The following is a 72,089-nucleotide window of genomic DNA, read 5'->3' on the forward strand; positions in this document are numbered from 1 at the left end:
CTTCCTTGGACCACTTTTGGTAGGTACTAACCACTGCACACAGGGAACACCCCACAAGACCTGCCGGCTAGCCCATTTTTCCTGCTTCCAACACATCAACTTCAAGAACTGACTGTTCACTTGCTGCCTAATATATCCTAATACACCCCTTGACAGGTGCCATTGGAATGAGATGATCAATGTTAGTGTGTGTGTGTGTGTGTGTGTGTGTGTGTGTCCTTGAATTTAAATTCCCTCCTGTTATATTATGCTGTACATTTTTTTTATTTTTTACAGTTTTCTATCTCTGTTCATCATATTAGATTTCATATTAATGTTCGATTGGACAAACATACAGATACAGTGCATACACAGATGGACAAACAAGCATGTGACAAATGGATCCCTGAATCCCTATTAAAGACTCATACTTCCATACGTCCATGCAAAAGATTTCTGAATATTTTTTTATTTCTATGTATTCTCCAGGCCCACACCCATGTACCCTCCGTCGTATATGGAGCCTGGAATGGGGTGAGTGTCTCTGAACTGTGGTGGAGCTTTGTGCCTCTTAAATACAGTTTTCATGCTATTTATTCACACGTGCCTCCCCTTGGGCATGAAGGCGCGGCAATAAATTAGACTGTAAATTCACTACAGTCAGAAGTCTTTTGCGTTGTGGGTGGACTGTCGGGTGTTGGTTGAATTCCCCCTCGTTGTGTTCTAGGAGACACACGCCATACGGGAACCAGACAGACTACCGGATATTTGAGCTGAACAAGAGGCTACAGAACTGGACGGAGGTGAGGCAGCGACGGCTTTTCACTGAGACTCATTTTAAGGAGGAAGAAATTTTAAGTGAGATGGATTATTATTATTATTATTATTATTATTATTATTTTAGTATTATACACAAGATTAGAAAGGGCAATTCACAATAAATAATTCTGTGACAACTACTCAAGAGACAGGAAATACACTAGGGGGATCCACCTGTCATTAAAAGTATTGAATATATTCTGTATATGTCTTAAATTGTCTCTTATTCCATTTTAATGGTGTTACATTTATTGCTTCTTAAGAAAAAACCTGTTACATATATTAACCCAGAAATGGACGTTGAGAATAAAAAGTTAGCCAATTATTCAATGATACTTGGAGAAACCCCGTAAAATGCTTTGTATGTTTAACATACATCTAATCATCAACATTACTGTCAAAACAATATTAATGGAATTGGTCTTTTATTCAGGCATTTTAGTTTTTGTTTCACTGCATGTTTTGTGCTGATTGACTGGAGAGAATATATTGGTAGCTTCGGGATAGGCCCGTCCAACTATTCATGGGTTATGTTTATGAAGTTGTTATCGAGAAAATGATCACTGATAGTCTGATTTAGAAATAATAAATATAGTTCATATTTGAAAGAAAAAATATCACTTTTTCCATTGGCATGTACTTTTTTAAGCAGAATCTTATTTTCCCAGATGGAAGCAAAAAGCATTTTTAAGTGACGTGCTTCATGACAAATGTTCTTGTTAGGATCGAAATCTGAATCTTCTTCTTTTTCTTTTTCAGGACTGTGACAATCTATGGTGGGACGCCTTCACCACAGAGTTCTTCGAGGACGACGCCATGCTCACCATCACTTTCTGTCTGGAGGACGGCCCCAAACGATACAGTAAGATGAAAATAAAACGTTGATTTTTAATTGTATGTTCATAATGAGGGGGAGCCTACTTTACTTCAGAATTGTTCAATCATTGTCTGAAACATTTCTGTCTGCAGCGATTGGCAGGACGTTGATCCCAAGGTACTTCCGGAGTATCTTCGAGGGTGGCGCCACTGAGCTCTTCTACGTGTTGAAGCATCCGAAGGAGTCGTTCCACAGCAACTTTGTGTCCCTGGACTGTGACCAGTGCACCATGGTGACGCAGAACGGAAAACCCATGTTCACACAGGTATGGAGGCATTACCACAGAATAACCTCTTGTGCTTCAAACTTTAGCTCCAAACTCTGCGTTGATGGATGGCTACTTTAGTCATTCCTGCAGAGGGAAATTGCCACGTTAACGACAACTCATATAAAAACTCAATAATAATTATGAAGTAATAAGAATAAAAATTGCAAAAAGGAGATGGCAATTGTGCAGTAAAGTGAAGAAAATGCTGAAAAATTGGCAATTTACAATAAACCTCAAAATTTGACTAGAAGATGGAGAAATGTGAAAATAGCCTAAAAAGTAACAATAAATAAACCTAATATGAAACAATGAACTATTAAAATTTGGTAATACATATAAATGTAAAACATAATTTAAATGATGAAATACACTTGAAAAAAAACAGACAATAATACAACCTAAAAATGATCTTTAAAATAGAGAAAATTGGCAACAATATAATAAACTTAAGTTATCTCAGAAATGAGCAATAATCTAAACCTAAACATTGACAACTGTAGCAGCTCTAGGAGCTCAAACCCGAAGCACAGGGACAACTAGCGCGCTGGATTGAGACGCTCTGCTTTCGACCAAACACATTCTTTACTGTTTACCCCGCCGCCAATGGACTGATCTCGCTTTCCTACTCTGGTCCAGGTCTGCGTGGAGGGCCGTCTGTACCTGGAGTTCATGTTTGACGACATGATGAGGATCAAGACGTGGCATTTTAGCATCAGGCAACACAGAGAGGTCCTTCCCAGGAGCATCTTGGCCATGCATGTGAGCGCGTACACACACACACACACACACACACACACACACAAATGGCATAGAACGCACGCATGCACGCACGCACGCACACACATCAGCAGAGTAGGATCTTGGTGTTGTTTCATGGTTTTTATTTATCATTGATCTGGTTTTTATGATCATATTCAGGATCCCCAGATGCTGGACCAGCTGGCAAAAAACATCACAAGATGCGGCCTGTCCAACTCCACGCTGAACTACCTCCGTGTAAGCATGCATTTTTATGTTGATGCTTTCAAATCGATTAAACTTTTTTTTTTTTTTTTTTTTTTTTTTTTAAGTTGTTTTAACAAGTTGCCAATGCCTCTTTTACCTGTGGATGCAGCTATGTGTGATCCTGGAGCCCATGCAGGAGCTGATGTCCAGGCATAAGACCTACAGCCTCAGTCCCAGGGACTGTCTCAAGACCTGCCTCTTCCAGAAGTGGCAGAGGATGGTGGCACCACCAGGTAACAATGACCGTACACACAGTATTTATATCCTTTAGTCCTTTATCAGCTAAAAGCCCCACACATTGAAAGTTATGCACATGGCTTTAACATAAATGTTCATCGTTTGGCCCAAAGAATCCCATAGAAATCCTCCTCCTATAAGATAAAATAAAGACACTTTATTAATCCCCGGGGGGAAAGAGCCGTGTTGAGATTCGCAGCTGAGGTGAATTACTTTTGTCTTGCATTTGACCCAAACACCAAATTCAATCACTCCTGACAACTTGATTTTCTCTCTCTCTCTCTCTCTCTCTCTCTCTCTCTCTCTCTCTCTCATATATTCTCATATGAACTAGCAATAATGTTCAATTATTGCTAGTATTATTACTACATCAGTAGTAGTGAGAGTATTATTACTACATCAGTAGTAATAATACTATAGTATAATAATTGGGATACAATATAAGGTATAGAAATACAGAATATAATTGGAAATATCAAAATTCAAATAGTGTATATAGGAACAGTGTGGTAGCAGTATAGGAGTGAAAAAGAATGGCATGATACGAATATTAACGGCAATCCTAATAACACAATCCTAATAATAACAACAATACGCCATGTTGACTGTATGTGTACATACTGTATGTGTCATTTCTTATCTTGTTTTAATGTCTTTCTTGATTGCACCGTTTTTCACTGCTGTAACACCTGAATTTCCCCCTGGAAACCCATCCTGAAATGAGACATGGTGGAGGACGGAGACGCTGAATGACCTTGTCGATGAAGACGCGTTTGAGTAATCCACGTGTCTGGTTCTCTGTGGTTTCTCCCCCACAGCCGAGCCGGCCCGACAGGCACCCAACAAGCGCCGGAAACGGAAGGTGTCGGGCGGCAGCACCATGAGCTCCGGCGGCGGTGGCGGAAACAACAACAACAACAGCAACAGCAAGAAGAAGAGTCCCGCCAACACCTTCGCTCTCTCCAGCCAGGTACCTGTAAGCACACCTTCTCTGTGAGCTCTTAGCAGGTCCAGGGCCAGTGTAGCGCAGGGCACAGGCAGAGGGGGCAAAAAGCTACTTCCAAGACTATAGGAAGCTGTTTTTATTTTTTATTTTTTATTTTTTTTAAGTATGGTAGGGGGTTGCCAGTGGTTTTGGGTGTTTGTCCTAGTGCAGGAGGAGGTCCGTCCAGTATTAGGCCTTAGAGGACAAACTATGTTGACGTGGGTTGTTGAGGCAGGATTTGCAGTTTAGCGGCTGGGGGGGGAGTGGGGGTGGGTGGGTGGGTGTTATCTCAGTAATTCCATAGAGGAGGAGGAGGAGATTTATTTATCATTTGCAAGCCTCCAAAGGCCCCCTGATGTGAGCCGGCGATGGGCAGCCCCTGGTCCTCTGGGGCCACAGGCTCATGGGATTTTTTTCTTATCTTTTTTTCCTGCGCAAGGGGAAAGGAACCTCTGCATGACAGACACGGATGCTGGCTTGTCCTCGTGGAGTTTGCGGGGCTGGGGGTTTAGAAACTCGTTCTCTGATTCATGGTCAGGGACACTTTGCTCTGATGTTCCGTTTGGCAGCGCAGGGTTTCCTATTTTTCCTTTTTTTTTTCTTCTGTATATCTGCTTGATTTCTACCGTTCAGAATCAGAGCACACCAGTCACAAATCTCTTGCGTTGCTTGATTGCGAGAATGAGACCCGAGGTGGAATGAAAACCCTGTGATGAGGCACTCGAGGACCAGGGATGTCCACCGCTGGCCAGGAGGGAGGCCCCCGAGGCTCAGTTCCCGGTGCGGGGGGCAGGGCGGGGAGGCGTCATGGCCGTATGAAGTATCTTGGTCGAGGTTGAGGACCTGTTTGAGGCCAGAAGAACAACAGAACACATCTGGCTGCGATGGGGTTCAGCAGCAGTTTACTGATTTTAACTCAAAATTGGATTTCACTTTGATTTGTCATGTCAGCTGTTGATTACACCAGGTCCTTAAAGGGGCAAAATAAAGATATGAGACGAATGGGGGACAGTTTGAGAGTAGAATCTGCTAATTCTCTTAATAATCAGAATTGAACCTAGTCAGGACACAGTCATTTTTTTAATTTAAATTATAATTTTTTTTTTTTTCCTCAATCAACAATTTTCAATTCCATCCGTGCAGTCAGTAATTCCGCGCACCCCCCCTGTAATACAGGGATAATGTGTACCGGCCCTTGCTGTCCCCTTTAGGACGTGATGATGGTGGGGGAGCCCACTCTGATGGGAGGGGAGTTTGGTGACGAGGATGAGCGTCTGATCACGCGGCTGGAGAACTCGCAGTTCGATGGGGCGAATGGCCTGGAGGATGAGGACAGTTTCCACAGCTCCCCTGCGCTGGGGGCGCACTCGCCCTGGAACAACAAGGCGCCCTCCAGCCAGGAGAGCAAGAATGACAACTCCCAGTCCTCCCAGTAGAGCGCTCGGCCCCCAACCCCCCAACCCCCTGTCCCAACTTGTGAATCTACTGGAATTTGGCTGAGCCGAGTGACTTTGAGGGGCAGTGTAGAGCACTTGGACGCTCACTTTGGACGCTTTGATTGTGTTTCTATCTTTTTATTTTTGGGTTTTTAAACTGGAGGGTTGATAAATAGCTCTGTGCCACCGGGTTGATAACAAGACGGAGGGTTTTGAACTTGCTCTCGCCCCCCGAGTCACGGAATCCACCCCACTCCCTTCCTCTCTCTGTCGCTCCCTCACATTCTCGCACGTGCTCAGTGGCGCTTGGTCTTGGTGTCCTCAGCTCCGGGTGGCGGGACCGGACCACGGTGGCTTGCGTGTCCGCCTGCCTGTGTTTTCGTGTGTGCGTGCGAGCGTGTTCTCCGTCATTTGAGCTGGGTCCCGAGTGCTCGCCATGGCGACCCTGTCAGCGGGTTCTTGTTCCAACCTCGGGTCTCTCCTACGTGCGTTTCCATGACGACGCACCCCTTGTTTCTGTTGTGCTCTTGTCACGGGGTAAAATGCTCAGCTTTTATTTCATCTTTTCTCCAGGCTGTAGAGACTGTGTGCACTTATTAGTGTTTAAATTCAATTCAATTCAACGCTTCATTTTTTTATTTTTTAAAACTCCCAATTATTTGTTTTTGTAGGACCTGGTTGGAACAAAAACCTGTACTGTGCCGGAGCTTGAGGACCGGAGTTGAGAACCACTACGCTAAATCTTAACACACACACACACACACACACACACACACACACACACACACACACACACACACACACACACACACACACACACACACACACACACACATTCACACACACAATCACCCACAATCACAACAAAACACACACACAATGACTCACATTCACAACAACACACACAATCACACGCACACATTGTCCCACACATACACTCAGAGGTACTGGAGGGAGTCAGTGCGCACCGTGTCTGGACCAGAGCATCAGATGCTGCAGGAGTGTGTGTTTTTTGTTATTGTTTATTTTTATGTTCTATGTTTTCAATTTTGTTTTTAAGTTTTTTATTTTTGTAAACAATTTCTTAAAAAAAAATAAAGACAAGAAAAGCAAGCAAAAAAAAAAAAACACCCCAGAATATTCTTTGCACTGTTTTCCACAGTAACACCGATCTATTTTTCTTAATATGAATTGATGTGGTGTTTTTTTTTTTTTTTTTTTTTTTCTTTTCTATAATTTGTAATGTATGTAATAACGGTAAACCATCTTGGAAAAAAAGATCTGTTGGAGAAACAATCTGCGATACATAAATGTTATGCTGTATTACTGTTGGATCATTGTTATTGTAATGGTTATAAACTTCCACCCAAGTCTATGCTAAATATGTCATGAATCCATGTCAAAAATCACAGCAACACACTTTCAGGAAGACCAGTGGCTTGTGTTGTACGAACGGATTTCTCCATAAAGACAATTTGGGTGCGGGTCTAAAACGCAGAAAGCAGTATTGCAGAGACGTGAACTACTTTCAAAGGCGATCTGTGGGAAATTTCCTATCTCTCTATTTCATCGTGTCAAGAGGCGGCCATGCATTGGGACATTCACGTTAAATATGTAATGAAATGGCCTTCAAATTGACTTGGAACCAAAATGTCTAAATGCTGAATCACAACTACACTGTCCACATGCGGTTTAAGCCCCATGTGTGTGCATCCTCGGTTGTTTGCATAGTAGGAAAGCCATCAGTAGAGGGGGATATTTTGTGATTCTTTAATGCTGCACCACACATGGTCTCGGTACAAAACACTGGACACCGTTTCCCTGCGCTGCCTACACTCTGAAACCCGGTTCGTAGTCTGTTCCGATCCATCGTCTTGTCATTGCGCAGATACTTGCTTAGTCTTTCAACGTTTATCTGGGGAGTCTTCTCTTTTAGGACAACACGTAAAGATCAATTTGCTACTTTAACATTTTCAAAAGACAATTTTGACAGGATTGTAAAATAAGAAGAAAAGAAAAAAATACTTTTTGTATTAAGTTTCCCAGGAATGTTTTTAATCATAATTGAGAAAGCTGTAAACCAAGGAGCTATGTATAAGATTGTTAAGATAATTATAATGCTATGCTGTTTGTTTATAAAAACATTTTTTTTTTCTCCTCCCATTTTCCTCATGTTCACATGTCCGTGCTTGTATAGTTTAGCGAGTAGTTTTTGTAAGTTATTCTATGTATCCTCTCAGAATCTTGAGTCAGTTTTATGTAAAGGTTTTTTTTTTCTTTCTTTTTTTAAGACAGATTTCAAAGGGAGTAATCATGGATGAGATGAATTTGGCCTCATTTTAGCAGACTTATTTATTTTTCTACATATTGTGATTCTGTTTTGGGCCCAACTCAAATGTACAATCCCCATTGCCATGCTTGAAGGAGGCAGACAGAAAAAAATATATACAGTTTTTAGTTAATTCTCCATCCACCAGCTTTATTCACCGAGGTTATTACTTAAAGGACTCTATCTTTTAACACAGCGGCCAGATTTATTGCCAGTTTCTGCCGGTTTATCGCTGTTGTAGGCTTTCACTATATCTAACACATTTAAATTAGACTAATTACCACATATAGACTATCATGCTGAACAGTGGATGGTGATCCTCAGATTGTATTAAAGCCTCTGTATTACCTATAGAAAAGTGGTATGAGTTGCTTTATCAGATTAAGAGGAAGTCCTTAACTGATAAACATAAAAATGGTTTACAAATTTGTTAATAATAAAAAAAGACTTAGTAAAAACAAAAGACTTTTCACTTTTAAAGACCCATTAAATGACATGTGTTTTGGGGTGAGGCCGGGGTTTACCTAATACACACCAGCATAATGATCATTATCCTCAGTTTTGTCTTTCCCGGACAGTCACCAGGGGCCTCCTATAGCACTGACAAAAGGCCAAACAGGTGCCCCAGACATTCTGGCAACCCTTCCCATGCAGAGATGCTGTAAAATTCATATTTGGGGTGTGAGGGTGTTGTCTGAAAACTTTTTACCTTCACGTTAAGAACTCAAATGACTCCTCTGTCCCAAATCTAGAGCAAAATTCTTAGTAATAGGCCCCAGTTCCCTGAGCATACTATTTAGGGAATGTAGTTTATCAGTTGAGACAGAAATGAAACCGCGAAGCGCCCATAGCTGGTTCCTGTAGCGCCGCGTCACAGGGCGATTCTATATATCTATATATTTTGCCTAGTTTCTGTCATTGATAATTCATGTATGGTATCAATAAAAAACATAATTTTCACTGAAGAGTCTCATATCCTTTAATGAATGCATGTGATGAGTGTTTTTCTTTGTTTTTTTTTCTACAGTGAAAGCCTAAAAATGTCTGCCAGAAATATTTACTTGGTGAAAGCAGCCGAAAGTAAAGAAGAAACTAATGTTAGGCTTGAACATTATGGCCACAGTCAGAATAGAATTCAATGCATCACAATGGAAACTTTTCACTGGAATTGAGGATATATTTTTTGGCACTTACAGCCGTTTCAACTGAGGCCTATGCAAAATGTTATTTTTTGTAATCAGATACAAATTACATTGGCAAGGGAGAGTTTCACATTACATTCAAGAGCCTGTTCTACTGACACCCTGTCATACCCATTGACCTAATGGCTTTTACACCAAATTAGGTATTAGAGAAGTTCTTTCCAACCAATTTTCTTATTCGACTTAAAATAAATAATGGAATTGATCTCTTGTGTTGTAAAATCAATATTGCAAGGCTGCACTAATTAATGGAATTGATCAGCTCCAGCAGAACAGCAGCTCTGTGTCCATCCCAGCAAGATAAAGTTTCACACTGAAAGTGGAAACCATTAGTAAGTGGTGATAAAAGGTTTGAACATGTAGGTAGGAAGGGGAAAGAAAGGAAAGGGTTTTTGTTTTTTTAGATTTGGTTCTTGACGAGTCACTAAGTAAAAAAAAAAAGTAGTTCAGTTGTTCAGTTTTTTCTGAATCTTTTTTCATTTGATTCAGTCGGTGAATTCCAGCATGGTTGAGCGTGGGAATGACCTGAACGATGAACCAGGGTAGGAAGAGTCAGTTTGGCTCTGTGTTGCGAATGGAAGGTATTCATTTTGATAGAATGCAAACTGTGGGTAGACAGATACTTAGATAGATAGATCTTAGATATATATATATATATATAGAGAGAGTGAGAGATAGATCATAGATATGTACAAAGAAGTACTGTAGTTACAGTATCTCATCCTCCTTACTTTCCACCTCTGGGTGATTGTGGGATGGTGTGGTTTCAGCCACACCTGACCTGGATCTAGGTGATTGGGATCAGAGTGGCTGCATACCTGTTGCTTGTTGGTTGGTCTAACAAGCAGCAGGTAAAACCCCCATCCCCACACTCACTCAGGATAGGATCCCGTGTCATGACATGTGCTGTCTGCGCCTGGGCTAATTCCACCTAGCCCTCTCTTTACAATAAACTGGTGTCTACAACCCTGTCTTGTGTGTCTCTGTGCTGGAGGTCCCTGAAGACGCCACTTGGATTGGGCGTGGTAGGAGAAACTGCCACTGTGATTATTAATCCTTTTATCACACACAAATACACACACATAAGGATGTCAGTTATGTTGAGATCATTGCAGGCTTGCATGGAGAACACAATTTGTTTGTCTTTTCCCTGCCAAGGAAAGTGAGTCAGTGTCACCGCAGATTAAAAGCTCAGACTGTAATTGGTGAAATTGGGTTGTCGAGGTGAGCTGCAGATGAGGGGAGAATGGATATAGTCAGATAGTTGGGCACCTGCACCAAGGAGCAGCCAGAGGTGAGGGGAGGCAGACGGAGAATCCACAACTTTTATCCACACTGGTAAGCTTAATCATACTTGATTTTATTGACAGTTTGGGGTGGGAAATTGGAGGTTTGAGTATTTGCATGTTGTTTCCCCTCCTGCCATGCAAATGTTTAAGAGAGCAGATGTTTTCTAAAGATATATACAGCAGGTATATACTGCATGTTGTGTGTCAAATTATAAGAAAATGTAAATATCAGAAGATCCACATTGTATAATGTACATAGGATAGAATAGGTCCTCTCCATAACATCAGATGGTATCCATGTTGTTCAAATACAACTTACGGCTTACTTTCCTCAGCGCTTTGTCGAATAAGTTTGTCATGTTCCTGTTTTGTTACAGGGCTGAGGCATATAGAGGTTCCAGAATGAAATTCAGTAGTTCGGTATCTATCTTGTTGTTAAAGCCGCACTACACTACTTTTACTTCCTCATTTACACAGGGGCTCAGGGGCGGTTCTAAGCATGGGCATGGGGCCACAATGCCTCACCAAATGCTCCGACTGCCCCCAACCAAACCGACCATGCTTTATCCTAAAATTCAAAAGTAACTGAAAACTATTTTATTTTGTCCTTGTCGATTTGGCCAATAATAAACATGCCACTTGGAAATAATCAAAGTTTACTTATATCCAGTGCTCGAAGTGAGCTGGTACTCACCCATACTGGGCACCTCTACGTTTTACTCTTTGACGTACCCAGACTTTTTCTTGCGTACCCGCACTTCTCACAAGCTGCCGGTCTCTGTTCTGTTGCGTTGTGGACAAAACAAGTACACATATTGTAAAATATATCAGATTTTATTGAGTTGGAGCACACTTTTTATTTTGAAATTATTCGTCATGGCAACCCCAAGGCAGAGTTCAGGTTTGCCATTGACCATATGGACATTTGTGTTTGCGCTTTATATTTCACACCTTTTTGGTCAAAACAGCTGGTCTCACAGTTCTGGTGCCATTGTTGGTAACGGCTGCTGCTCGCTCTCTCAAGTTCAGGTGGATTAGAAGTGCTCCAGGTTTGTGTCGCGTCGAGCGACAGCAGGAAGTGATGCTGCAATCCATGAAAACTGGAATTTGTGTCAGTGGTCCACATGTTAACATAAGAGTAGTTCAAAACCACGTTATACGTGTTAAAAATTAATAATAATCTGTACAAAGGGAATGTTGTTCACTGTTCACGGTGCACGCCACCATGTTGCCGCAACGTCAGGTCTGTTATCTTGGTAAGCTCGGGCGCGAGCGGTCGTTCATTTGGTTCACTACTCAGGATTTCACTTGCCTTTATTGCAATGATGGTTTCCCACATATTTGGGTTTTGCCATTACTTGTTTGAACGCATTCCCACTCCTTATGCTAGAACATGCTTCCATGTAGTAGGGCTGGCCACTTCCTTCTTCAACAGGGGAATAGTTGCACTCTATAACTGCAATTTGCATGTTGAATAATGACAGCATTTTAGATAAACACACACACACACACACACGCACTCTCTCTCTCTTACATCTACACACACTTTGAGTGCATGTGTAATTGTTTGCTTTGTTCCTGCCCTCCCACTCATTCCCACGTCACCCGCTCCTTCCCTCTCCCTCTGTTCTAGTCTCAGGACCCTCCCTTTCTCCCTCCTCCTACTGCTCTCACGCCCTCCCTCTATTTTTAGTCTTCGTATTTCTCCAGCAGCAGTGGCAGCCTTCAGCTCCCCAGCTTCACAGAGGTGGAAGAACCCTCTTGGCGTGCCGCAAGTCGGTCCCACACACACACACACACACACACACACACACACACACACACACACACACACACACACACACACACACACACCTGTGTGAAACCAGCCTAAACGCTGCAGACCTGAAGAGAGGAACCACCGCAGATGTCCTTCACTTTCCAGCCTTCCAAACTTGAGTTGTTACTGAACTACTGGAGGGAAACAGACAGGTAACGTGTAGCTACACTCCTCCACAACTTTTTCACGGCTTGCTGACTCTTTCGGCTTTTAAAAAAAATTCTCGGTGTTATTCCGCTTGTTTGATTTCTTTCCTCATTGACTTGAATTTGGCGGGGATTGGATACACCAGAGGTCTTTACAAAGATTTTCAAAATACTTTCACAAGGCTTTTTTTTTTCCATCCCGGTAGCACACACACTATAGGATTTAGCAGGAGAATGATCACAGGGGATCACATGTCTTGGAACACTGTAGGAGCCAAGACTTCGGTTAATATCAAGCCAACCTGATCATCATCACAGGACTACGCAGGCTAGTTCTGGGGCTGATCATGGATCTGAACAGTTTCAGACCATCTCAGCTAAAATGTCTGCCTTCTGATTTCCTTATGACTCTCTTAAGATCTCTGAAAAATTTGTCTGGAACTCAAAAATCCAAGGTACCAGAAAAGTCCTCAGGTGTGTTTACCAGGCATTAGTCTTGCGTCGCCCTGTCCTCTGCTGCTGTCCTTCCCACACCCGTATGCAGATAAGAGGAAAAGTCACAGAGCCGAGTCAAAGCTGCTTCCCAGAAAGTAAACTGGAGTCAACTTAAAAGTAAATACTCTGGGGCCCTTTCAAGTTAATGGAAGGTTCCGACACTGCCTGTTTCCTCAGGGAACAGTCTCTAGTCTCTAGTGGGAAAGAGAGCAGGTTTTTTTTTTTCTCCGCTTTCAACCTGGCAGCGGAGGAACTACTGTAGTAGAGCGCATCATCCACCACTTCGATGAATGCGTTGTTTACAGCATCTACAGCTTGACATGTTCACAGATGTACAAGCTGTTAAATGGATTCTACCCGCCATTGTGTCAGGTTTTCTCGCTGCTGGGGCCTTTCTTTCTCCTCTGTCTGCCAGTGTTCATGGTCACTGGTGTCTCATTTCACTGTCTGGCTAAACGGCGGGTGTGCAGGTGTATCGACACCGAACACTGAATTCTCTGTGCCCGGCTCCCAAATCAAATCTGGAATGATGACGAGAGAAAGAGAGAAAATGTCATTATATATGATTTCCTGTCCAGTGAGTTTGCAGGTTGCTAAGATGTCTCAGGCCTGTGTTTGCTGATGTCATTGGAAGTGCTGTCAATATTTCTGTATAAACATAGGCGATAGATTATCACAGCTTTTAATATTTACAGTTTCCACTTCATAATATGGGATTTGGTTTGTCCTCTCATTATTCTGTTCAGAGACTGTTCTGTGTTAATTTCGTTTCTGTTTCTCCTTTTTCAATTCTGGTTTCCTACCTGGAAAGTGTGTCAATCGGCCATTGTGTTAAATCAATTTGCTTCTCCTTTTTGTTTCACAGACCCGTCAGCACAGAGATGGTGCCATGACACCATTGCCTGATAGATGACCTTCTGCCTCCTTCCAAGTCATTCCTACCCACAATTGATCTGTAGTCATGAGGCTTTGTGAGAACGCGAGGCCCTGGAAGTGGCAGGGCGGGGCGGGAGCATTCAGGACCATGGTGGTAGTTCTACTGCTGAGGTTCAGCCTGGCCAAGGACTCCTGCCTGACTGGATCAGCGCCCCAGAGCATCGCTCAGCCCGTGTACCAGGACGGCACTGGGCTCGATGCAGGAGTAAGTTTCATGGCAGACCTGGTCCAGTCCTTCCTCAACACGGTCCAGCCAAACACCTTCCCTAAAGGTCAGTGTCCCAGAGCTCTGTGCGTTTGATTACGATCCAATGTCTAACGTCCACTGGCATCCACAGCCTCTGCAGGTTTATTTCTACAAGAAAGAGATGAAATATGATTGTAAGTCCAAGAACATGGACAAATGGCTCCGTCCCTGACATTAACATCACTGTGTTTCCTCGAGAAATTCTTTGTTTGCTTTTACATAGAGTAACTGGAAAGTTTCCTTTAAATAAGTTATGGGGAGACGTTAGTCTTTACCAGCATTAGAGTACATAGTTAATCAGTCAAACAAGTCAAACAGGGACCCTTGCTCGCTGTTGACTGGCAGATGACCAGTCTTTCAAGCACAATGACTCAGAGCATATTCTATAATATTAAAGTTTAATCTCAATATCATATCAAGCCCTATTTTTGTCCTCCTGTTCCTTTTATTGTGGTGTAATTGCACTTTGTACCTTTGCCCGTAAATATTTTTTTTAATGACTGTGTGGGCCAAAACCATTCTTTATTTGGCCAGCAGCTTCCTTCTTGTCACTGGTTTCAGTAGGTAAACAATGAGGGAAGATCAGACGTGCACAGGCGCACGCACGCACGCACGCCAAACACACACACACACACACACACACACACACACACACACACACACACACACACACACACACACACACACACACACACACACACACACACACACACACACACACACACACTACACACAATATCTGGGGATGGTAGCTCAGGCTCTAGAGCTGGTGGTCTAGTGATCTAAAGGTTGCTGGTTGGATCCCAGGCTCCTCCTGCTAGCATGCTGTAGTGTCCTTGAGCAAGACAATTAACCCCTAATTGCTCCTGATGGCTGCGTCCGTCGGTGTTTGAACAATTGTCGCTTTGGATAAAAGCGTCTGCTAAATGTAATTTGTTCTGGAGGAACCTTTTGCATGGTCATAATCTTTTGTCGGCTAGTCAATTAGATGATAGCAATTGTGAGCTTATATTTCAGCAACCAGCTGTTATACCAATGGATTATTAATAAGCAGACTGATAACACAGCTTTACAACTTCCCCATCAACGCATTAAGGATGAGGTCATTGTTCACTGTCAGTCACCAAGTGTTTATTTTCTGTTTGACTTCTTCTTTTTAATTTTCTCTGCCACTTCCTTTCACTTTAAAGCATCCTCCACAGAAGCTTGCTGTTTACTGTACAAGCCCCTTTTCAATCTTTTTCAGGGTGTTTCTTTTTTCCATTAGACAGACCACAGACAGACTACAGATAATTTGATAACTGATTGTAAGGGTGAAGATTAGATATGATTAAACAAAAGACATCTGTATGGCTGTACAAACAAAATATTTTTCTTCAATTTCAACTCTATACCAAATTAACCTCTTAAATCAGCCGACGTTTCCCCATCTGCCAATTGCTCACAGTGGATTCTAATTTATTATGGTTGGACTATCATGCAATTCTGATTACTTTTTATTAGAACATATTGATTGACATATAATTATTTTTATTTCATTTCGAGAAATCTTCAATATGCTTCTGTGTGTAAAAATCATTACTTTTGGTGTCAGAGCTTTGCCTTATTTAGCCTTGTATCACATACTTAAAATTTATTCACACCCTAAACCTTACACACATACGTCTAAGTCTATTTGATGAGATAAAAATACAATAGAATACAAAAATAAACAAAACCGTCAGTTAAATTATTTTAATAATTATTTGGGGGGAAAAAAAGTTTTTAATTATTTCCTTTGCCGACAGCTGATAAAATAAATTAAAAATAAATGTATTTTAATAGCTCGGGTCGTCAAGTGATCGGAAGTTGCCAGTTGGCTCCCCGGCTGGTAACGTGCTGATAGCACTGCTTCTAGATACGTCAGATACTGGGATGGCTGAATGCAGAGATCTTTTTTTTCCCAGAGGTATTATTGAAGCATACAAAGAAAAAATATATATATTGTAAGCAAAGGACTGCATTATTTGCTTTTGATTTCAGTTAAAATGTAGACCTGTCAAACATATCCCATTCCTAACTTTTGTAACCTTTAGAGCTCCATATTTAGTACTGCCTCTCAGTTTGTGCTCCACAATCTGCTGCTGTTGTGTGAACAATAAACACAACAGGGTTTAGAAAAGCAAAGAATCTAATCCCACGGAAAGCTTTCACGGTTGCCTGGTTACCGCGAGGTGGAGGTGTAAGGTTTCCTCTTCAGTGTTCAGGGTTCAAAAAATGTTTGGACAGAGGCGAGCTGTACCTGCCGAGGCTTGAAATCTGACAGTGGAAAAGCAGGAAGCAGGAAGTTATAGTCAGATTTATCTCTATGTATTTTGTTTTTTATATTTGAACATTCAATATTGTCACATGTTATTTAAAACTGTCTTTGGCAATTGCAGTACAACCAGAGTGTAACACTTTCTTCAGCAGGTTTCCAGTAGGAAGCAACTCAACCTCCTGTTTCTCGTCTCAAAAGGGCTGATTTGCGGAAATGCACATTAACTAATAAAAGGCTGAAAAACCTGATAAAAGCACCTGGTTTTTGACTGTTTATTTTTGGTATATCATATGAACAACGTATTGGATGTATTGACAATATTGAGAGTTTCCCGTTTTCAAAAAGGAAGGCGTAAACGTTTGCGTTCGGCCGATTAGACTGGATGTAAGCATAGTAAAAAGCTGCAGCAGAGTGGTAAGTTTCTCAATAGTAAAGCGTTGAAAAGTGAGGTTGTCTTATGAATGAAGCTAAGTTATTATTAAGGCCTGGGTTGAAAAACGCCAACCTATCCTTTAAATACAGTGGGAGATGGAGGGGAAAAAATGGGTCGGGAGAAACTTCTGTATAGTTAATATGATACTGATCCCACTATACTACTCCCTTTTTTTAACAGATCTGATCCTGGATTTGGTGAAGAATTTGGATGTTGTACAGTCAGATCCAGACACCACCAAAGCAGTAAGAGACTTCAAATAATGGTTGCTGTAATGAAATGTTGTTTGATCTGATGTTCCGATTATGAAATTTTGTCAATAGATCATTTTTTATCATATAAGAAGGAACTTTTTAAACTAACTTGTTTGTTGTTGTTGTGTGCGTGAATCCAGATCTTGTCGTACCAGGTTGGCTTCTTGGTGTGCGCTGCCATCGGGATCCTGTACATCGTGCTGATGGTCCTGGTCGGCTTCTTCTTAGCCTGCTGCCGCTGCTGTGGCAACTGTGGAGGCAGGATGTACCAGAAGCAGACGTCCAGCGTTCACTGCCGCAGGAGGACGCTGTACTGGAGCGCCACCTGCACCACCATTATTATACTGTAAGATCTATCTGTCTGTCTGTCCTGACTGAAACTGTTTAGGATGATGTGTGATTATACAGAATCACAGTCACAAGTGTGCGTGTGCGTGCGCGTGTGTGTGTGTCTGTATACACACACATATGTGTGTATGTGTGTGTGTATATACACTACTCACAAAAAGTTAGGGATATTTGGCTTTCGGGTGAAATTTATGGAAAATGGAAAAAGTTCACGCTACAGTGATATTATATCATGAAAGTAGGGCATTTAAGTAGAAGCATGCAATGGTGATTTCCTCATCTCAAACAATTTATTGAAACAAAAGCCAACAAAAGTGGTGGGTTTACCACAACAAAAAATGTCAATGTCTCAATAACTTGTCATGTGCCCTTGAGCATCAATTACAGCTTGACAACGACGTGTCTTCTTGAAGGGCTTGAAATGACCCTCAGGTCATTGAGGTTCTGGGGTACAGAGTGAAGAGCCTCTACACGGCAACTCAGCTGATCCCATAGGTTTACTTTGGGATTCAGGTCTGGAGAAAGTGCAGGTCACTCCATTTGAGGTACCCCAGTCTCCAGCAGCCGTTCCCTAATGATGCGACCTCGATGAGCTGGAGCATTGTCGTCCATGAAGTTGAAATGAGGCCTGTGTTGTTCATGCAGGGGCACAATGACTGGATTAATGATGTTATTCAGGTAGTATGGGCTTGTCACTGTACCATTCACAAAGTGTAGGTCAGTTCTGTATTGACTAGACACACCTGCCCACACTGTAACACCACCACCATCAAAGGCTCATCTGGTGACAACAGTGGCTGATGCATAGCGCTCTCCTTGGCGTCTCCAACATCGTTGGCGGCCATCATTTCTGCTCAACGTGAATCGACTTTCGTCAGAGAACAGCACTGAGGCCCATTGGTCCCTCGTCCAGCGTCAATGCTCCCTGCAAGACTATGATGGCTGTGCCTGGTGGTGTGGTCAGGTACCTTTACAGGTCGTCTAGCACGCAGACCACGCTGATGGAAACGGTTTTGAATGGTCTGACGTGACACTTGGGTGCCTCTCACCTCCCTTGAATGTGCCTGGAGTTGAGTGGCATTCATCATCCGGTTCCGCAGGGCACTGTTCACAATGAAGCGCTCATCAGTGTGGGATGTGGCCAAAGGACGTCCACTTCTATGCCTTTCTGTGACTCTTCCAGTCTCTCTGTATCTCTGTTGCAACCTGCTGATGACACTCTGTGACACTCTAAGCTCAGTGGCCACTTCCTTTGAGAACATCCTGTTTGAAGCCTCGCAATGGCGAGGTACTGTTGATCACTTGTTAGGTGTTGTCTTGGTCTCATGATGTCAAAATGTGAACAACATGATGAAGAGGACTGTTTAAATACCAATTCTAATTGAACCAGGAAATGTATTGGTCGCTTCATGGATCAAACACCTGTTTGATCCATGATCCATGATCCATGATCCATGATCCATGACCTGAATTTTGCCGTTCAGCTCCTTGTTAGAGAACAGCAAGTTGTGCAAAAAGTGCTGAAACATTGAACAGTTGGTCATGTGCATTCAAAAGTTTAGAGAAGGTCAAATTAAGTTCACCTGTAAAGGTTATAGTGCATTTTAGGTTCATCCTGAAATTTCACCCGAAAGCCGAATATCCCTAACTTTTTGTGTGTGTGTTTTAACAGCGCGGGGAACATCTGCATGTTCAGAAGTAATGAGACCCTGAAAGACATTGTGGACCACAGCGCCGTGGAGCTGGAGCAAACTCTGGACAACCTCCACGTCTACCTCACCGCTGTGCCTCAGGTAGAGAGAGAGAGAGCGAGAGAGAGAGAGAGAGAGAGAGAGAGAGAGAGAGAATCAAGTTGTCAGGAGTGATTGAATTTGGTGTTTGGGTCAAATGCAAGAAAAAAAAAAGTAATGCATAGCATATTTTAAGAAGCAAGAATTTGCGATAAAAAAATTATAATTAAAGTTGAGTTAAATAAAGGTAATGGGTGATTAAAAAAGTGTGTTTCTCCTGTATGTCTCCAGCAAATTGAACACGTGGTGAAGGAGAGCTTCAAAACTGTTTATGAGGTTACTGAAAACCTAAATGGTGAGGATCTGGATATTGTGTTTTGTTTTTTACAATCTTAAGATTGATCATATATGTTGCAGTCCGCCCATCACTGCGTGTGTGTGTGTGTGTCAGATATTGGCCCCCAGCTGGGTACAGATATTCAGCGGGGCTTCAGAGGGGCCCTGGATCCGGCCGTGGACTTGATCAGAGCTCTGGACCAAGGTATAAAGCCCTGCACCATTATTTATTAAACAGATAAATGTAAAAAAGTCGAGGAAATGTTGAATTGCGCCAAACAAATCGTATCATATTTTGTTATCAAATATTGACAAAAATCGTGTGTTTTTTTACCTCGTCCTTCCATTCTTCAGGAACCGCAGATATCGCCTCCAATTGGAATCTGTGTGCCCAAATGATCAATTTGTCATTTGTGTTTTTTTTTTCTTTTCTGTTTGTGTTCATGATATACCCTATATATTTATGGGCTATTTATGTTCTGTATATTTGGCTTTATTTTATTTGATCTGACTTTTAATTTTATTATACATTTTTACTTTTAAGTTTTTTTTTAATACCAATTGTTTGTTCAGCGATCCACTTATCTTTACTACAACAAATTCCTTTCATATGAAAATGTACTTGCCGAAATAAACACTGATTCTGACTCATAATCATTTTCTGATTGTGATGAACAGATGCCGTCCAGGCCAACGCTCTCTTGAACGAGGCAAACAGAACTTTGGCCCGGCTCCAGTCCGGCTCCAGCTCTATCCAGGCCAACATCAGCGCTGTTAAAGACCGGATCAACCAGACCATCTCCAAGAAGGAGTGCCAGGGCTGTGTGGCCCTGAAGCCAGAACTCCAAAAAGTAACTGTGGACACTTCCATCGTGGTGAGCCTAAATTCTCTATGTACTCTTAATTAACTTTGTTGTTACCAATTAGTCCCGTGGGTCATAAAACTATAATCTTCTTCTTTCTTCTTTGTATTTTGGTTGCTCCCGTTAGGGGTCGCCACAGCAGATCATCTGCCTCCAATACCTTCTGTTCTGCGCATCTTCCCCCCTTACACCAACTGCCTGCATGTCCTCCCTCACCACATCCATAAACCTTCTCTTTGACCTTCCTCTTTTCATAATCGAATAATGCTAAATATACAACAGTTGAATATTTGTTAATATATATGTCCATTACTGTAATACTGTTGATATAAATAAACAGGAAGTTAGAGTTTTCCAAGATTTTAGAAAATGAATTCAATATTGTGTTCTCCCTATTACTTTAGCATGTGGGTTATACAAATGACCCAAAGGGTGTATTTGTGGGTTTCAGGAAACAGAATTACTATTAGGCAACAGGAAACATCAATGAAGCAATTTGGTTTCCTTATGGGCTGTAGGCTTTAAAACATGTGGAAATAGCCGTTACCTAACCTTTTTTTTGTTTATTTTCACATCTTCTGTCTTTTTAACCCCTACTGCTCTCTTCTGCCCTGTGCATTGCCTTTTTCACCAATTCACCACACTTTTGGATGCAATTTCATTACATTTTTAATATTTTCTATATAATTTCAACAATTTCAACAAACTCAACAGCCATCACCGGTTGTGAATTTAAGTAAATTCAAGTCGATGTAAATGTTTCTATGCTCTCTGCTGACCCCTGCTGGTACTATATGGCATTATAGCTGTTCACTGTAAAGTGTGCGTGTGCGTGTGCGTGTGCGTGTGCGTAGATTCCACAACTCAGTGAGCTCCAGCCGGCGGTAGATGAAGTCATCAAGGCTGATTTGCAGTCTGTGGTGAAGGAGGTCAGTAACTTTCCTCCTGCATACCTTAGACTGCTCCGGTTCCATTTTTCCATCCACACAAAGCCTCCACTGTTCGCAGAGCAGGTCAAGTGGATTGATAATGGAGGGGGAAAGCATGTGAACGATTTATTTGCAACCGAAGGTAATACAATATGCTCTGACCGTTTGTCTGCAGTCTTGATCTGTACCTGCTCCTTTGAGCTTTAGCCTTGAGGTGAATCCACACACAGTGTACACAAAGAGGATTTATTTGGTTAAATTCACCACGGTTGCTATTTGACAGGCTTGAGAAGGAGAGGGGAAAACAAGATGCAGTTACCACAAGGGCACATGGATATTGCCATATCCAATTTGAATGTATTTAAGTGTATATAGATAGATAGCTGTTTTTATTTTACTTTAAATACTTTCCTCTAAATCCATTTTTGTTTTTGTGTTATTGTTGTGTTATTGTAGGCAGAGGACTATTTCAACAGTATTCCTCAGAAGGTGTCTAATGACACAAAGGACGTGGTTCAGAGTGAGTTCGAAAATATTGAAGCCCAATGATGCTTAATAAATACACACACGTGTGTGTGTGTGTGTGTGTGTGTGTGTGTGTGTGTGTGTGTGTGTGTGTGTGTGTCCTTGTATTTAAATTCCCTCCTGTTTTATTATGCTGTACATTTTTATTTATTTTACAGTTTTCTATCTCTGTTCATCATATTAGATTTCATATTAATGTTCGATTGTGTGTGTATCAGGCACCAAGGAGCAGTTGAAGGACATTGAGAAGCAGATCTCGCAGGTGGCCCAGGACTTTCCAATCTCTGCTCTGAACAACGTGTCAGATTCCCTTAAACAACTGCGGACGGAAATCAACAAGGTCACCCCCGAGCTTGAGAGAGCTAATGAAATCAGGTAATTTTTCGACACAATACTTCGGCAAATACATAAAACACTCTACGTAAGCCGATCGGACGGAAATACAGTGTAGGAGCCATATCCTGAAGCCTTCATCCTCATGTGTCTACTCCTTACCAGCTGGCCGGTGGGCGTGGCCATCTGTTGTGTGGTTCTCCTGGTGGTGATGTGCAACGTTCTGGGTCTGGTCCTGGGGCCGCTGGGTCTGAGGCCCAAGGCCGACCCCACCAGGCGCTCCTGCACCGCAAACTGCGGAGGCATCTTCCTAATGATGTGAGTCCTAGAAGTCAGGATACAATAAATGTTTGGCTCAGACCTTGTTGCCTATAACATATGGTGCACACCAAACCGAGTTATCAGTAAAAAGTGAGATTTTCATCTAAAACAAACATACTAAAAGAGTCTAGATAGGTCAGGAGGCCAGTGGAATCCAGCGCTTCCCCCTTACCAAAACAGAGAAACGAACTAAACCAACAAATAAAGCCATGAAAACTGGACCACCCGGCCTCCATCCTCAAAAAGAAACAAAATGCACAAAGCCAAAACAAAGGGCGCTGCTTCTCGTAAGCATCAGAAAAGTTCTGCTTCCATGAAGTTCCTTTTAAAGGAGCACGGCAATCAAGATCCAATTTTCTAGATACATAGGAGAGGGCAAAGAAGGGGGGAGCGTGTCACACTCGGGACCTCGCACTCTTACCAAGGAACTGTAGTTTCTTGATGAATTTGATGTGTTGATGAAGAAGGAGTGACCGAGTGGGTGAGTGAAGGAAGTGAGGTGAAGTGAGTGAAGGAGTGATTCCAAGACAACTCATATTTCCCCCCTTCAAGACTACACAAAGTCTCGACAGAGAGAAGAGTAACTGAACTTATGACCTTAATTGGCTTAATAGAAATCACATACTAACAAACAAAATGATTATAATATACCCTTCTGAACATGCTTAGTCATAGCAATACAATACATTTGTATTGCTATGACTGTATTTGTGTGAGAGCGAAAAACCCATCTGGCAGCTTCCTTTCTTAGTTCTTTCATTAAACAATCAAGACAGGAAAATTCTCTCACGGTTCCTCTGCCCCAGGCAACCACCTATTCCACTCCAAATCAATTACCACACTTAAGTGGCATGGTGGCGCAGTGCATTATCCTCACAGAAGGTCCTGGGTTTGATTCCCGCCTGGGGCGCTGTTGGCAGCGTGCTCCGGCGGGTTATCTCCCAAATAGTTTGCATGTTCTCCCCGTGCTCACATGGGGTTTCCTTCACCTCACGTCAGTAAGGACCCCCCTCAAAAACATGCACACATCATCGTCTGACCAGCGATGGACACTTATCACCTGGTCCCCGGGCGCGTCCACGTATGCTGCCCACTGCTCCTGGCTGTGGCCCCGGAGGAAGGACAAGCCAGGATGGGTTAAATGCAGAGGAACCATTTCACCGGCCACCATCCAAAGCATGTTTGTGTGCAAGCATGTGTTGTTGTGTGACAAATAAAAATTGTTTCTTCTTCTTTCTAACCGGTTTAGAAAACTATACAGGATCTTACATATAAATGCATACATTTATAACCTCAGCAATAAATCAAAAATTTTGTCCAAAGTCAGGCTGGTTGACCAATCGGACCTTCCAGTGAACCTTTCCCTGCCTATCACCAATGCCCCTCAAAATCCGCAGATTTTCACTTTGGCCAGACTTTTAAATTTTCACTTTGGCCAAACTTTTAACAAATTATCTTTTTAATCAGATTCTTTTAGCATGCATGTTCAATGTGCACTCATTCTCCTAGGTTGGTTCAGCCCTGCTTTTCCCCATTTTTTCTCAAACTTTATTTTTTTATCTTTCAAGCCTTTAACTTGTAACTCTTTTTACTTCACTTTTCATATTTTTCATCTTACTTTAGGCTCTTAACTTTTATCCCTTTTTCACTTTTCATCTTTTTCATCTTCATTCATATCATTTTATATTTAGCCAATTCCCCTGGCCAGGGTTATTTCCTCTTTGTTTTTCCTACACAGATTTGACTATATTATATTTTCATACGGCCAGCTTTCACACAGCATTTAATGTACACGTCTTACCATTTAAGGAGATACGGGCCCTGTCTTCATTAATCTTGCATGGTTATTTAAATAGCTTTTGGCTACTAGTTCTGCCATTCTACAATTACTTTTTACTTCAACTTTCTCCGCATCTGTTAAGCCTTTAACTTTTACTTTTAACTTCATCTTTTATTTACATCGTCTCTATTCTCTTTTTCAACTTAATTCTCTTTTTCTTCGTTTATTATTCTCTTATTCCCCTTATTTACGTTTTTTACAACTTAATAAACCCCAATTTAGACAGAAGCTCACTTCACACATCAACACATCATCTCCATCTCCGCACAATCTGCTCTTGTCAGTGCAGCCTATCTGCACAAAACACTACAGCTTCAAGAACCACACACAGCTCAATTTGTGAGAGCGCACTCACCCTGAGGTTTTAAAGTGGTAATTCGCTGGAGCGGGCAGCATCAGCAGGTGAGGCCCAACAGATCCTGGTTCATGACGTCAATTTGTAGTTTCTTAATGAATTTGATTTGTTGATGATGAAGAAGGAGTGACCGCTGACACTGACTTGAGTAAAATAATAGATTTATTACAAAAGAACAGCATCAGACCAGATTTGCCATGGACGTCCAGGAGAGAACCGAGCCGGATGTATTCTCTCCCGAATGAAACTCAGGCGGGTGCTTTTATGCTTGTCCAGAGACAACGTTGACCATCTGATTCCCCTACATAGGTCACCGTTCACATTTCACCTCCCTTATCACTGGGACCCCTGACAATGGGCTCTCTCTCTCTCTCTTGAGACCCCTGGCACCGTCTGTTTATAATTATCTTATACAATGGGTACTGTCTTAGGACGCCACACATTCCAAGACACCTCAGAACCTACCGGAATACTTAGACCTCTGCAAACTAAACCTGCTTTCCAGATTCATCCACTGAACAGATAAGTGTAATCGGCAATGTTGGAGGGCATGGAATTGTGTGGAAACATTTAAGTGGTAATCCATGAGATCATGATTAATCATCAAAACTTTGATTACAAATCTTACATATCCTGGCAATTTTGAATGACAGTAGATTGCGGGATTGATTTTAAATAAACACTGAATTACATATATTATCTATATGTAGCAGTTTCGCCTGCCACACACCACCCGAGTGGCATTGTCAGGGCCCTCCACCACAGAGACACAGGCAATGGAGTTGAAAACACACCAGATTATTGTAGGGTGGGGTAAGCTGGAACAAGCCCGGCGCAGATTGAATACATGTCATGACAAGGGCTCCTCTCCTGTATGTGTGTGTGTGTGTGGGGATAGGGGTTTTACCTGTTGCTTGTTGATTGGTCTAATGAGCAACGGGCGTGCAGCTACCTTGGGCCACCCAGCCATCCTGGGCCCAATTATCTAGACCCAAGTCAGGTGTGGCTGCTCAAACCACACCACCCTCACACCACACTTAAGTTTATATATTAAAAACACAAAAACGTGTTTATTTTTTGTTGTGCTATCCAGCCGATCAAAGAGATTTTCATGAGATTGGCAGTCCAAAATAAAAATTTGAACGTGGCTATTTGTTATCCGTGGGGACACACACACATACGCAATAATACGCAAGAAGTCAACATGTTTCCATGATAGAAAAAAAAAAAAAAAAAAGAAATGTGACCGAGAAGTGATTTGGAGAAGTGCATTCCGGTTTGGTGTGAATTACACGCGAAAACGTCACTTCCTGTTTCCGCTAAAGACGCTTCTTTTTCTCCCTTTTTAACACCCAGATTGCTCACTTTGTGGGCTTGGTCTGTTTTGACGTTTGTTTTGTCTTTTAGGATCTAGATCTCCTGGCCAATGTTCGCTCTGTCACGGACAACGCACAGCCACAATGACTCGGCTCTTATAAATCCAGACTTAATTTTAAATTTTTTAAATTTTATTCTAGTGCTCAGGGCAGGTCCCATCTATGTGATCATTTTTAGTTATTTATTTATTAACATCTATTGCTGTTCTTGTATTGACACAAGAGATAAATCTTTTATATGTATTTCTGTTAAATCCTGCTATTGTAAAATTTGATTTCTGCTCGCCACGTATATCTTAAGCCGATCAACCATTGTTTTACATTCTCAAACGGTGCTAACGTGCTGCAAATGAAAAAAATAAATGGATCAAAATTAAGAAAAAAGAAAAAGTTCAACTATTAATCATTTTGCTGGGGACCCACTAGCGATACCCAGACCCCACTTTAAAAAACACTTTAACTATATTCATTGATCAAGTGGACGTAGAAGATGAGAATAAACATCCAAAAATCAAAAATATATTTTTAGAAACAATGCAAAACAGTTGGCGACATCACATATATTAAAGACAAAGATCTGCTTGTCGAAATAAATAATTGAAAAGATTTTGCAAGTTGAAACTCTTAGTTAGGATATATAAAATACCCTTAAAGGGTGATATCCGTGATAACCTGAATCAATCCAATTTAATTTGGATTGTTTGTTTTTTCCTGAACAGGGGCGCAGGTTTCAGCTTCCTGTTCTCCTGGCTCTTCATGGTGTTGGTGCTGCTGCTCTTCCTGCTCGGAGGAAACCTCTTCACGCTGGTCTGCCGGCCGTGGCGCAGCGGAGAGCTACTGAAGGTAAGAAAACACACACACACACACACACACACACACACACACACACACACACACACACACACACACACACACACACACACACACACACACACACACACACACACACACAGAGTATACAACATCCACTCTTAATTTCCTTCCCCTCCTTTTTGACAGCTTATTGACACTCCAGGTCTGATTCCGGGGTTGGAGTTAGGTCCCAATTTGGGGCTGAAAATCAACCTCACATTGACCGATATATACAGGTATGTAACCTCAACAGAGCATGAAAACACCCACTGACATGAAAGAAAATAAATATTTTCTGTGATATTCCTCAATCTGTCTCTAGCAATTGTCAGGTGAACAAGCCTCTTTGGACAACGTTGCACCTCCATGAGATCATAGACCTCGAAGATTTGCTCAACGTGTCGAAAGTAAGTGTTGCCTGACAATCAAATGACTCCTCTCGCATAAGTATACAGGACTTATATTCAGTGTCTCTCCGCTAAGCACTTCCCCCCCCTCCCTCGTTGATAGTACACAGAGGAGATCCAGCAGCACTTTGAAAACACCGACATCACCCTGTCCACCATCACTCTGTTGAACCCCGAGGTTCAAAACCAGCTCAGGAACTTCTCCAAGCTGCTTAAAGATGTCAACTACACCTCAGTCAGAGAGCAGGTAGCAAGTAGTGTGTGTGTGAAGGTGTGTGTCCATGTGTGTTTGTACAGTCCTATCCTGTGCAGAATTAATCTCTCTCTCTATCTGACTGACTATCTATCTTTCTATCTATCTATCTATCTATCTATCTATATATATAAAAAAATAATATGTTTTAATCTTCTCCAGCTCAACAATATCTCCAGAGTTGATCTGAACACAACAGCAGATACACTTGACATGGTCCGTAACATTCAGGTGAGTGATTGGAAACATTGACCTCTTTTTTTAAAACCCTTTTGCTTTGCCGAGTCTCCGTGAATATCCAACCGCGTGACTCCAAAAATGTTCCAACCATGCACTGATGCCCGTACATGTTCATTTGCAGCCAAACAGCGTTATCGCAACGGAGCTGAAGAACGAAGCTAGGGACCTGAGGCAGATCCAGGCCGCCTTGGAGGCAACCATCTTCCCACAAGTTGTACGTTTGGGGGCCGCTGTCTATCTTTTAATCTGTTTATTTCGCACCTTGTTCCTGTATTTACCGTTTCAATTTTGAATACAGATCTTTTCTTCTCTGATGCCCTTTTCCCTTTAGCAACAGCTCATTTCCATCATAGACAGATTTCAAGCCACTATGGAGAAAATCAACGTGAGTGCATGAACCGGACAGCAGGAACGGGAAGATTAAAGCACACTCACTCCTCCTTTCCCCTTTTTAATAATCCCCCATTTGCCCCTTTCCATCTGTCCCCGTCCCTGTCCATTCCAGGGAACCGTAGAGAAAATGCTGCGCACAGTTGGAGCGGCCCAAGACTTTCTGAACACAAACACAACGCAGATTGTGAAAGCTGTGAGTAGAGCTGTGCAGTCACATGACTGTCGGAGACGTTCTTTTCGGTCGATTACTGCCTCTGGTGGGTCAGCCCCGCAACCGGTGGGGGTGGGGGTTGGTCAGCTCAGCCAGTATGAACTGGTATTAAACCGGTGCTTTAAATTAAGTTCTCCACGATGCAATGTTCACACGAGTTAAACGGTTTGACCAAATAGAAGCACAGCTTACATTATGTATGAAAGGATGGAAAGAAACACTATGACAACAGCAAATTCAGAGGACTTACCTGTGTGCGTGTGTGCGTGTGTGTGTGTATATATTGAACCCAGATTCCCCGTTACCATGGTAGCCACAATGGGTGCCATTTAAAGTTGAAGGGCAGTTTCTTTTTATCTTCATTGCTAATCGTCTGTAGAAATGCACCAATCCTCACCATGACAAATTCCTTTTATATGGTCTGATTCTGATCTGATGCATGGCATGGACTTCCCACTGTAAAGTAGGGGGAGGGGATTTGCTTACTCTCCCTCCCTCATCCTCTCCCAGGAAGGCAAAGAGTTCCTGGACTGCCAGATGGGATACTTTGTTGTGTACGCTGACTGGGCCAAAACCGTGGTAAAACTCACTTTCGACTATTTTACATTGACATATTGCATATTAGCCTGTTAGGACGAGCGAGTGAACTCTGTGCTGGGTGTGTGTGTGTGTGTGTGTGTGTGTGTGTTTGTGTGTGCATCAGATCACACAGCAGGTGGGCCTCTGCGGGCCGCTAGCCAGAGCTGTGGACTCGGCAGAGACCATCATCTGTTCCAACGTGATAGAGTCTCTGGTGAGATAGAAGAGTTTTTTTTTTTTAACCACACACACACACACACACACACACACACACACACACACACGCGCACACACACACACACACACACACACACACACACAGTAGTCATGTCGACCAATAAAACATACGGTCCTATACAATAACTTACGGAATAAATGGTGAAACAGAACAATGAATTTAAGATATAAATGGTGACGTACAATAAAGTTGACATTAAATCTAATAAGTCTTAAACAGTAAACAAAATGTGGCAATCCTGTAAACCAATACACTTCTGTATTAACACAAGTATTATCATTATATAGTATTACTATATATTAGTCACACGTAAACATGGTCAGCTGCACAAGTGCTGCTCCCTGTTGACTTCTGTTTATATGTACATTTATATGTATATTTCATTTATATTTCATCTCTTTTTGACTGGCACGGTTCTGTTGTTTTTTTTCTTTTTCTGCTGTTGTAACACCGGAACTTCTCCACCGGGGAACAATTAAGTCTTATCTTATCTTAACTGTTGTATCCTTGTAATTAGGGTGGATGAAATGGTGGTGTATTTATATCTCCCGCCTTCCGTCTCCTGCAGAACGCTTTCTGGTTCAGTTTGGGCTGGTGCTTGATGTTCTTCATCCCCAGCATCATCTTATCTATGAAACTGGCAAAGTATTACCGCAAAATGGACTACTCTGATGTCGACGAGTGAGACACACACACACACACACACACACACACAGGATCTATCCAACCATGCTGCCTCTTACGACAGCTTGTTATGTCTCTTTTTTCAGCAACCACATAGTGATGAACCACATCCCAAGGGCCAACCTCAAACACTACTGAGTGAAGGGAGAAGCACAATGTGCTTGGTACAACTTGCAAAGACTCTGGATATGCCAGTCCCAGCACCTAACGCTGGAAAAACACATTTCATTGCCACATGAATTCATTCTATTGTTAATAAGCCCGACGGGAGCTGCTGTGGTGGAGCCATATGTTGTCCTCCACTGAGCTACACTCTTACCTGAAGGCAAGTTAATCAACTGTTTCAGCGCATTTTAATTCCCTTAGCTGTGTGGCAGGGGACAAAGGGAACTTCAGGGATTTTCTGCTCTATCATTTCAATGTTAAAATGTTGTTAAATTGTTTTTCTGTAACTATTTTACATGTGTGTGTATATATTGCGTAAATTGAGCCACAGCTGGACGAGGGACACGCCGTTTAGTATGTAGAGAAAGAAATACTACTGTAGGTACATGTGTTACGTGTCAGGGTTACTGTCCTTCTGCCAAACAGCATTTACAAGTGCCAGCCTCTGTTGTGGCTATTCCAAAAAGGAAATAAAGAAAACCCCCACAAAATATAAATTCTGATTGTGAATTTATGTGGAACTTTTTGAAAATAATTTAAAGGGGCCCTATTATGCAAAACTCAGCTTTTCATCAATATTTCCTTTTCCTTTCCTTTTTTTTGTTGTAATGTGATCTTGAGTGGTCAATAATTCTGTAATCAGCTTTGTATTTGATGTCAAGAGTAGATTTTGATAATACTCATGTTATGAAAGCACTTTATATCGTCCTTTTTCTTTACTCACTGTAACTAAATGTGAAGATTCTTGTCAAATCATGTGACAATTACAATTAAATACTGATTCACTGCTACTTTTGTACATCTAATATCTTTCAATTTACCACACATCCAATAAAAGCATGCCATTGCCTTGAGATAAGTGAGATCAAGGCAAATTGTATGAGGCACAACCCTGGGCATTGTTCTTCTTGATTTTAAAATGAACTCTGTGGTTCTCCAAGGGTTGAACGCAATTTTATCCCACATTAGAGTGTGAAATTGTAACCCTCACTCTCTATGCAAGACAGCAACTCATTGTTAAAAACTATTTTCCAAATCAGGGTATTAGGACCAAAACGTTGCTATAGTCTTTAATAAAATGCTCAAATTGCAAGGTAAGGCCAGAGCCCTGCGTTAAGTGAAAACAGATTTCAGCAGAACAGGGTCAGATGTCGAAATGCAGGTTGATAAAACAGAGCAGAAGTTGGTGCCGAACAAGTCTGTGATCCATTCCGATTGACACAGGAACATTTACAAAAATAGAGCAGGTAAAATCAATAGCGCTACAACACCATTATATAGGAGAGAATGGACAAAATACATCTAACTCGATGGCCTTGTGTGTGTACGTGTGTGCATGACGGGGGACATTCCTTGTGTCTCCATTCTTTGTCTAGAAAGAGACACCTTTTCCTGTACATCCATCTGTTCGTGACAGGAGATATGGGACTGATCCATCTCTGCTCCTATTGGTATGATTAATTGGTGCTATTTCTCTGATTACACCCTCACAACGTCCCCGTGTGACAAGCATTGTTTGTTATGAAAAAACAAAACAAAACAGCAGAGCCTCACACATGACATCGGCCATCGGGTCATGAGACAGAACAACGCTCACCAGCCGGAGCCGCCGCCCTCGCGTGCATCGGCGAACACTAGTTAATACGCTTGTGTAAAAGGTTAAAAAGTGGATGGGGAACTGACCTGCACAGGGCCTGTATTTGGGGTTGAGGTCAAGAAGGGGACATGTCATATGCTGTAAAAAAGGAAATGTTTGTGAAATGTGCTCCCGCTCCATGCCCAGATCATTGTAAGCTTGATGAAGTGTGTTTAAAAAAAAAAAAAAAAAAGTCATGTCCATGCATATTCAGCTCCCATGGAAAACGGTGGTGAAACAAAACGATGACAATTCACACACAACGATTTGCTGCGTGTGAAAATAAGAGAGAGAGAGAGAGAGAGAGAGAGAGAGAGAGAGAGAGAGAGAGAGAGAGAGAGAGAGAGAGAGAGAGAGAGAGAGAGAGAGAGAGAGAGAATGTGCAACTAACTTCACCGACAAATACCCTCAGGCATGGATGTGCATGTCACACAAGCGAGGAACACAAATATTGATAGTCCAGTGGCAAAAGTCAAACTGGAAGAAAGAATTTATTGAAATGACGGGACAGCATTAGAGAACACAGAGGACTGGAGCTGTACTCTTCATTGGAAGACAGGTTAAAGGGAGATTTTGGATTTACATGCATTTTATTATGGTATTTTGGATTAGGGATTTTCAAATGCCTTTTAGAACCTCTTCTTAGGTCATGGGTGGGTCTGGCTGAGGGAGGCAGAGCAAAAATGTGACACTGGCCTGTAAATGGAGAGCAGGGCTGCAAAAGGCACTCGGATTGTTCTGTGGCATTTCAGAGTCACATGTTTGGCTTATTAGCCTGTGACTCAAACATGCAGAAACTTCAAGGCAGCTTGGATTTACCTATAAAATAAACCGTACGGGAAGGGAATAAATACCATTTTTTCCTTAGTAAACTAATGAAAAACAAGGAATCTTAGCTTTCCTTCAAACCTGCAGTATGATCGAGAAAAACAAAACAAAAAATGAAGATGGTTCTAAGGCAAGCAAAGCCTGTCCAAGTACGCACTTACATCCCATTAGTTCATAGCACTTAAAGCAAGTACAATTTGATCTCAAATGTTAACATTCATTTTGACAGGCGTGATGCAAAACTTCATCCAGAAGTTAATAATGACTGGGTGAATTGGCGATACAGGCAGTGTTTCATGGAGAAAACGGTACCAAGTGGCAGACAGAAGGCCTAACATCTCTAATAACATTAGCCTCACAAGGCACACACAAGACATGATGCTGCGCACTAATAACCATGTATGTGTATGTGCGTGCGCGCGCACACACACACAGAGACAACGTGCCCTGAATCACAGCATGCCCTGGTCCAACCCCTCCTTAAAGACTAACAGAATTACTCCTGAAATTTGATTTAAGGGTAGGACTGCGGGCTGCTTCCACTGGATATTTTCACTGGAATGTCCCTTGTCGGTGGTGGAGAGGGTGGACAAGATGGAGCATGGACAGAGATAAGACTGGAGAAAGTTGTAGCAAAAGCTGGAGATGGGGGTTCAAAGAGTTAAATGAGAAAATGTGATTGTTGGTTTGGCAGAGAACATAAAAACAGCAGTAACGTGACCATGAAAACACACCACCTCAACCCTGGCTGTTAGGAATATCTCATATAAAAGCAACATTCAAACTAAATGGCCAGTTTGTCATGATGACAGTCAAGAGAATGATCTGTCCGTTGCGTCTCTCCTAACATTTTTAATGGGTAGCTATGTACGGCTACTGGTATGAATCACATATTTAAAAAGGCTATGAGGGGGAAAATCTTCTGCAACCAGATACTTACAGTTCCAAAAAAGGGACAGTGCATAGGTTTGTACTGAAACACTGAGCAGGTAAACACCTCTACTTTATGCTAATAAAATATATTACTATCTATCAATGGTCTTTTGATAAAGGCTATTCAGTGTTGACATTCTTATATATGTGCATGCAAGATCATTTTAGGCTCAACATTAAAAAAAAAAAAAAAAAATATTATATATATATACACATATATATATATACACATATATATATATATATATATATATATATATATATATATATATATATATATATATATATATATATATATATATATATATACACATACATACATACACACACACACACACACACACACACACACACACACACACACACACACACACACACACACACACACACACACACACACACACACACACACTTAAAAAAAAGAAAAACCATGAGAAGCATATACAATGTTAAGGTCTTCAGTAGTCATTTACAAGGTTATAGTAGTAATATTTCTTTAGTCCTAGTTGTATTTCCTTCCAATGGTGCCTTTTGAAATGCTGATTTTACTTTGAGTTAATCTTCCGTTCTTGTACATATACTTCATTTAAAAATTCTACATTCCAATCGACCAGGTTGGGCTTTTTTATGTCATTATATATTTGATTGTCATTTCATCCAGCTATCCAAACTCATACTAGTTTATCTTTAAAGAACGAATGACAGATTATATGGGGAATGTTTAACATTGATTATTTTCGCCACTACATAAATGCATTTATTTGTCTCACAGTTTCTACAGTTACTTGATGAGTGCATGCGAGTCTGGGTTGGCAGGTAATGACAGTCTGCCTCCCTGGACAGAGCTGTGGGGTGAGTCCTGTTCAGGGAGTGGCGGGGGAGCAGCAGTGGGGTCTTGGCTGTTCCAGGTGGAGTCTGGGCTGCTGGGTGGGCTGGCGGGGGAGTGCAGGAGGAGGGAATACGGGGGACTGCAGGATGTCAGCGTATCGCTGGCTGGGCTTGGTCTCCCTCTGGAGGACCTTTCTGAACAAGGGCTTCAGCAGGCCAATGGTCAGCTGGCTGCCGTGGTGCTCCAAAAAGGGAGCAGGGTGCTCAGAACATGTTGAGGAGGAGAGGGAATGCGTTGAGGGGGAGAGAGGGAAGGTGGGAGGGTTTGGGGTGGGAATGTTCTTCAGCACCAGGTTGAGAATGGTGGTGACAGTGAAGTCCTCTGGGCATAGAGCCCACAGCAGATCCAGGTAAGAGTCCAGATCTCTGTGCTGGGCTACCTCGCACAGCAGAACACTGAATATCTCCTTGTTGAGCAGCGGACTCTCCTTACAGAACACCTGTGCCACCTGGGTGACACGCTCCCACTGGTGCCGGCCGATGAGGATCCGCAGCGCCTGGAGGACAGCATTAGGCCGCCCGCTGACCAAAAGCAACTCCACCTCCAGTTCCTGATTCTGGTCTTCATCAGGCCTCAGTGTGTGCAACACAGAAAGGGCTCGCTTGTAAAGCGGCACACTGCTCTCCCTGCTCTCACCTCCTCTTCCACCAGAGAAGCCCCAGGAGGAGGAGGCCAGACTAAGACCCAGGCCCGCCTGGCCCTGCTGTTGCTGGGCTAGGTCCAAGAACATAGGCAACCAGCCAGGCTGGAACTGGAGCACTGATACACAAATAAGTTCAAAGATGGGAAGGGCCGGAGCTGGGTAGGTAGGACTGGCTAGTTTGTGGTAAGCTGGACTGGACCTGAGGTGTTTCTTGTGCTTTGGCTGGCCATTGGTGTAAGGAAGTTTGGCTGGAGAGCTGGGAGCCTGAACAGGGCTGAGGACAGACTTCCACATCTCCGGCAGAGCTCTGCTGGAGAGAGAACCTGCACCGTTGCAGTGAAGCTGCAGGGTGGCTTGTGAGGCTTTCCAGGCCTGGCAGGGGAAGATACTGAAAATAGAGTTAAGGTAGACTAGAGCCTCAATATCAAGCTCAGAGGAGGACAGCAGCCTAGACACCTCCTGCTGGACTAGTCTGTCACACACAATCTCCACCTCCTTCTCACTGGCCCTCACTAAAGTCCCCTTAACCTCCTCCAGGGAGACTAGAGCCTTCAACTCTGCCTCCAGAGACCCCAGCAGTTTGTCTTGGGATGCCCCACCCACTCCACCTCTCTTAGCGGGATCTCCTACCTTCTTCACTCCCTCGCTGAGATGATCCCTGACAATGGCTGCTAGAGAGATAGGAGCCTGGAACATGCCTCCTTTCTTCAGTTTGTCCACAGTAAGCTGGGTGCTGCTCAGGCTCCTCTGCTGATAGTACTTACATGCCTCCTCGAAGACAGCCTCCACCAGACGCGTTCCGGGGGCTATGTTCTCCGCTGTGCCAAGAAACGAGGGTCTTAGCTCGGGGTTGGTGTCATAAGTCCGAATATCCGTCTCCCGCTGCATCACAACAAACAGTCCCATGTCCGACAGCAGGTGAGGAGCCTGTCGCTCCTCCTTGTTGACGTACAGCAAACCTTCTCGCCTCATAGAAATCTTCTCCACCTCTCTGCCACACTTCAAATCTACCAGGTACAGGGTGTGGCCTACTGTCAGGGCGAGCGTGTCATGATACGTGTGGAGGCTTCTGTGCATCACAGAGCACTCATCTGCCAGTTTGAACACCTGTCTCATCGTCCCGTCTCTTTGCAGTAGGCTCACCCAGCCTGTGCTGAGCAAAAGCAAGAGGCCTCCTTCGCAAGCCGCAGGAGAGAATCCACGTATCTCAGGTGGCTTGAGAGCTGATAAATATCCCAAACAGTCCGTTATCAACCTCTTAAAGTCAGTTTCTTTAGGCGGAGGTGAATCCTTTTTTAACAGAGCGCCTTTACAGGTGCTGTTGACCGTGAAGACGTCATGCTGAGGGGACCAAGACAGCAGACACTTGGAGACGCTCAACAGGGGCTTCTGGTGGGACTCGGGCAGCAGGTAGACGCATTCACCCGAGCTGACCACGGTGAAGCGGGGGTTGTTGTGGAGGGCGATCTTCACGCGTCCCAGACTGACGGCCCTCTCCTGCACCTCGTAGGCCCGCTTGCAGATACAGTACCTGAAGTTGCTCCTGGTCGCAGCGGCGGAAGGGGAACTCTCCGAGGGCGGCCTCTCCTCGCACCATATGATGAGGTTCGAGCAGGCGGACACGGAGACCACCTTGGCTCGGGGGCTGTTGCACAGGTCGGCCGTCTGCAGGAGCTGCCAGCCCGCCTTGCTCTCCTGGAACCTCCAGAACTCCGCGGTCCCGCTCTCGTACACCGCGGCGAGGGTGGCAGCGTTGGCGTTTCTGTTGTTATTGTGATCCAAATAAACTACATCCACAACCGAATAGGTCCGAGTCAACGCCGAGTCCATCTGCCGTTGATTCTGGGCGAGATGCGGCCTCTCGTACTTGTCAAAAGTCACGAGACCCGCTTTGGGTCGGCGGAGGATTAGGTGGATGTGTCGCCCGTCCGGGCTGAGGCGCACGTCCGCCAGGCTGCTCCCAGAGTCGGCCTGCTTCAGCAGCTCGTGGAAGACTTTACCACGAGTGTAGTCCCCGAAATCCGTCACCTGCTCTAGCACCAGCCGCGTCATGGCTCCGAGCTGTAGTCACTGGATCCGGGTGGAACTTTGTGTTCACGGCGCCGCGTCACCGGCCGGCCGGTTCGAGGCTCCAGAGCGGCGGTGTTCCATTACAGTCCATGCCGGCGGATCCGTCCGTCCCGCTTTTGTAATGCGCACATCTGAAGGAGACGATCCCGCAATACGGGGAGCGGACAGCGCCTCGAATCCCTCCCTTCTACCCGTCAACGTAAACCAGAAAGACGCTTCTCCCCCAGTCCTCGACCTCCTGACATCACGGGGTTTCTCATTTCCGGATGACAAGCGTGTTTTGCATAAAGAGGAGGCGCCAAATGCTGCGTTCACGTCACATGGGAATGACGTCAAGGACGGTTTCGCCCTCTTTATAGTCTTTGTTCTCTTCCACCCCCTGTAACGCGTTAGTATCGAATTGTATGAGTGACTTGTGTTTCACGAGAAGGGGGAAAAAAAAGAAAAAGTCTCCCTCATTTTAGTTGGACTGTGAAAGGATGATTTGACTTTGGAAAGACCTTGTCCCGCTATTTGAATTGTGATTTAACATTTTTAACAACGTTTTGTTACCTTTTGAATATGTAAGTAAATGTTGAACATCTAGTTACTTTTCTATGTATTGGCTACCAGAACTCACCAGAACACTAGTGCATATGTTTATATTGTGCAGTGTTTTCATTCGTCGACCGTTAAGGTCATACGCTGATTCTTTCTACTTGCCATATAAAAAAAACAAGTATAAAGTAAGTATAAAAAAGTAAGATAGAAAATTCTTTATTTTCCACACCTTTTCCGGACAAACACAAGAAGACAACAAATACGAGACAATCAAACTCAATGAACAGGACTAAAAGACAAAGGAAAAACGGGAAAGGAATAACAAAGTCCGGGAGAGAATTAAATATCTATACAAAACCTTTACGGGAGTTAATATAATGACCAATGTTCAATATTTTGAAGAAATCCGAGTACGAAGCAAAACTCTTAACTTTACAAGTAGTGTTCGCCTTGTGAAGTTGACCAGATTTCCAACGTGGAAATTCATGGCTCTCCTCTCTCCCATATGATTCGAGCGCAGCATAATTCCTCACTGATGGACCGGTTGGCTGCTTGGTAAATGGAAGCAGCGTCGCCGAAGGCCCGTGTACCCCGAACAAAGAAATTACATTTTCAGCGCTTGAACGACAGTATCACATCTTGAACGTTAGATAACTTATGCTGTGTTTAGTCACAGAAGTCCTAAATTCTAAACATTATGCACTTAAAAATGTAAAAATCTAAAACCTCAAACAAGCCCCTCTCGCATTATAGGTATACATATATACATATTTGGTATCTTAGTTTGAGTACAATATATTATTATGATTGTCATTATTTTTATTATAGAATTATAGTACAAGTACAGTAACATTTTAAGGATATACGTGGTTTGGTTCAGTTTATTTTTTGCAAAATATGAATGGCAGTAGAAAAAAGAGGCATTCAAAAAAAAACCCCCAAAAAAACAGATTACAGAAGTAAAGTTAAAAAAAGAGAATTGAAAGCCAAATATAAAATAGTGAAAAATCTAGTGGCTTTCCCAAGAAATTACAAAAACAAACGAAAAAAACCCCCAAAAAACCCAACTAAATATAAACAAGATTGACCCAGTAGCACGTTATGGAAAAATCCCAATTATCCTGACTAAACCATGGGACATTCCACAGTGTGTCGATGATCTGACATTAAAACCCTCTTGCTATTTATAAACAAGTGTGTCTCGGAATGCACCATGTGAGGATCCCGCTGAGTGGGAACCGCAGAATTGAATTTTACACTCGCACAAGCTTGTGTAAATAATTGTCAATGGATTTATCTTCGATCCTCTGAGATCTTAGGGCGGGATGTTATTCCCCTCGACCCAAAAAGAAACGTCTTTCCTTGCTCCTCAAGTTCTCTCTTTGGTCTTCATGTCTTAACACCCGCTAACAGCTGGCATAGGTCATCAGTGGGTTTACGCAAAGGTTACACCCGGGTTTCTGTCCCGGGCTCCGATCGGCTCTGATGTGAGCAGGACACCCGGCTTTACCTGCTAATTTTAGCCACTTTACCTGCACGATGTGACTGACGTTGAAGTTCCGGACGGTGGCGAATAAATAGACAGAAATATCCCCGTATCATTTGATATGCGATTTAGAATCCAAAATTAGAATTCATTGACTTTTTTCCCTGCATGCGGGACCATGAAATGTTGTGAGTTTGGGTATCGCTCTGTGGGGAGCACAGCAGGGAACCCCCATGTTCCCCGTCGGGCTCCGAGAGACTCCAGCACTGGCCCAAGCCGGTCTCCGAACCAGAGGCTGCGCAAGAACCGGCAGCGCCCGATGCTTATACTCCATGCTGCTTGGGCGTGTTCGTGACGTCGACCGTGACGCACCAGAAAAACGCAAAAGGCATACTGCTCTCCAGGCAATGGGAAAGGCGTCAAACCTGGGTATACCTGATCATATATGGTGTAAAAACGGTATTAGTGTGAGTTTGAGAGGGACCTGGTGCAGACAAAATGTCAAACCTCCACACAAAGGACCTCTGCAGGTTGACAGGAAATCACGTGGCCCCAGCAGCAGAAGTTGGTCTTCTTGATGCTCGTTTTTTCCCCCATGAAGAAGCGTGAACAAAATGTACAAAGTTTATTCATCAGAAATGGACTCTCTTAATAGTCGCCAATTATTTAAAGTGTATTATGTAATTGCTGGAGCAAGCTGCCATATTTAGGGGATAACTCCCATTGACTATGAATGCCGGGCATAGGCATTTTAGAGTTGAAAGATCGCTTGGAAGTCTTGTTGGATGAAAATCTGCCACAGAAAGTCTTGCAACTAACTTGTTTAAAACCCTGACCCTTATTTTTCTCCCTTCCTTTCTCCATTTTTGGACATTTCTCCAGAGCCACTCATGGCCCATGATGGAAAAAATAAAAATGTTAGTAATCCGTGAGCACTGATTACTAAACCGTACCCACGCATTACCAAACTGTTATATTTAAATTAATAAAGATCCCTTTGGATATTGACTATATTTATTTTGCGTCCTTGAAAAGGAATGAAATTGTGTTTTAAAAATGACTTGAAACCCCCTGAATTTCATTTTGTATATTAAAAACGATTTGCATACCAAGCACTCAGGCTCTCCACAGTAAATTCTCCCGACACGCCCACTCTCTTGTTATGCCTACTTTCCAGCACCAGCACCTTTCCTACTGCTAGTACTGCTCCCACGTGAGAGCTGCCGCTGTACGTGAAGCAGCCGCTCATTCCGGCGACACGATCAGCCGCTCTCCCTTGTGAGTTCTGGACGAATGTCCGTTATCATGTATTAAAGTTGACGTCATAAGAAAATAGGCTGTGTTTATTTTGTATTTATTTATTTTTTACCCCGTCACCAGCCCAGCAACCAGCGGCGCACCGGGATCATCCTTATAAACAATTTATTTCTTGTAAACAATTTATTAGATACATTTCACAGCATATAACACGTTTAGCAAACACACGTCTCTTAACTATTGATCCTTCAATCATGACAATAGGTCATTAGGCACACTTAGTTCCAAATGTTAAAATCATGATGAAATGCAATAATTTTCCCACCCACCACAAGAATAGTTACTTCCCACATGCAAGAAAGCTTCTAAATGGTTAAACTGTCTCCCTCTGGCCATGGTGACCTTTGTTTGGTACCAGGTTTGTCCTTGGGCCTCCAGGATTTTGATGGATTCTGAAAAACGGTGAGTAAAAAATCCAAATCATCCTTCACAAATGCAGATGTTATGTTAAAAAAGTATTTATTTCACACTCTGTCTGCAAAATCTCAAGCCAGCTCTTTGGAATCTGCTGACTTTCTCCTGTTCGGGGCGTGCTTACTGGATGACGCTCACAATACAAGTTGTGGCAGATTGATTTAGTGGTTATGTTGATTCTGCTTTGTCCTTCTGGTGACTGTGGAATCTGCTGCTCGTCCACATCATGTTTTGGAAACTCAGCTGGCCAGTTGCCACACCTTTCTGCCTTTTTATTAGAATTATCTATTAGAGTCACAGGCACCAGTCCTGCACACTGCCTGCATTGCTGCAGTTTTGGTGATTTTAACTTTTCAGTTGTGAGACAGATTGTGTACAGATTTTGTATACTGTATCTATATTTTATTTTTGTAGTGATGTGGCTATATTGTGTTTTCTACTGACATTTCACAGTGTTTACTGACATAAAAAAAGTGAAACATAACTTTTCTTCTTGTCCTTTCGACCAAGAAGACCCGAAAAGAGCCTCGTGTAGTTCTCGAAAGAAAGATGTTTGTGCGCACACACATACACACACACACACACACACACACACACACACACACACACACACACACACCCACACACACACACACACACACACACACACACACACATGCACTGTCAAATCAAGAGTTATGGCACGTCCATACACAAAGCTTATCCTTTTGTCATATTTTCAGAAAATTACCGCAATTAGATTATTTTAGATTCATCAGGTTTTTGGCAACCCTGTAATTCTATCTCCTAAATTGTGAAGAATTTAGGTTTACATGAAGCTGTGAAGCAAACACATAGTGACTCAATCGTTTTATCTGTAATTTAACCTTTTGAGGCCAATCTTGTGACACCAGAAGAGTAATTTAATCACGCTGAATAAAGCCCCTTTGCAGCTCTCTTTCAAATGGCGAATGTTCGAAACGGACTTTGCCCAGTTTTAGTCACATTTGCATTTTATGCTCAGCTTGTTATTTAAATTGATTATCAAATGTGTGATGTGGAATCTTATCCATGGACCTTGATTGGTTGTCTCTGTGGGCGTGTATTGATGTTATTACGCTTGATGTCCACAGGGGAGCAGTGTTGAGCTGCTTCCGACATCCTCTGTCCCTGTATGCAGATTACTTTGATTGTTGTGATTAAAAACACTGGGGGAGCCGGTTGGCATTGAACCAAATATCTCCTTTATCCTGCTTGAATTTATTTCTACTCATCACATCAATCTATAGGATCTCAAAGTGCCTTATACCCAAAACTAGAAGGAAGCCAATGATTGCCTCCATTAAGATGGATTTAATACAAACGATGGAAAAAAACAACAATGTGATTAATGTTAATGTTAAGTCTCATCTTCACAATTGTTTTTTTTCCTACAGTTAAACAGTTAAAATAATCATAGACAGTAAACCGTGTTAGAACCTTCATGAAGAATAGCTGTGTGTGTATGTGTATCTGTGTGTGTGTGTGTGTGTGTGTCTTTGAAATTATCGCACAATGGATTTTGTGAATGCCTCGGTCAACCGTGTAATTGAAAATTATGGCTGTTCTACTTAAACTCCTCCACTTCTATTGCCTGCCTAAACTCAAAGATGCCCGCGCTAAAAAACCCCAACTTTGATCTCTTTTAATTGGGAGGAAAGTATCTTCTCTCTCTCTCTCATACTCTCTGTTTGTCTCATGCCCGAGTTTTGTCCAAAATCTTCAATACCGGTAGTGATACCTTGACTTTGATACTGTTTTTTTTTTCACAACAAATCCCTGCTTAGCGTAAAAAAAAAATCCTCTTTGATCAGAACATTTCATTGAATGACACGTTTAAACATAACGTAGGAAACATTACATTTAAATGAATTTTATGGTCATTCAACTGTGGTATCTGGGGTAGTGTCAAAAAATATTTCCATACACGATACTATCGATGGTTTATACTATAAACGTTTCCCCTACTCTTTCTCATATTTGTCTCACTTTATCAGTTCAGCAACTCTCAGTCTCAGTTGGACCTTCTCTTGATGTCTTTCTAACATAAGACTATATTAATTCCCGGGGGAAATTCAGGAAGACTGTGGGTAGTTTGGTTCTATGTCCTGGGTTTTCCCACAACATCACAACATTTTAACATCTTGTACCTTTGTGTCCCGCTATATCAAATTCAGTCTAATTTACGCTGGATATCAGAGAGTTGCCGTGTTTGTTTGATAGGTGTGTGAGGCATCACGCCACCTTATCATTCAATCCTTTCTTTCTAGGAACGGGCGGACAGGGTAGGTGAAACACCGTCATGCAAGAAAAGCCAAAAGGAGGGAAATGTGGCTGCTTTGCTCATAATAGCCTGGATCCAAGAAGAACGACTCAAAATCCAAGTTCTGCACTGCTCTAACAGGTACACACACACATACACACACACACACACACACACACACACAGACATATGCTATATTCTCTGCAGCATTAAAAGACTGACAGCGGTGTCTAGGTGTGTGAACGTGCTGTTATCCCACGCTGTGTGAATCCCGTCCATGGGAACACGGTGTTATTCAGGACGCATCGCGGCTTTGCATCACCCAGGCAGGTTCGACTTGGACGGAATACCCCCCATCAAGGAATGTGTTTAATCTCCTGTTCCCGAACGGTGACAGAATGATGAAGAGCTCGCGTGGAGACAGAGCGAGAGGGCGAGGTTCTAGAGGTGAGGCTTGGCTCACTTTTTGAGAAAGGCAGACACCATATAAACATCATATTACGGTGTGGTGAGGTTTCGTAGGGTGGCATTAGTCAATTATTAAATTGTCAACCGTTTAAGCCATGCTTCACAGGTTCTTTCCCCATTCCTAATGTGTTAGATAGCCAACACACACACACACACACACATAGACAGACACACACCATTCACCCACCATAATCTCAGCACGGTCACATTAATGGAACAATATACTGTAATAAAATTTGCTACTGTCATTGCTATTTATACAAATCTTAAAAATTCCCTTGTATTTCATTTAAATAAATGCGGTACATTCTTGAGCCGTGTACTATTAGTATTGTTACTTTATTACTTTTATCTTTGCTTATTGTCTGTATATATTCTGAATTTAGTGTACATTCTCCTGCTTCTATTAGGCTGCTGCAATGCCTGAATTTCCCCTTTGGGGGATCACTAAAGTACTATCTTATTTAAAATATCTTACTTTATTATAGTTACATTTCTATTTGTATTTATTGTACTTTAATTTACTTAATTATAACACTGTTGATGTGTTCGTAAATCCCACTTCTGTATGTCCTGTACGTCCCGTTTTGAGATCAAAAGGACGTGTTAAGGCACGTTTTTGAGCTCTTCTGTGGAAGATAAAAACCAAAAGTCCATCGTCAACTAAAAGACATCAAACAGATATTCACAAATAACAAAAATTGGACAAGGCTTGTTTTAAAACCAGAGTGGAGCTGAGTTCGGACTGGATGTCCCCCCCCAGTGACAACTTAAAGAGGGGATGAAAAATAAACCTTTCTATTGGCTTTCAATAGGACAATAGAGGCCGTTGGCTTTTTAAAAAATGTGTATTTCATCCCCCCTCTACCTCTTACTTTACAACATGAATGGAACGGGGCGGCCAATATCATCCATCACTTCACTCACCTAACCATCCAGGAAACGGACACGAGATTGGAAACGGAGGGGAAAGAAAGGAGGAGGGGGGAGGTAGAAGATCAGGGCAGCACGTACAGAACTCTCCCAGCGCTTCCCTTTGCCATCGCTGCTAATTAGGACCCGTCCCCAACAGGAATGGCACGGAGGTTTCCAGAGCTCTTTCTTTCCCTTTCCTATGTCTCAAGACAGTGGTAACTATAATACTTTATATGGTTCATCTTGGTCAAAAGTGAAGTAAAGAAGAAGTAAAGAAGTAATGTGATTGGTCCAAATATCGCATGGTTGTTGCATCAGAATTCACCTCTTTGTGGATTTATCCCTTGCTGTGTCGTCCATAATGCACTTTACTGATTACTGATAGGGGATGGTAGCTCAGGAGGTAGAGCTAGTGATCTAAAGGTTGCTGGTTCGGTCCCAGGCTCCTCCTGCTAGCATGCTGTAGTGTCCTTGAGCAAGACAATTAACCCCTAATTGCTCCTGATGGCTGCGTCCGTCGGTGTTTGAACAATTGTAAGTCGCTTTGGATAAAAGCGTCTGCTAAATGACTAAATGTAATTACTTGAATTCCAGATCAGTGGAACATCTCTGCAGAGCTGGCTGCCCGTGGCAGGTTGTTTGGAGTGGAAGCAGATTGTGACGTGGGAGAGAAGGACGGAAAAGGAGTGGTGGGAAGTTAAGGAAAGACAAGCTGCTTTCTGCCTTGGTGTGATGGAGAAAGGTTCAGGATTTCAACTGTCTTTTTGGGGGTTTTACAGACCAAGTTTGCTGTAATTAATTAAGCATTAGTGTATCTGCAGTTGCCCAGCAGTGATTCTCTAAAGCTCATTCACAAAATATAAATTTAATATCAGGAATGCATGAGCTTGGTACTTCAGGTCATGAAGAACAATGTCTCAGAATATTAACTGGGATGTTTTTTGTTAATGTTCTATCAAAGTAATCCAAAAAGTTTATGTACGTTCATGGATCGATTGAAGCTAGAACAAAACCACATTTCGTCGTTCTCTGTACTGAGGGGTAGAAGGGTAGGGTTTCGTTCTGTAGTATTAGTATATTTAAGAGGCAGGGAGGCCTCTGGAAATGAAATGAAATTATACCATTTAATCTTTTTTTTTCCAAATGTAGCGTTTCCAAACGAGTTAGGGGCAGCAGTGGAACCTCTGTGTAAATTTCATTGTGATTGGTACATTTAAAATCAACGCTGTGCTTCATTTGCTGAATGGGTTCGCAGGTCATTTACCATTGGCTGCCCTCACCCATTTAGCACGAGCGCTTATCTTAACGACCCAAACACTGGCTCCGAGCATAAATAGCATTAGCTCTCAAATCGCTCTATTAATTGGATTCATGGCCCTTGGCATGTAATTGTGCTGTATTTGCCTTATCATCTTTTCCTCCTTTCCCGCTCTGTCTTTCTCTACCTTTCTCTGCTCGTCTGAGTTCCACTCGCTCCATCATAGTGAAGTTCCAGGAGCCTCCACATCAGGACACAAAATATGACTTTAGGAAGCTTTGATGGCCTGATAGAGGAGATGGTGTTTTCTAGTTGTTTTTCTTTTGTTTAGTATAATGTCAGATTTCAAGCCTCATATGGTAGTGGCTACGACACTTGAGGTTGTTTAGAATACATGCAGTCTAATATTAGACCGCTGTGTGATGTGGAGTGTCTGTACTAATATTCAGTGTGTAAAATTGGAGGTTGGCAACCCTGAAACAGACTGGCAGCAAGCCCCCCCCCCAGATGACAACAGAGCTAAATCACCTCCCTGTGTTTCTGCAGATAGAGGGTAAAGGTGTGAAGCATGGTGCTCGCAGGTATTAACAAAATACCCAGCCTGAACAGAGCCAGAGATCAAAGAGGATTCTGCCTCATCCTCCTCCTCCTTCTCCGCGCAGACGATTTCCCGTTCACCTCACCTCGCTGCTTTTCATTAGTCAGCCTGAAATTGTATCGCGGGCTCTCTTAATTTTTCCACCGTATACGCTGTCTCTGTCAATCTCCCTGTCTCCCCTCTCTCTCTCCCTCCATCGCCCTGTCTCGCTTTGTCCCAGAATCGCGTATAATTGCTGTTGAGATAAGCCCTCCAATGGCATTGCTTTCTCTTCCCGTGCTCTGAAATCACATCTTCCCAGCCGCGCTACAACTGAACAACAGTCAAAAGTGGGATCAGTGGAGTCTTTGATCACGTAGCGCTTCCCCTCCGAAGCCTTCGGCCTAATTTTTCTGGTTCTGTAGCCTTGGTGTTGTCACTTTAAAGGCCTTGTGTCTTGCATGTATTCTGAGTCAAATTGACAGGAGCTCAGCATAATCAGATGTGCTAAATACAGGGTCTCTATGTGTGAATGTATGTCTGTGATGTGTTCTTGCATAATGGTGGTGTGTATGACGAGTGTGTTTAATATGTGGGTCGGTAGTTTGGGTTTAAACCCGATACATGTGCCTCTAAATCTGTAGCTAACCTGTCTGAAATTCTTCTGAGACGCCTCTTACCCATCTGAGACGCTTCTGATCTGTCTGAGACGCCTGTAAACTGTTGGTGACTCTTTTAACCTGTCTGAGAAGCCTCTTCACCGCCTGAGAGGCCTTTAACCCATCTGGGACGCTTCCAACCTGTCTGAGAAGCCTCTTCACTGCCTGAGAGGCCTTTAACCCATCTGGGACGCTTCCAACCTGTCTGAGAAGCCTCTTCACTGCCTGAGAGGCCTTTAACCCATCTGGGACACTTCCAACCTGTCTGAGATGCTTCTGATCTGTCTGAGACGCGTCTAACCTGTCGGTGATGCTTTTAACCTGTCTGTGATGCTGCTACTCTATCTGAGACGCTTCTAACCCGTCTGATATGCCTTTAATCTGTGTGAGATGCTTCTAATCTGTCCGAGATGCTTCTTACCTGTCTAAGAAGCCCCTAACCTGTCTGACACGTCTAATCTGTCTGAGATGCCTTTTCACTGCCTGAGTCGCAGGCAGTGAAACCAGTCCGAGACGCTTCTAAGTTGTCTGAGATGCTTTTCAGGAGGTTGCATCATTTGGGCTCAGTGGTATTTGTGATGGTGCGTGTGCATGTGTGTGCTTCCAGCAATTGCCTTAATGGACCAGTAATCGTTTATAGATGGTAGTGAGAGTTTTATATTACTGTGTCACTGTTCAGGGTTGTTCGTGATGCCGTATTGCTGCGCCGTACTGTTGTATACTGTGCTGTATTATCCCAAACACTACCTCACTTTATTCACATGCCACTTTAATGCACATATCTGTATATACATAATTGCCTATTCCATATACATAAGCATATTCCCTCTATCTATTCCATTTTATTTCATTTTATTTTTATTGTATTTTATTTTTATTCTATATATTTTTATTTTATTCTATAAGTATTCGACTTACTGTATTACGTCTTAGGAGTCAGTTAGTTGGGCTATTAGAAATTTTTCCTAGGACATATTGTGTGTTATCACCGGGTGCGTTGCATTACATTTCACTGCATATATGTATGAAAGTATGTATATGTAAGTGACGAATAAAAATCTTGAGTCTTGAATCTTGAATCTTGAGGTACATTAACAGAAACCTCCGCTTCTCTCTCTCTCACACACACTGTACAGATTCATCTCATATGCCACATAAACTGTCCCTCCTTCACATTGTCCTTATTGTGTTTTTTTTGCTGCTTCGTATGGATGGCTATATCGAAAGTACACCGTAAGCACCTAAATACATGCAATACAGTTTTAAAGAATGTTTTGTCTTTAAAGGAGCAATTGAGAAGTTTTCAACTTTCCCCCCTAGCGTTTCCAAGTGGTATTTATTTTTTTGCGCAGCTGTTGCAAAGACAACTGTATCACTTTAAGTTTTCATAATAAGTAAAAGCAAAAAAGTTGTCTATTGCTCCTTGTATAGTGTTACTTGTGTATATTTTTTAATAAGATAACATAGGTAAAACTGTTACAATGTTGTCTATAATTTGGCAACATCTTTGCTTTTCCCTGCTGTCGTCCATGTTGGTTACATTTAGGTTATAAATTTACTACAAATCAATAATAAACCATAGTGAAAATGGCACTCCAACATCCACTTGCTGGAGGAAGTATTACTTTTTCTTAAATCCTTGTTACCCTGTTGTTCAAATCTATTAATTGTTAGCATAATAACACAGATTTAAATCCATTTGACTAAATGAGTCACTATATGACTGAATACTTTATTAGCTTGACTTATTAGCTTTGTGGTCCTAAATAGTGAGGATATGTCAAATAAAAGGAATGACTGGGAATGAGGTCACAATACAATACAAAACAATAGGTAAATGGATTATGGCTGTCGGAGTCGAACTTAGTGATTAGGAGTACAATAGATGCTATAAAGTTCTTTTTGGATCCCTCCTATGATAAGTCTGAATCTTCAGAAACATCTGGGCAGTAAGATAGCATGGTGATGATGGGGGATGGTGCTCAGACTGGAGCGACTCCATGGCAACAACCGTCTCACATACCAGTGTGTCCTTAAGCACGACGGGCATCCGCCACCTACAACTTCCTCCAATGCTGTTTTCCAGAAAGAGGAATTTCTCCCCTTGGAATCGATAGACCATCCCAAAAACAAACTGAAAAGATCCAGTAATATTATCAGCCAAGGTTAATGTGCACTCTCTCAATAAGTCCCCAGGGGAAGAAGGATGGCTAGAAGGTCATTGTATTTGGTCAAATCTCTTACGCAATTTATATACATACATAGGAATTCCTGTGACCAGAGAGCCAAACTGTATTAATGCCCACCACGTTTCTATGAAATGGTTATGTATGATGATTTGATGATTCATTTGTTTCCGGTCATTTCAGTGTCCTCCATACCTCCCCCCCACACACACACACACATGCGCGCACACACACTCACACACAGACACACACATCTTGTGTCTGTTCTGTTGTGTTTAATTTAACTCAGAGCTTCAGCGCTTAGACGAGGCGATTACTTGCTCTGGGTGAAATGAGAATCCCAAAGAAAATGTAACAGTAGTTTCACTGCCTGATGGTATTTTATTACAATCGCCAAATTGGAGGTGCATGTTCCAGGGTGAGAGACACAGAGGGATTATAGGATGACTGACAGCAATACAGTTTTTGATTTATATTTTGGGCCCAATTTTATTACATTTGTGCACTGCTTGCATGCATTGATGTATTCAGCAGTTTACTGAAAATCAATATTTATCTTTTAATGTCTTTTTGCACAAGATCAAAAAATTGATCTTGTGCAAAAAGGTACTACTTCTAAAAGCACTTTACTGTCTACTTTCATACAGTGGTGTGTTATGTGTTATTTATGTGACTCCAGATAACAGTAGATATGAAAACCCTGCTGAGATTATGATACACACAAATTCCATTTTAATCTGGGAAATGGAAATGGGAGGGTAGAGGAGACCGCCTTGGCTTTCTTGCACATCATACTCTATTTATTGTAAAGCATTTTTTTATTACATGGGCATCTACATGCACACAGAATCTCAGTCAAGGATTGAGATTACTCCACCACAATGTCATGAAATATTCACATCCTATTAAATAAAGATTAATCAGTGTTTTCCAATCCAAGGAGACCTGCCATCTTGCATTATTCTCCCCACAGCTGCGTGCAGCCTATGCAGTTTGTATGACCTCCCCTGTGCCAATAGAGGAACATGCAACATGTAGAGCTCCAGAGCATATTACACGTTAGCCTTGTTGATTCATTTGCTGTGCAGATGCGTCTCCTGAGATAATGGCTTCGACACTGTTGGCCTTTCTGTGATAAATTAGGTCCCTGGGTAGGCATTTGACATTACACTGCACATTCATTATGACCTAACCACCGGCCATATGGCGAGGAAAGTGCTATATCACTGCACATTAAGCAGGTTTTTATCGGGTATAGATTTGGAGCTGTGAGTTTCCCTCCTGTGTTCGAAAGCGACTCATCAAGGTGACCCCCGCAGCTCCAGCTGCCACTGAAGCCCAAAGCGCCCCAACGCACTCATAACCAGTTAACAATGTCTGCAGACACACACAATAAACAGGGCTTGTTCTGATGTCATCACCACAAGGCCAATATGAAATATTTCATTGTACCATCATCCTGGCCAGAATTGTCACAAAAAACTATTGAAATTATAAATTCTTAAAATGTAATTCAAATATACTTGTTCAAATACACTTCAATGGCTTTAAAGATTAATTCACATTACAAAATTGTTAAGATCACGGCTATGAGGGACCTAAACACATGACACAGAGACTCTAGTGGCGCTGGGAGGCCATGGGCTTGACAGAAATGCTTATTTATAAAACTTTTTGTATTGTAAAATATACTGTGTAATAACTAGTTTTCAGAAAACAGTGTAAACCTTATTTAGAAGTAAATTAAAGCATTTTAGCCCGTTTTCGAACAAAAGATAACCCAAACCAAACCAAAACCCCCTGGAACTATTTTGCAAGGGCACCAGTGAGCTGTACGCTCACTGGTGCCCTTGCAAAATAGTTCCAGGCTTGTTCCAGGATTGAGGCCAACTTTGAGGATTCGGTTTGGTTTACTAAATACAAAACTTCCCATAACATTTTTTCCCCACCTTTCCCTGAATTGTAACATGTTTTGTGAGACATTTCTACTAGGGTTGGAAGATGTGGGAGAACAAGAGGAGGCGGGATTCGGGGGAGGACTGGCATGGAAGCTATGGTTCTTAATGATTTACTGTGGGCAGCAGGAGTAGACATGATGCAGTAACAGGACTCCGGCAGACGGAAGAAGGAGGAAGAAGAAGAAGAAGAGAAGGGCGTAGGAGTGATTAGAGGTTGAGCGGGACGGCCGTCCTGCAAAACCGGGCTCTGGTCCGAGAAGAAACCTGGACCCCAATCAATGTTGTAGGGGTTCCTGTCTGTCTGTCTGTCTGTCTGTCTGTCTGTCTACACAGGGAAGCAGCCTTTCCTTCCCCTTTCCTCCCTGTGACTGAACAATTCAAGAGCTGTCTGCAATGGAGCTTTCTTCACTTTCATCTGCCGGCATTCTCCTTTTCATCCCTCCAATGTGGTCTCCTCCCCTGCAAGACCCCATTCTCATAAAAAAAAAACATCTCTTTGCTCATTTTCTCAACCCTGGGCCCCTTCTTGGCTGACTATTTATTTCCAGCCTTGTGGGGTCGGGCTGCCTGTGTCACTCCTCGACCCTGCTCCGCACCTTGTCTTTGTTATTCACCTTCCTTACCATTATTCTGTTGCCTTTATTATGTGTGCACCCCCGCCTGTTTTTTATTTATTTTTTCCCCTTCACCGCTGATTTTCCATTGCCCTGTGCCGGTTGTGTCAGGCCCATTAGCCCTCTGCACACAATCGATAACCGTGGGCCAGCAGCCGCAGCTCTGCCACAGTAATAGTCCAACAAGGGAACTGGGCTGGGGGTGTGGGGGAGGAAATAAGGAGGACGGCAAAGACCTGTGGAGCGTCCAAAGTGGCCAACGCTCCCAGAGTTCTCTGATCAGCCCCTCTTCCCCCGGGCACCACCAGACCCAGCCTGGTGTGTGTTTCCGTCCCTGTGGAAAGACGTCACAGATCTTTCTCTTCTTCTTTGCTCTCTTTATATTGGGCTGCTTTTGGTTTTCACCCGCTGTGTGTGTGTGTGTGTGTGTGTGTGTGTGTGTGTGTGTGTGTGTGTGTGTGTGTGTGTGTGTGTGTGTGTGTGTGTGTGTGTCTGTGTGTGTGTGTGTGTGTATGCTGCATCCAATTGTTGAAACCTGTTGACCGGGGGAAAAGGGTGGGACCCATTGTTGTTTATTCTGTTAATTCCCTTTATGTCAACAAGGCATTTTGAGAGGGGAGGAGGGTCTCTGGTTTCCAAGGTGTGGATTAGATGGTGGAGCCAAGAAGTCGGCAGATACCGAGGCCTGATGAGCGGTTAATAGGTCCCCCGGTGCAGAGAGCCCTCGACAAATGGCATGAAAACACACAAGGATGAGGCATAACAGCCAACTGGCAGACAGGTACATACACATGCATGCCGGGGGAAATACACACTTACGCACACACACCTCTGTTCCGGGCAAACAAGCTGTAGACAGGGGCAACTCGTGGTGAATACAGAAGAGGAAGATGAAACCAGGAGCTTTTTGTTGAGACACTTAATGGAAAAAGTCTGCACTGACCTGAACTACAGAGATTTACTTTGCAAATACGCAAGGTCACAAAGACTTTTTCATATTGCTTCTGAAGTCCAGATGTTGCATCAGGAAAGTTGCCGCTGCCAAAAGAGGCTTGCAGTTATTATTACGATATATTATTATCATATATTGTCATAGATCACTAGTCCCGTTCAGCCCTGGGGGAAAAAAGTCTGTCTCGAGCCTGTGCTGGATTATGTTACGCTATGTTTTGTTTAGTCTCATGAGCATCAGATCTATCTATTAGTCAATGTCAGTATTGACAAATCATTTAAATGAAGCACTGATTGGAAAGGGATGCTATGGAGCAGGGTTAATATATTTGTCAATATTTCCTCCTTCTCTCCGGCGCCATTGTTGGTAGCACCACTTGCTGTCTGAAGTGGAATTTAGTTTAGTTTTGAATCCACGTCTAATCATATATTATGTAATAATTATTGTTGAACAGGAACATCACTCATATGTGTAATAAAGTGCTACACAATTAAAATGAGTGAGATTGCATTTTTTTTTCTTTTCATCTTCGGAGGGCGGCTTATTAGCCACTCTAGACACTGGAGGTGAATCTGGTCCACGATGATGAAGCCTTTTCAATAATCCAAGGAACACGGTCGTATTAAATAATGTCACTTTCTCTTGTGATTAATGATGTTTTTTCTAAACATGAAGACAGCTGCAGATGCTGGGATTAGGGAGTGCACACACACACACACACACACACACACACACACACACACACACGCATCATGAGGGTCTTTGGTTTGTCTCATTGCCCTGTGGTATAAACAGGCTGCAGACTCTTTTTGTTCTTAGCCCCCCTATGGAGTTTCTTATATATTTTTTACAATTTATTTAATATCTATTTAATAATATTGTATTATTGCTGGATTATATTATTGTAATATGTTATCAATTATTGGACACAAGAAGGTTTTGTTTTGTAGAATCTGTCTGTTGGTGATTTGTTTCATGTCTAATATATAGTTTCTTTTTGAGTTGTTAACTAACCCTTCATGCGTCCATTTGGTATAAACTCTTTAAATTGGAGTCGAAAATAGATTTATACAGTAAGTGATGCGCTGACGTCGTCTGGTGCCACCTTATTCAGGCTGCATGCCAGCAAAAGTATTTCAACTGCAGATTTCAAAACTTCACGTAAAGGAACAGATGAATAAAAAAATGGAGGGCATTGACACTCATTCGTGGACCTTCCAGCTCTGCTGCAAGACATCCTAACACCTGGTTGTGCCGCCAGGTGTATCAGCCTTGAGTGAGGCTGGTCTTGAAGCCCACCAGGATGTGTTTTAGTGTTGCTGGCAGAGGTAGCATGTGGGATCTTCTCTGGACCACTGGCTGAGATTCTTGGGGGATAGCAGGACATCATAGACAGTCTTGATGGTGAAGCTTGCTCTTAATGTCTCCATTTCCCACAGCTCTTTCCAGGAGATCTTTCTCTTCTCCACTTTGCGGATATTGCTGCCTACTACTGCTGACGCATCTCCTGTACCAAGCCAGTTCCTTGCGTATGAGCTGATCAGTCTCTAGATTTTCCGCCTTCGAGATTGGGGCTTCATATACTGTAGCCATATGAGGCATGGAAGGAGCTGAAATTGCGTACACCAGAGCTTCAACTTGCCAGGGAAAATGGTTCTGTCGATGCTTTTCAGGCTCTGACGGCATCCTGTCTGAGCTGATGAACCCAGGATGCATTATACCACCGACTTAGGCTTTTCACAGGTTTCTCTGAGACTGTTGGAATCGTTTCATCGCCAGTGGTCTGACAGCTTTTCCAGGACGATGGAGATGCTTATGGACTTGCTCGGCTTGATCGTCATCCAAGCCAGCTTGATGTTCTCTTGAAGCTTTCTCAACAGCCATACAGTACAAGCCTTGGTCGTCCATGTTGCTCTGACAGGTAGCCGCCTCAGACCAGGTCTTGTGTGCTGTCCTCCAACCACCCATCAAGATGCTCTAATGATCACCTCCATGGCTGTTGTGAAGGCCAGTTGTTAGGCCCACGGCCTCCCAGCGCCACTAGAGGCCGCCCTTGCCCCATCTGCAGCTCCCTACTCAAGCCCAATTGCACACACCTGGGATCAATTACCTGCACAGTATTTAGTCCCAGCTTCCTAGTCATTCCTTGCCAGACCGTCAACTAGCTTTCCCCGAGTTGTATCGCTATTGGCTCCCTTCCAAGTTCCTATTCCCTTGTTTATGTCTCGTTGTCTCGTCTTCCCCTTACCCGCTTGTCTCCTCTCGTCGACCCAGCCTGTCTCTCCAAATCCAGCCAGCCCGGTTTCCCTGCCTGTCTCCGCTCGTTGACCAAGGCTCTCCGTCCATCTCCATCCAGCCTGGTTCCCCGTCTCTCCACCCGGATCCTGGACCCCATCTCCTGGTCATCATCATCCCTGCCCTGCCCTGCTCCATCCCCACCCGACCGGGTCCCCCCGGCCAGCTCCACCGTCCCGGCTAATAAACATCCTTTGCCTGCCTCCCGTCTCCCTGTGTCGTGCGTTTGGGTCCCTCCCAGTTCTGGTCGTGACACCAGTGAAGAGATGGTACAGCCGGCCATGATTCCCACTTCCAGATGTTACCACTCTGTGGTGTAGTCTGCAGTCAAGCATAGCTGCACGTCTAGGGTTCCGAGGATTTGCGATCGGCACAGTCATTTGTTTCTTCGATTAGGACTTGCGGCACTAATGTTGGTATTCCACCTTGTGGGAGTCTCTGCCCACAGGTAAGGGTTTAGGGGGGGAGACGGGGTCTTTCTGGCCAAGGTGTGCCAACATGGTGAGAGTTTTTATTGTCACCTTGAACAGTAAGGTACGCTCACCACAAGTATCAATCACAAGTGATAATGATGAATATTATAATAATGATGATGCTGACGATGATGATGATCATCATCATCTCGGGCACAGGAGGAATGGCGTTCCACTGCTGGGATGCTGACTAGAGGAACATTAAGAAATCTCCCTGCCTCGAGTCGGACCAATCAACGCCAATTTGAGGCAGCTTAGCAGCCGCGGGTAAGGCGACCGTGCTGTCGTCCGCAGCTGGTGCTTGACCATGCCCCTTTGTCCGCCACATACCCCCACCGCCCGACATAGGCAGGGGGCCGTCGGCCGGACCGCTCCCCGTGGGCCGAACCGCTCCCTGTCGACGCCACTGATCTGGTGACAAGAACTAAGAATCATTGAATAAAAATGCCATTTGTTTGTTTTTTTGTGCTAAACCTACAATTTTTCCTCAAATCCATTTTTAGTACTGGTGTCTCTCTTGCTCTCCTTCCTTTTCTCTCTCTTACACACTCTCTTTCTCTGTCTCACTCTCTGTCGTCCTCCAGTTCCCTTTGCTGTCTGTCTTTCTCTCCCTCTGCGCCAAGGTACAGCGAGTTTCATCCACTGGCCCCTTGACATGCTCAACCAAGTTTCGACATTTCACTTTTCATCACACACACACACACACACACACACAGACAGTGTAATGACTGGTGGAAAGACAGTCAAGAGGACTCAACACCACTTGGAGACAGGAACTTTGATAAAGGAAAACACTCTACTTGAACAGGACTGGTACAGGTAGACAGTCAGTGTTGCAAACAAGGAACAGGTGAAACTAATCGGGGCTGGGAAGACAATCACAGGAGGAAAACACACAACACCAGGAAGTGAAGACACTAGGGAGCAGGGCGGGTAATCACAGAAAGCCCCAATACTGGCATTACAACCAATTGGCAAGCCGTCTGCACTTCACCTTTTAAAAAACCTGTCAAGTCCGCCCATCTCACAAACACACACACACACACACACACATACACACACACACACACCTGGACCACTGTGTACCAGCACACTCTTAACAGCATTATCCCAGGGGTTAAACGGAATGTATGCACGCACATGTGCAGGTCGCCATGACTTTTTGCTCCTCACTTGGAGATCATTAGAGAACCACTTGGCTATAACAGATCCCCGCGAAGAGAGAAAGAGAGAGATGGCGGCAGAAAAGAGAGTGATTGTCAGAAGTAGAACGAGAGAGACTTCCTAAAAGGGAGGAATCACCAGTGTATTCCTTCTATGACTCAGTCACTCAGAAAGGGCGCTCAGGCCCCCGTTGATCTAACCGCCAGATCGACACGGTCCAGCTCCACTCCATCATATACTTAGCAGACGTTTGCCTTTTTTCTTAGAGATCTTTAAGGAAAACCTCAGGGTGCTCGTAATGTCTCTCCATCTCAAACTCTCCCTCCACTTCCCCCCCAGTCGTCCATGTGTAATGAGAGTCATCTTCCTGTCACCGGGCTGAGGCTGATCCCCAGGTGAGGCCAGGAAGGGGCTGCATCAATACCACCTCTGATGGATGGTTCCTTCTATTGTGTTGGGGGAGGAGGGAGGAGGCACGCTGCAGAATGAAAGGAGTTAAAGAGGTGGTACCTCTCTGCTTCTCTACCGCTCTACCTCTCTAGTTCAGGGCTCGCAGAGAGGAGCGTTCATGAGTGTAAACACTTGCAAACGGAAGCCTTACAGACATTTGTACAAACGTAAAACGTACACACTAAGCCCTAGTCCCAGCAGCAACATTTTGCACCAAATTAAATGAAGTACATTTGCCTTTGATTAGTTTTGTGCAGATTTCAACCTCTTTATACACAATTGTGGAGTCTACTGTGGAGTCTGCAGCTTTGGCTGTGAACGTGGCTTTTGAAAGATCGGTGCGTTGGAGAGCTCACATACTTTCTGTGTCAAAACGTCCTATTTTATCATCATGGTTTGCAGTGAAGCTGTCTAACCAGCAAAATGGCTTTGGCAGCAGCTCCACCTACTTCCCAAAGACATGTGAAGGAATTTGGCATTGCCTCAGAGTCTCACTCGCTCTCTCGCTCGTAATATTTAATGGTTCAAAATGGCAGTGGAGGGAAGGATACATGTCATTTGTTGAAGACGACCTTTAAAATATTATAATAGGTTTGATTATAAGCCGGCTGAAGTGCGCTAAAGCCCCCCTTCAGCTTTCAGACCTAATAAATGACAAGTGCCTTGTGTGTGATGGTGAAAGCGTTTCTTAGTGTTGGATGAGATGTGTGGGTGGACTATGGTCTGCTTGATGTCCTGTGTCTTCACCTGAAAACTCCAGCTAAAGCTGAGAAGACCGAAATAGTCACTGCGCTGCACTGGATGACTCTCAGTTTGTCCGTGAAACCTGTTTTCTTTCTTTGGCTTTGCACGGGGTTTATTTTTACTGCCTGCAGAAGTGCTGCTGAGGCACATTTTGAATGATTAAGCAACGATCATTATGTTGTGCAGATATTATGCATGCATGTGCACAACGATCTGTCAAACATACAGACACACACACACACACTTGTGTGTGTGCCTGTGTGCGATCCCCACGCTTCAGTTAGGTCTTATTAAGGTTTATATTTCCGCTCTTCAGTGACACTAGTGACTTTGGTCAGAGCAATTACAGCATTGGAGCCTGTGTGTGTTGGGTATAATGAGGAAACCAGGCCACGCTTCCCTCTTGCTCTCTGTCTGTGTCTTAGTGATATAGCAACATTGTGATCTAACCTATTTAATGATACTCGAGCTTGATGGGGACCTATGTTAAGAGTGGGAGACATGGTGGAGCAGACATGGTGTCTCCGTGTCCACGCCTCATGCTGGGTGTCTGCTGCCGTGGGACTGCTTGGATCTCCAACCAGCCCTATTGTTTTTTGACCTTGAGAGCTCACGATCCTGCATGCGGAGCAGCCGTTAATTACTGTTGGTCCGTGTTAGCGGAGGAACTTCCAAGGTGTGATTGTCTTCAGTGGCTGATTTATTCACTGCTCTGTTCGAATGAAATCAGATATAACATTAGGCTGCCACTAAATTCTCAAAATAAAACATATCGCACCAGATACCTGATAATGGTTTGTGTATCTACCTAAGAAGGGGGGTGGTAGCTCAGGCGGTAGAGCTGGTGGTCTAGTCATCTAAAGGTTGCTGGTTCGATCCCAGGCTCCTCCTGCTAGCATGCTGTAGTGTCCTTGAGCAAGACACTTAACCCCTAATTGCTCCTGATGGCTGCGTCCGTCGGTGTTTGAACAATTGTAAGTCGCTTTGGATAAAAGCGTCTGATAAATGACTAAATGTAAATGTAAGAACTACCGCACACCTTGGAAGACTTTGCATTGTGTGAATAACACACAATGACACACACACACACACACACACACACACACACACACACACACACACACACCCTACTTTTAACATATATCCTTACATTAGAAAAGGAGCAGCACTTCATTATTCACTTTCCTCTGCTCTGAAAGTCTCTCTCCAAACTGCATGAGCAGAGCGTTTGGCAAAGCCTGGACAGTTTGAATTGTTCTGCTGCTGATTGGAGGGAAACCAAGAGCGTACGCCAGGAATAACCCGGGAAATAATTGGGTTATTTTTCAGTATGTGTCAAAGTGAATCGTAATAATCTGCCTCAACTATTTGCTTCTATTATTTCTGCTCTCAGATTAATCAAAATAGTGCATGCACACACACACACACACACACAGTGCTCAAATAAACAAAAGAGATGATCACAAACAGACCTTTCAATTGTGATGCTCGCACAGAAAGAAATGAGAAATGTTCCAAAGCCTCTCCTGAGGACTGCAATAATTTATATCTTCATACAAGGGGAACATTTTTCAAATTAATATATTACTCCCTTTTTGTCCCAGTCAGACAATGAAAATGAAACTGCTGGTCTAAATTAGTTTGGTCCATTGCTTGGCATCCATACTTACTGTAGTCTTGGCCTGGGGCTTGCTTAGTATGTAGCTCCACACTTGGTTATGGCTCTAAAATCCATTTTGCGCCTGTGTCAATCTCCTCGGGCGGCAGCTTGTGACCTGCTGTTGGCTGTGTTGTTGCTGGGCGGGCTGGATGTGGAAATGCTGCTGTAGAGCGCAGGGTGAGCCTCTGGCCACGATTGGGTTTCAGCGTTCCAGAGAGCAGACATGGAGAATGGAAACAGAATAATGTATGACGGCCATCGCAGCTGGGTGTTGGAGAACCACAGAGTCTGGCTGGGTGGTTGTGATGGATGCTGCACACAGATTGGTTTCAAAATCAAAGCGTGCAGAGTTGGTGGTCCATCACGGGCTCGCTCAATATTTCTATAAATTTCTATGAAATTATAATTTCTAGAATCAAAGCTCAGGAATTGAACTGCAGTCTCTCTCTCGACAGAGGTTGATTTATATGATAATTCCACGCCAATAGGCTGTCATTAACTAAAGCGATATAGTGCTTATACATTATAATTATTATTGTATATGGACCTTTACTTGGTACCCCTGTACAGCACCTTGAAGGCTGTGTGAGCATCTACACTGCTCTGGTCTCTCACCATCCACTGCTCTGTGTACCGTCAATGATATTCCCCTGTGCAGTCTTTAATCTCCCCTTAATCAGCTCCATTATTAAAATGCTTAGGGTAATTATGCATGTAATTTGCCATTATTGAATCTCTGCAGTTGTTTTGCATTCCTTAACAAATACGTTTTTGACCACATCTGCTATAATGCACTTTTGTTCACACTGAATGGGATCTGAGGGAAGGTGGTAATCAAATCGGGAGCATGTGTCAGGCGCGCAAACATAGACACATGCATGCACACACACACAAGCACTTACAGACGAAGGAAGTCGGATACATAAGGAATAATTGTGAAATGATTTGAGAGCCTAAATGCTGAGAGGCAGCATGTGGCAGTGTTAATGGGTTTGATGAAGCAATAAAAATCAATTAGTAGCAAATAATATGCAAATAAACACAGTTAGAATTCAGCCTAGGAATCCTAGTGTTCTTGTGTGAGTAGATTATGGAAAAAATAAATTCAGCTAAAATCAAGGATAAAATCAAAGTTTTTCATCACCGTTGATTGGCTACAATGTGTCCAACTTAAGTCTAAAATGTAAACCTTTTAAATGTCAACACTTACAGTATACTCCTTTTTAACAAGTTAATAAAGGTCTGCAAATGAGCTGCTGCTTCCCACACCCAGGGTTGGAGGTGAAATGGCCCTCGTTATTCATGGCAAGTCAGTAAACGTCTTGTGAATCTCTATAAAATCAGCAGCAAGAAACACTCAGTGGATCACCACCCATTCTCTCATTTTACTCTCCCGTTATTTCCCTCCAGAGTGTTAAGATGGAGTTCATCTTACAGACATTCAACTAACAAACTAATACCGTAAACATTATTGTGGATCCTGCAGCAAGCAACGCCAGTAACTTTCTAGAAAATTACATCTCATACAGTATATTACCTCAGCTATTAGCCTTAGCTAGTGCTAAACAGCAAAAGAAACACACAGCATAATATATTTTTTAATACTTACATTTCCCCTCGTCTGAACGGGGGCGGTATAATTCCGATGAGTCCCCACTTGACAAAGGAGGGGGAAGGAAAATCTGAACGGCTTGTTGAATCACAAGTTTTCGGACCTAGGCAGCCCACAAGAAACTGACTGGGTTGTCTTATTTCACAGTTTGTGTGTTGGTAAGTCAATCAGAGAACCAAGCATATGTTCACAAACACTGAGAAAAGTGAGTTTTTCATAAATGGTGACCTTTAACGCTGCATTAATTGATATTTCTGATAATAAATGTCCAAATTTGTTTGTATCAGTTGTGATTTCCTTGAATTCCACTTAATGAAGCTTTAAGAGCGGTAATCTATCAATTTATTCTTGGCATACCTGTGGCATTTGATTTGTTTTCCACTTGCATAAAACTTTCTTACCTACTCTATTACACTGTTAGGCTCACTGACTCAGACCAGAGGTGAACCCAAGAGCATGACGCAGGAGAGCAGGTGAAAGTTCACAAGGCAGGGGTTTATTAGGACAAACAGGCCAGGGTCAGGAAAGCCAGGATATCTGTCAGCGGGGGTAAACAAGTCAGGCAAGAAACAGGCAGAGAATCAGAATCTGTAAGACAGGCAGAGGATCAAAAACCGGGGAATCAACAAGGTATAAGAGGGAACACTAGACGGTACACTAGGAGAGCTCAGCCTAAGCAAAACCAATCTGGCACAGAACAGAGGAGGTGGACCAGTATAAGTACTGGGTGACTGATGAGGAGATGAGCTGCAGGTAAGGGGAAGAGCGGGAAACCTAGGTGACGTATAGTAAAGGGGAGTGGCCGGATCTGAAATGACAGGAGAGTTACTGACAAGGCTAAAGGCAAAACTAGATTAACTTAAATGAGTAGACCAAAGAATGCTGGATCTCGGTGAGGGTTCATGACAGAACCCCCCCCTCTAGGGACGTCCCCTAACGTCCCACCGGGTGGTCGGTGAGTCCTGGATGATGGACGGGTCCAGGATGGCCCGAGAAGGAACCCATGACTTCCCCTCAGGTCCTTACTGCTCCTAATCCACCAGATACTGGAAGCCCCTACCCCTAGACCTCAGTAGACGCCTGACTGTGTAAGCGGGGGTCCGCTGATGGTCCGGGTTGGCGGTGGGGGTCTGGAGGAGGGCTGGAGTGGACTCACCTTAACCGGCTTGAGTCAAGAGACATGAAAGGTGGGATGAATGCTGAGAGACCGGGGAAGACGCAGGCGAACAGCTGCCCGGTTGATGACATGGAGATGGGGAACAGACCCACAAAGCGTGGGACCAGCTTCCTGGATTCAACCTGGAGGGGTAGGTCCCGTGTGGCGAGCCAGACCTTCTGTCCCGGGGTGTAGGCAGGAGCTGGGGTACGGCGACGGTTGGCTGACCTCTGATATTGGTCCGAGGTGCAGAGTAGGGTGGCCCGCACCTGCTGCTAGGTGCGTTGGCAGCGGCGGATGAAAGCCTGGGCAGATGGAAGCTGGCCTTGCATTCCTGCTTTGGAAAAATAGGCCGCTGTTAGCTGCACAACACTGGAGCGGGGAGAGACCCATAGCGGAGTTGGGCAGGGTGTTATGAGCATATTCAACCCAGAGCAGTAGTTTGGACCAGGACGTATAATTTCTTGAAACCATGCAGCGCAGCACAGTCTCCATCTCCTGTGTCATCCTCTCTGACTGGCCATTGGACTGGGAATGGAATCCTGAAGAGAGGCTGACTGTGGCCCCCGGTAGTATGCAAAACTCAGCCCAAAAGCAAGAGGTGAATTATGGCTCTCTATCCGAGACGATGTCTCTAGGGAGACCGTGCAACCTGAACAGCTGGTTTAGCATGACTTGGGCAGTCTCTCTGGCAGTGGGCAGCTTGGGCAGTAGTATGAATTAAGCCGCCTTTGAGAATCTATCCACCACGGTGAGAATTGTAGCGTTACCTTCCAAAGTGGGAATGCCTGTGACAAAGTCCAACAAGATGTGGGACCACGGACGACGAGGAATGGGCAGAGGCTGAAGCAGACTCCCTGTGGCTTGACGGGGGTTCTTGTTCTGTGAACACACAGGACATGCGGCCACAAACTCCCGGGTTTCCTGATCCATAGACTCCCACCAGAAGCGCTGTCGGAGGAGAGAGAGAGTTCTGGCTAATCACGGGTGGCAAGCTAAGTGGGAGTAATGTCCCCATCGCAGGACCTGGGAACATACATTTGCTGGCACAAACAGGCGGTTATCAGGACAATTGCTGGGGGATGGGTGACTAGAAAGAGCGTCCTTTACCTTCTGCTCCACTTCCCATGCCACCACTCCGACAATACAGGACCGCGGCAAAATCTCGTCTGGCTGTAAAGGGTGGTCCTCAGCTTGGTGGATGCATGACAGAGCATCGGGTTTGGTGTTTTTTTGACCCCGTACGGTACGAGAGAGAAAAGTCAAACCGATTGGAAAAAAGCGCCCACCTGGCCTACCTGGGGCTCAGGCACTTGGCTGACTGAATGTACTCCAGGTTCTCCAGCCAGTGCCTCCACTCCTCCAACGCCATCTTGATAGCCAACAGTTCCTGGTTCCTGGTTGATGAATGAAGGAGTGACCGCTGACGCTGACTTGATTAAAATAATAGTTTTATTACACAAATCAGCATCAAACCAGACTTGCCTAGGACGTCCAGGAGAGAACAAAGCCGCAAGTATTCTCTGCCAAGCGGTGCTCGGCACTCGTTTTAAAAGCTGTACAGAGATAACATACCACATCTGGTTCCAACCCATAGGTGTCCACTTAGCCTCTGTCTTGCCATGAATCTAAACATTTCCTTCTCTGGCCAAGATGGAGGAATCAACACAATTCCTCTCCCATAGGGCCTCTGAATAGACCCGTTGTTATTTTCGTTCTCCGTATGACATGGAAGCAATAAATCTACAGTCTCGACAGAGAGAAGAGTAATTGAACATACAATGTTAATTGGCTTAATAGAAATCACTTAATAACAAACACAATTGGTTATAATATACCCTTCTGACCATGCTTAGTTGTAGCAATACAGCAAATTTGTGGAGTGTGAGAGCAAAAAACCCATCTAGCAGCTTCCTTTCTTAGTACATCCAGCAAACAATCAAGACAGGAAAATTCTCTCACGGTCCCTCTGCCACAGGCAACCACCTATGGTACTCCAAATAAATTAACAGAAAAAGCCGAAGGGTTTAGAAAACTGTATAGGATGTTACATATAAATGAATACATTAAGAACCTCAGAAATAAATCAAAAAATTTGTCCAAAGTCAGGCTGGTCGACCCATCGAACCTTCCAGTGGACCTTTCCCTGCCTATCACCAATGTCCCTCAAAAAAACGCAAAAAATAAGAAAATACCTGAGGTCCCAATGTATTCACTTCATCCTATTACAGACAACTCAAAGAAAACAATAGCAAATCAAAGTAATATGTCTTGCTAAAAATATCTAGTATAGAGTACAGGATATTCATCAATAATACAGGTTGCATTGTAATAAACAAACTCCAATATTATAAAAACATTCAGGAGACCTGTATGTATTGAACTGTTGCTTTTTTAATACCATCAACTTTTAATGATTTTTCGCTCAACACTCCTGATCATGATGTCCTCATTCAGGGTCCGCCGTCCATTTTCATCCTCCATTTTCGAGTGTCCATGTTTGAGTGTTCAAGTCCATTAGGCTGTCAGGATCTCTGGACACAGCCATCCTCTGACTGGTCCTGAAAGAAGGAATCACCAGCAAATATCTTGCACAAACATCAAATACAGTATAATTATTTCACTTTTGCATTATACTTTAACATTATTCCAAAATATGATTAACCAATTCAGACCTGTGTGCTGACAGATTTTAATAATGCGATTTTTCAGCACACCATTGATTTTTTCACAAACACCTTGGCTTTGCGGATGATAAACAGCTCCTAAATGTTGTTTAATTCCCAATTTCTGCAGAATTTATTTTACTGTTCTATCCACGAACTCTTTCCCATTATCTGAGGATATGCGATCTGGAAGTCCCCACCTGCTTATGACCTCACGACACAAGAACTTGGCTTGGCAACTGACTGAGCATCTATACGCTTGGTTGTACATGCCTGAGGTTATCATAAAAATCTATCCACGACGACTGTATCTTTTACCCTCTATTGGTCTCACCATGTCAACAAAATCCACAACCAGCTCATGCATAGGACCTGTCGGAGTTGGAATGTGACCGGGTGGACTCATCACACCCCTTATAACATTGTTTTTGAGACAGATTGTACATCTGCCTATGACATAATCAATTTGCTCAAGCAAGTACAATGCCCAAAAAACATACTCTTTTTTGATTTTTCTCCTTACTTCCCCCCTTGCAACATGGGCTAACCCATGTGCTTCCTGAATCATCAGCCCCAGTAGGTCAGGGGGTGCTTCCATCAGTCCATGATTTCTCCAAAGACCAGCAGAATCTTGTGTGGCTCCTCGGTCCAACCATAATTGTTTATCTACGACTGACGCCGCTTCTTGCATCGCGATCACATCTCTGAGCGTGATTTTATCTTCCAAGTCCACTTCATGGGTGACCAGAAGAACCTTGCCCGCTCTATTTGCTCCTGTAACTGCTTTTGCAGCCTCATCAGCCGCTTTGTTACCTTGTGTGACCCTTGATGTGTCCATTTTGTGTGCTGCAAACTTAGCTACAGCTATTTCCTTTGGTTTCATCATTGCATGCAACAATTTCATTATCTGGGCATGATGTATCAGAGAACCATCGGTTTTCTTAAATCCTCGATTTTTCCACACTGATCCAAATAAATGACACATATTATGTGTGTATGCAGAATCTGTATATATTGTTACTCGTTTGCCTTCGGCCAATAGACAAGCTTCAGTCAGGCCCACAAGCTCAGCAAGCTGTGCAGAAGCAGGTTGTGGTATTACTTCTGCTTTCTCAACAACAAATTCACTTCCCTGGGCTTTGACTACTGCGTAACCAGCACTCAATGTGTCTCCTATTCGATAGCAGGACCCATCAGTCCAATACTTCAACATCTGACACATGCAGTGGGAAAGCTTGCAAGTCTGATCTGAGCTTTGCATATCTCTCTACTTCCTAAACACAATCATGTGGCTCTCCATCCTCTGGTGTTGGTTAATTCTCAGCTGGATTTACCATGACGCACCTTACTAAGGTGACATGTTCCTGCTCTAAGAGCCTATGATAGTCTCTTAGCCTAGACATAGTCAATGTACATTTACCGAAGTTTAAAAGATTTCTGAGACTATGATGGGTAAGAATTGTCACTGGGTAACCCATAGTTACTGATGATGCTTTCTCATACATAAGATGAACTCCCACCATTGCTCTGTAGCACATTGGTAGCCCCAATTCTACTTCTGAATAGGCAGTAGAATAAAACAAAACAGGTTGAGGGCTTGTCCCTGTACCTGTGGGCTGACAAAGAACTGCACATGCATATTTGCCTCCAGTGGACGTAGCCACATACAGCAAAAAGTTCTTAGAGTAGTCTGGCAACGCTAGCGCTGGAGCTTCTTGGAGCCTCTGTTTGTTCGTTTCAAATGCCATAAGACCTTGCTATGTCCAGGTGAGGTTACAATGGAGTTGAGCATTCCCAGTCTCTTTGATCATGGCTCTCAAAGGCCCTGTTAGGCAGGCATAATCTTCTACCAAGGCTGAAGAATATCCCGCAATGCCAAGACATGTCATCATCTCTCTGACTGTTCTAGGCTTTGGTGCCTTTCGAATAGCTTCCAAATGACTCTCAGAGATGGTTCTGTGTCCGTGGGTTTTGTTTGACCCAAATAAACGACTTTTTCTTGACAATACTGTAGCTTCTTCTGAGAGGCCTTGTGTCCCTTGTCTGCCAATAGCTGTAACAGTTTGATTGAGTCCTCATGGCATGTTTCCTTATCTGGTGAACAGATGACGATGTCGTCCACATACTGAATGACAGTACTTTTCAAGATCTGATCAATCCCAGCCAAGTCATCCTGCAACACTTTATTGAAAATGTGAGGGTTTGAATCCTTGCGGGAGCTTCTTGTACTTGAAGGTTTGGCCTTTGTATGTGAATCCAAACAACCCTTGACTTTCTTCGCTCAGTGGAACACTGAAAATGCTCCACACAAATCCAACACTGTGAAGTGTGTAGCCTCTGGAGGAATTTGTGCTAGCAAGATATGTGGATCTGCTACATCTGCTGGAAAATCCTGCACCACTTCATTTATCGCTCTTAAATCATGTACCAAGCGATAGGACTTCAATTTGTGGTTCAATCCCTTTGATTGCCTCCTCCTTTAGTGGGTACTGGTTCTTCCAAGGAGGTTTGGTTCCTGGTCTCAGTTCAACTCACACCGGTTGGGCGGACTTCACAAGTCCGATGTCAATACTATGTCGTGACGACAAACATTCAGGAATTTGTTGCAGCATCTCCTCTCTCATGCTGTCTGAGTCCAATTTAGCGCTGAACATTGACTCATGTGTCATCTGTATCACTTATGGTTGTCCTTGTCCTTGAGCTGAAATCACGATTTTCATGAACTTCTGCTCTTCACTTATCCAGATAGCAAGATTCTACTATATTGGTGAAAAAATGGCTTCCTCAGCTTCTGCCATCATTTCTCCGATATGCTTCTGTTCAAATCCTTCAGCCACCATTAAAGTCACATGTGTCACACTTTTCTCAATGTCATAATCTTTCTTGAGATACTCATTCGTGTTTATCTTCATAGCTGCTCCTTGTGGTCCCACAATTATGCAGCACGAGGTCAGCTGAACTTGCTTGGGTTGACTACTTAACCATTCTTCTGGATCCAATTGGTCAGCTTTTCTGAAATATTTCAGCGTGCAGTGATGTGGATACTCAGGGGGCTTAGCATCAGGCATATTTGGCACAATGAACTTCTCCCACATCTGGGCTGGCTCTAATAGCTCTGGACTAAGATTTCCAATCCAATATACTGAAGAAGTCTCGGTCTCTGGTGCCATAAATAATTGGTGGTAGACATCAGGTGGCACATCCACCAGACAGCCGTCCGGTGTACACCTTATTGCACAATTTAGTTTGCACATAGCATCTCTTCCCAAGAGTGCAATGGGCGTATGTTCTGACACCAAAATAGGTAGTGTGGCTTTCAGATTTTTATAGCAGAGCTCAATTGGTTTTGTGAGAGGAATCAGCCGTTTCACACTTTCAAACCCGATTGTCCGTACCAATTGGTCAGACATGGGGAGATGTATAGCATCTTCAGGCCGAACACAGGTGAATTCTGCTCCGCAATCTGCCATTACTTCCAATGGCTTATCATTTATTTTCACCTCTATTTTTGGATCTTGCTCCGGCCCTGACACTACCAGCTCACACCTCCCTTTCGTGTCTTCCGGGCACCCCTAGAAACCAGGTTCCGGACCCCTGTAAGGGTTCGCCGGTCCCCTGGATGGCTGTGGTTGTCCTCTGAAGCCTCCTCTGAAGCCTCCTTGGAACCTCTAGCAGTCACGTGCAAAATGACCTAGTTGTCCACAATTATGACACGCTCCTTGAGACTGTTGGAAATTTCCTCCTCTTCCTCTTCCCAAATTTCCTTGACCTCTTCCTCTCCATGTTTGTGGTTGGTCAAAAACTGGCTGTGGAAAGGACACAGTGGGGACCACAGGTGGTTGAATCTGAATCTGTCCTTGCTGTGGCTGTGGTGGTAATTGATTTGGTTGTGACTGGCTCTGCATAACCACAGCTTGTTTCTTTTCCTTCCTCTTGTTGTCCAACAACTGTGTTTGGTTGAGTTTTATGAGAGTCTCCTGGCCCTGTTCCTTCTGGTCATGCTCCTTTTTCCGATATAGCTCCACTTGATGGGCTATGTGGTCCGTATAAACACCTTTGGTCATCCTTCCAAGACCAACCACTTCTGCCAATTTGCTCCTCACTTGTAGAGGCAGCCACTTCTGTATTTTAGCTCAGAGAATTGATTTCTCCATTTGATTCTGGATCTGGATCCTTTCCTGTGACATTTCTCCACACTTGATGAGTTCTTGACACATAAGCCCTTGGATTTTCCTGTGGGCCCAATGCCTCGATAAAGATGTTGTCCGGGTGTACGTTTGTTGGAAAGGCATCTTTCAATGCTCTCCACATCCGACCTCTACTTGCAGCAAACAATTCTGGATCATACACTGCAGTTGCCACTTATCTGTTAATGCCTGCCGCCTGCAGGATCTCTTCCATAGCTGGGACTCCAATGAGACTGGCCAAAAGTCTTTTAATATCTCCCATGGCAGGCAGTGTTCCCACCAAAACCTCTTCCAGCTTTGAGATCCACGGATGTGCTCCATCTTGAAGAGTGGGTAACTTTTCAAGTATGTTAGTCATGTCTGTATTCTGCCAAGGATGGTATTCTAAATCTTGTCCTCCAATTATCACTGGATACATTTTGTCGGGTCTCTTTCCTTTTCTTGGACGTAGTCCATACCTCAACGTGTCTGGCTTTTGAGGCATTTTCTTCTGTAGTTTCTTCTCCGTTATTTTTAGTTCTTGTAATCATTTTTCCAATGCTTGTAGATCTTCGGGACAGGTGGAGTCACGTATGTCCTCGAGGCATTTGTCTATACTCCTCTCAATCTCTCTTAAAACCATGCGTCTGTCATCTCCTACCCCAGTGCTGGCTGCTAACGGTTGAAAACAGGAAGGACCTTCTTTCTCCGATTCTTCATCGCTTTCACCTTGTTCACTCTCATCCGTGTCGTCCGTTGCTGGTGCCATTTTCCTCACTGGTCGATCTCCTTTTTTCTCCGCTTTAGCCAATATCCGTCTGACTGCGGGGTCGTATCCTCCAATAGCTTCGTCAAAGTCACTCCCAATCTCTTCTCCTATTTCCAGACTTCTGACTCGTTGTCTGCTTCCCAGACGGTTCCTTCTCTTGGTATTGTTGGAGCTCGGATACATCTTCATGGTTGTTTTAGCCTTGCCCATCTCTACTATTTGCTCATCGTCATCTTTGAAGAGATAGTTGCCCTCCTGTGTAATCACTGGGAGCTGGGGATAAACATCAGTGAACTTCATCACCTTCTCATAAGGCGGGGGCTTCTTTACAGATGCTGCATGTGAAAAGGGTGCGTAATCTTCTCCATCAATTTTTCTGTTTCCTTTTCATTTTTCTTTATTTCTTGTCTACTTTGTTCTCTTTTTTCCTTTGCAGTTTGAACCATGTCTGTCCCTCCTTTGCGAACAGCTGCAGAATGCCAAGCTCTGTTTGTCTTTTTTCCGTGCGTCTCTTTTCTTCCTTGTCTTTCTTTTGATTTACTTTATATGTGGACAAAAGCACCTGCATTGTTTTAATCACATCCGGGTTAGGAGTTCCTTCAACTGGCCACGGTTGTTCAATGTCAGGCCAACGCTTGCTCCATTTTCCTGATATTTTTGCAAAGTCTTTAATAAGGGGATTTTTTTTTGCACTACATCAATAGGAATGATTTATTTTGTAATTTTAGGATCCATTTTTGATTTCCTCATGATCCTCTTGTTTTATTTAATTGTAAATCGAATCAAATAATTTTAAAAATTTGTTTATAAAGCCCTGTGTAATCACGCTCAACCAAAAACAGCTGAATTTACCAACCCCAAAGGAGACCAATTGCTTCCCACTTGTGAAAGCCAATTCACTTGTTCACCATCTGATGCATCTGATCACACTCATTTATGTTATATTATCAAAATGATGTCAATGTCCACTCCCAAAACAGCCTAGATAAGCCCTACTCAGATAATGAAACCAATATTCACAGAACTCAACAGTATTTAAATTAATTCAGCTTTTCCACATGTGATCAATCAATCAATAATACCCCATTAATTAGGGAAATGCCTTAATGAGTCAGTCCGTTGCCAAGTCTCTCACTAAATAATTGCAAATGCAGTGTATGAAAAAGAACTACTACAAACCTTTATGTGAAAACAAGCTAAACATGTATATTATAACTAAATGTATAGACATATGGGTAAATGCAGTTGAGGTCTGTTGAAAGAGTTTGTGGATAAAACCGTACTGGCCTTTAACTGGTTTCGATGGATTCAGGATTCCAGAACGTTGTCAACCGCAAGCCTCAGTATCCATGAAGATCTGCCAGATGTCTTGTCATCTCCCCTTTGAATGATCCAATTCAGACCCATTCCATCTTCTCTGTCTTTCCCCCAGCTTTCACTCAGCATAATAAAAAAGAGGAAGAAAAAAAAAAGAAAAATAACAACAGAAGAGTTCAATGTCTTAGGCTCACTCTAAATTCTTATACACACTGTTATACAATTCAGTGAGACATGCATTATCAGCTTTTTATTTCTTGCGCATTTTAAATAAAGCAATGTTTAATGTTATTCATGCAATGCATTTAAAGTTTAAAGCGAATATTAGTCAATCTGATATCACCTTTAATTAGTTATTTATATTCTATTTATTTTTATTTTATTTCATTATTTTTATTCTATTTATCTATTTATCTTTATTTTATCTTATTTTTTCTTCTAACTACTGAGAAAAAAGTGTAGAGGTGGGGCTCAACACAGCCCCTCTTGCACCACCCCTTGCTCCACCTCTTAAATTTAGCAAAGACTTCCAGTATGGACTGGTCATCAGCAAGTGAACATCCTGTTTTGGCTCCCGTAGGAACAGCCCAGTTCAATGCAGTTTCGCACAGTCATAAATCATAGCTGTTTTTTTCTCAGCAGCCGCAACACAAAACCTCTTTTCTAGCATCAAAAACCAGCGTCTACCTTCACCCCAACAAGACCATCCACTCTTTTAACCGGACAGGACTCACAGAAATCACCGCCACACACACCCCAAGCATAAAAAGAAAAAGAAAAACCCCACACACTAATCAAACAATTCACAAATCCTACTTCCAATTCAGAGCAGGAAATTTTCTTTTCTTTCCTGAATGTGTACATGCACGTGTAGGCAGACTGTGGCTCTCGTCCTTTAGAAGGCTCATTTTGTTATCAAATATATAAAGTCCTGTAAAGGTTCATATCCTTTATCAAATG

General features: G+C 43.2%; 3 protein-coding genes across 8 annotated transcripts in view; 2 read left to right on the forward strand and 1 right to left on the reverse strand.

Annotated features, from left to right (window-relative positions):
* The window catches only part of ldb1a (LIM domain binding 1a), a 20,605-nt gene extending 11,715 nt beyond the window's left edge, over nt 1-8,890 (forward strand). For 3 of the 6 annotated variants that reach the window (XM_080016355.1, XM_080016357.1, XM_080016360.1), the window contains exons 3-11: nt 469-513; nt 707-782; nt 1,558-1,660; nt 1,768-1,940; nt 2,580-2,702; nt 2,862-2,939; nt 3,058-3,181; nt 4,004-4,161; nt 5,382-8,890. In XM_080016355.1, coding sequence (XP_079872481.1) covers nt 469-513; nt 707-782; nt 1,558-1,660; nt 1,768-1,940; nt 2,580-2,702; nt 2,862-2,939; nt 3,058-3,181; nt 4,004-4,161; nt 5,382-5,606 — 1,105 coding nt within the window. In that variant the 3' untranslated portion in view covers nt 5,607-8,890. Of the gene's footprint in view, nt 1-468; nt 514-706; nt 783-1,557; nt 1,661-1,767; nt 1,941-2,579; nt 2,703-2,861; nt 2,940-3,057; nt 3,182-4,003; nt 4,162-5,346 lie in introns of all 6 variants that reach the window. The other 3 variants (XM_080016356.1, XM_080016358.1, XM_080016359.1) reach the window with 3 other exon arrangements.
* A 4,957-nt stretch (nt 8,891-13,847) lies between these two features.
* prom2 (prominin 2) lies at nt 13,848-30,523 on the forward strand (the record flags this gene model as incomplete). The annotated part of the gene is made up of 23 exons (XM_080016982.1): nt 13,848-14,094; nt 16,982-17,046; nt 17,196-17,401; nt 19,076-19,196; nt 19,425-19,488; nt 19,585-19,674; nt 20,148-20,344; nt 21,187-21,261; nt 21,718-21,781; nt 22,005-22,161; nt 22,285-22,437; nt 26,731-26,854; nt 27,011-27,099; nt 27,186-27,270; nt 27,374-27,517; nt 27,686-27,754; nt 27,885-27,977; nt 28,095-28,148; nt 28,269-28,349; nt 28,878-28,946; nt 29,071-29,160; nt 29,753-29,865; nt 29,955-30,523. The coding sequence occupies 23 exons, from the start codon at nt 13,848-13,850 to the stop codon at nt 30,004-30,006; spliced, it is 2,502 nt and encodes an 833-aa protein (XP_079873108.1). The 3' UTR covers nt 30,007-30,523.
* A 3,314-nt stretch (nt 30,524-33,837) lies between these two features.
* Nucleotides 33,838-37,277, reverse strand: hps6 (HPS6 biogenesis of lysosomal organelles complex 2 subunit 3). Its single transcript, XM_080016097.1, has one exon. It carries the CDS (start codon nt 37,012-37,014, stop codon nt 34,294-34,296), a length of 2,721 nt encoding a protein of 906 aa, XP_079872223.1. The 5' UTR covers nt 37,015-37,277; the 3' UTR covers nt 33,838-34,293.
* Between the last annotated feature and the right edge of the window lie 34,812 nt (nt 37,278-72,089).

This window comes from Zeus faber (genome assembly GCF_960531495.2).
Source record: "Zeus faber genome assembly, chromosome: 16".
In the NCBI taxonomy this organism is placed as follows: Eukaryota; Metazoa; Chordata; class Actinopteri; order Zeiformes; family Zeidae; genus Zeus; species Zeus faber.

Excerpts from the sequence above, each read along its gene's own strand:
- hps6 (XM_080016097.1), bottom strand. The coding sequence starts at position 37,014 with ATGACGCGGCTGGTGCTAGAGCAGGTGACGGATTTCGGGGACTACACT.